The sequence below is a fragment of the Centropristis striata genome, chromosome 15, assembly GCF_030273125.1.
Source record: "Centropristis striata isolate RG_2023a ecotype Rhode Island chromosome 15, C.striata_1.0, whole genome shotgun sequence".
Lineage (NCBI taxonomy): Eukaryota > Metazoa > Chordata > Actinopteri > Perciformes > Serranidae > Centropristis > Centropristis striata.
The window spans coordinates 25458738-25519685 of NC_081531.1; the positions used below are offsets into that span (position 1 = coordinate 25458738).

General features: G+C 39.5%; 1 protein-coding gene and 1 non-coding gene across 2 annotated transcripts; one reads left to right on the forward strand and one right to left on the reverse strand.

The window, feature by feature from the left end:
* Positions 1 to 7658: 7658 nt before the first annotated feature.
* Positions 7659 to 7731, reverse strand: trnav-uac (transfer RNA valine (anticodon UAC)). Its single transcript has one exon. It is a non-coding gene; the product is annotated as a tRNA-Val (tRNA).
* Positions 7732 to 19802: 12071 nt separating this feature from the next.
* On the forward strand, positions 19803 to 60510 carry nsd1b (nuclear receptor binding SET domain protein 1b). Its single transcript, XM_059351703.1, has 24 exons — positions 19803 to 19955; positions 20876 to 21771; positions 24452 to 24593; positions 25581 to 25753; positions 25978 to 29023; positions 30862 to 30974; positions 31127 to 31382; positions 33135 to 33235; positions 34936 to 34978; positions 36099 to 36325; positions 40340 to 40477; positions 42468 to 42591; positions 44152 to 44352; positions 44444 to 44623; positions 46181 to 46337; positions 48484 to 48689; positions 49335 to 49447; positions 49541 to 49687; positions 49990 to 50112; positions 50200 to 50316; positions 51570 to 51711; positions 52172 to 52278; positions 54123 to 54324; positions 56513 to 60510. The coding sequence occupies exons 2-24, from the start codon at positions 20893 to 20895 to the stop codon at positions 57253 to 57255; spliced, it is 7680 nt and encodes a 2559-aa protein (XP_059207686.1). The 5' UTR covers positions 19803 to 19955; positions 20876 to 20892; the 3' UTR covers positions 57256 to 60510.
* Positions 60511 to 60948: the final 438 nt, after the last annotated feature.

Consider the following 60948-nt stretch of genomic DNA (forward strand, 5'->3'; position numbering starts at 1 on the left):
GTATTTGACAAATGAATTTTAATTTTAATATTGTCTACATGTCTGAATGTTCTCTGTAGCTGTGGCTGATGCTCCTGTCTGACTCTCATCAGTGTGAATGAACAGCATCTTAATTAGTGGGAGGGGACACTCCTCCCTGTTGCAGCCCCACTTTGTGCATGCAGGTGCAGCTTTAAATGACTTGACATTTTTTGCAGTGTGCGGGAGGTGGCAGGTTGTGATCCTACAACCCACATCTCATATACATAATCCAGCAAGCAGGCGGGCCCCTGCTTTGTTGAATGGGGGGACTCTCCCTTCCTCTGGGGACGTTTCAGGGCTGAAAGAGAACCCTCACCACCCGGCTACCGGGGGCCCGTGGGCGCAGTGAGAAAATGAAGACCTCTGCGCCCCTCTAAATCCCCAGGAATTTCTCATTAAGCAAGGGTCCCGGGCTGCCGAGGGCCCTCTGGGCCCTCACCCACCCCCCATGAGGGGTGTCCCTCTCTGGTGGGGAGAATGGAACTCTCCACTCCACTTTGTGCTGGCTGCCGATGACAAGGCCTGTTATTCACCTTCTCCTTTCTCAACAGCACAAGAGCTCTCTCCCAATCATGCTTTCAAAGCCCTCAGGACTTCCTCTTCCTTTCATTCACTTTTTACATAAGTGTGTGTGTGTATGTGTGTGTGTGGCATGATTGAATTTGACATTTTTTTAATGGTATCCTGAGATATTTTTGTCTGGAGGCGCCAAAGCTGGACTGAAGCAGACTCTCATTTCAAAGGGTGTTTTTTTCTTCCTTTCTTTCTTTTTTCACACGTTGTTCATAAGTACAAGGAGGATTAATGAGGATTATGTATATGAGGAGAGGTAATGAGTTTTGATGAGAGTAGAGAGGATATTTAGTGTAAGATTTCAAAACATCCCAGCGAGTTAGGATTTGGCAGCATCCAACGCTTCTGACTTTTCCTTTTGTGGAGTCACGTTATTCTCATATTTCCCCCAAGATACTAAAAGAGACAAAACATTTGACAGTGATTTAAAAATGCACAAATCAGTTGAAAATACTTGACACCTTGTTTGTGTATATGGTGGTTCTTCCTAAAGCGATGCTGTTACCTCCCCTGTGTGGAGAAGAGCTGCTGCTACAACAACACCACCAACATGATGTCACCTGCTGAACACTTGTTCTCTCACTGTTCTGAAAATAGCCTCTAACTGATGTAATATTCTAATATACAGACTTGAATGTCTGTTTTACAGTATAAATTTTACAATTAACTTACTAATCAATTTTAATTATTTGAAAACATAACGCATAAAATTCATTATGTGCCTAATGTAATCGATGTATTTCCTGGTAATAATGATCTGGTAATAATGATGGTCCCTGACAAATCCACTACATCTCAACATCTTGGACAAACTAATCAATAAAAAGTTGTCACAAAGATGAAAACGGGGCAGTTTTATACATGAGACATACGTGGTTACTATGGGGGAAATTGTGCCATCCTAAAATGGTAAAATAGTATTTTTAATGTTAACTTACATATGCAGTGCATTTTCATCCCATATCCAAATTCAGTTTTAGGCCAACTACATTTCTGTAAATTAAGCTAAAGTATTTGACACTATGTAACTCATGTTGTAGTGGAATGTGGATAATTCAGAAGTCAATGCAGTAGTAAGTGCCTTAGCTTACTAACATACAGTTAACATTACCAACTTGTCCTTTAGAGTGCTAAAAAAAAAGTGATATGATATGCTGACTATTCTTAAAGGAATAAATAAAAAATCTTTAAAAAATGTTTTAAAAGTGGATAGTTTTGCTGACCCAAAGGAGAAAAAAAAGTTGTCTGCAGTTTATGATGTAGCTTTATTTGTTTATTTATTTGTTTATTTTGCTCCGCCAACACAAACTGTTGAGCAACTACTGGAACTTAACTGTTGCCTAGCAACTCATAAAGCTAACTTTGGTGGGCGAGTACGAACGGGGTCATCCCTATGTTCCCCGTTTTTCCCAAAAAGGGTCCTATGTTCCCCTGTAGCAATACACAGCGGGGAACATAGGACCCTTTTTCTGAAAAAAATTTCCGCAATCTATCAGTCTTTACGGTCGACTCTCAGCATGGCCAACAGGCCTACCGTCTCATGGCCCACCTTAGCTCAAGCAGCCCAAAACTTACATTTGCACAGCAGCTACTTTCTGGTTACTTTGCAGTTCATTTTTTGGCTTTTTAAATAGGGTTAGAGTTGGAGTTAGGCCTATTTGCCATGGAATTTGGCAGTAATGGTGGAAAAAGTAACAGACCGGGGAACATAGGACCCTTTTTGGGAAAAGCGGGGAAAAAGTGTCCTATGTTCCCCAGTCTCATATAAAGAGGGGAACATAGGACCCGGGGAATATAGACACGCTCCCGTACGAACATACTGCCGCAAGAAGATGCTATACGGCGCTCACACATCACCACTTATCTCGCTAATTTTGGTGAAACTGGATTGTATTTTATAGGAATAACACTTTACTGTTTTCCCCTGGTGTCCTCTGTCTGCTTTGTCTCCACTCTTGGTGATGTTATGAGTTTCCTAATGGACAGAAGAGAGCTTTTTACTTATCCCTAAAGTAGCAAAGCTAACTGCTAACGGTAGCTAGCAACGCAGCCGGTATCGCCGCTACAAGGACTGCTTGGAGCACAGAGGGAGTGTTTAAATGCGAGCTGTGGACTGCTATAAGGAGGAGATTTTGAGGCCTGGGGCAGAAGGGGATGTGAGGGGAGCAGTGCAGGTGTCGTGCCTGAGCCTCTATCCTCTTAAAATTCCAATGCCTGCCAACCAAGATCTTACGACATGGGATGAACATCAAATTGAGTTACTGCATGCAGAATTCTGCAAAACCATCCTACATGTCCAACAAAAAACAGCAAACAATGCATGCAGAGCAAAAATAGGACGATACCCACTAATGATCAAAATTCAAAAGAGAGCAATTACATTTTATGATCACCTTAAAGAAAGTGATCACAATTTTCTCCATAAAAAGCCCTCACCCACAGAGAGACTGTAGAGAGATGTCCCTCTGCCAAGTGGTTCTGGGACTCCGTCCACAAACACAAGCAGACTCCCATCAGACTAAACAAAATTATTAAAAACAAAACAAAAAGAAAAATATCTGACACACTGGAAAGATTCAAAGATTAAAAAATTCAAAAATCCAGAGCAAATTGGAATGTTATTTGGCCCTCAATAGAAAATACAAGTCAGGTCAAGTCAATTTTATTTACAGTTTTTCTCGATTGCTAAGACACATTTCTTGAAAGCTGCTCTCCTTTTCTCTAAACTGTGAACACAAAACCCAATTTTCAAGCTACTTTTACAAAACCTCAGACTGTTCTTGCAAAACCAAACTTTCCCCTCAAAATAGTTCAATCTGTGCTCAAAACTGAACTATGTTGTCAAATCGTCAATCAAAATAAAAAACACTACTGAGCCGTCACTAAACACTACATAGAAAAATAGAAAAAACACAATGCTCAGGACATGAAGCTGGGGAAATAAATATTCACTGTAGGCTAAATGCATGTTGCAAAAAATTTACATGAAATACTAGGCCTACAAACAGACCAACCCTCCATTACAATACTACAGTACATTGGTACAGTGATGTACTGAAACATATATTTACTTACAGTATACGAAGACAAAGAACAGTAATATCTGATGAAATGAGAGCTTCTGTGATTGACCATGTTCTTGTCCATGGTATGAGCATGAGGGAGGCGGGACAAAGGGTACAACCAAACATCAGTAGATTCACTGTGTCCACCAGAATCCCAAGATTTAAAAAAGAGAACAGGTAATTACCTGTTTTGACATTATAGTACAGTATGTAAATGTTGACAGCAATTACTGTATGACATACTATATACTGTACCACAGTATACTGTAAGTAAATATATTCAGTACATCACTGTACCAATGTACTGTAGTATTGTAATGGAGGGTTGGTCTAACTGTTTGTAGGCCTAGTATTTCATGTATACTTTTTGCAACATGCATTTGGCCTACAGTGAACAATGAACATGTATTTCTCCAGCCTTATGTCCTGAGCATTGTGTTTTCTATTTTTCTATGTAGTGTTTAGTGACTATTCAGTAGTGTTTTTAATTTTGATTGACTCGGGCACGATTTGACAACATAGTTCAGTTTTGAGCACAGATTGAACTATTTTGAGGTGAAAGTTTGGCTTTGCAAGAAGAGTCTGAGGTTTTGTGAAAGTAGCTTGAAAATTGGGTTTTGTGTTCACAGTTTAGAGAAAAAGAGAGCAGCTTTCAAGAAATGTGTCTTAGCAATCGAGAAAAACTGTAATTGTGTTTGACTTTTGTCACCTGTGCTCACCATTATGCAGCATGGGTGCATCACAATGAAAATGTGTTGGCAAGTTGTGTCTAAACAGGTGGAAAGTGCTTATGGTTTAGCCAAAAGAGTGATTGATTCAATCAGTGGGTTCAGGCAACTGAGCATTTGGTTCAGACAATAGGGTTTAGTGTTTTAGCAATTGAGAAAAACTGCATATAGCCTAAATCACAAATCACAGATTTGCCTCATAGGGCTTCACAGACTGTACATGGTACGACACCCTCTGACCTTTGACCCTCACATCGGCCAGGGAAAAACTCCTCAAAAAAACCTTTTAACAGCGGAAAAGAAGAAGAAACCTCAGGGAGAGACAGAGGAGGGATCCATCTGCAGGACGGACAGACGTCAATAGATGTCGTTGTACAGGACAGATCAACAAACACTGTGGCAGTATACCTGTGACCTATCAGAAGCTCAGGAAATCCTTGACTATGTACAGACTCAGTGAGCAGACAGACCTGGCTCCCCAGAGAAGACAGACTGTGCACCCACTGCACACAACACCAAGTGGAGACTTTCTAACCACCTGCCAACTGTACCAAGACATCAGAGATACGTACTTCCCACAGATCATAAACACCCAGAAAGACTTTGAGACCTTAGACAAGATCCAAAAACTGCTGGGTGAAGTACAGCTATGTGTAAACATAGCAGCAAGATTTGTGAAGTGTTGTGGCCACAGAAGGCTGTCCAGCGGACAGGAAGGACAGACCTAGACCATCTCCTCCTGCTGGACGTCATTTACTTTCTATACATTTTCTTATAGTTTAATATATTAATTTTTTGTTAGTGATTCTTATATCTAACTGTTTTTGTGTTGTCCAAATATTTGGAAAAAATTGTATTGTGCTTTGGCAATATTGTTTTTTAGCCTTTGTGCCAATAAAGCCTTATTGAAATTGGAGAAAAAAATGAGAGAGAGTGAGAGGGAAGAGAGAGAGGGAGGGAGAGCGAAGGGTAGAGAGAGGAACGTAGACAGAGGGAGAAAGGGAGAGAGAGAGGGAGGTAGACAGAGAGACAGAGAGAGAGAAAAATTGCTTAAATATTGCTTTCCTTATCTTGTTATCTTTATTTCTGATGCTTGCTTTGGCAATATATACATTGTTACGTCATGCCAATAAAGCCTTTTTTGAATTTGAATTTGAGAGGGAGAGTGATAGGAAGGGAGAGAGGGAGAGAGAGAGAGAGAGAGAGAGAGAGAGAGAGAGAGAGAGAGAGTTGTCCCATGCAGGCCAGAACAGCTGACAGCTGGGTTCAGCAGAGGTCAGAGGTCGTGAATTGGCAGCAGTGGGGGAGTGAAGTGGAATCTAAAACAACAGGAAGACACACACACACACACACACACACACAAACACACACACACACACACACGCACACACAGACACACACACACACACACACACACACACATATCCGGGAGAGGAGGCAAGTGTGGGCCTCCGGATCTCTTGTGTGACAATTGACTAAAACTTCATCAGTGTGGTGTGAATGCTTCCTCCCACATATCTAATCCAGGAACTTTCACTGTGTGTGTGTGTGTGTGTGTGTGTGTGTGTGTGTGTGCGTGCGCACTCTTATGTATTACTGTTTATGAGGACCAGTTTACTGTACACTTTAGTAAAGTGTGGATATTTTGAGAACAAGAAAACTAAACCTACCTACTCTCTTCATGGCCCCAGATAAAGTTTTTTTATTTTTTTCTTCGTTTGTGTATTCTTAAATAGGAGGAAAAGTTAATTAAAGGGCGAGTCCAGTGTTATTATTTTTGTGTTTCATTCTGTAGCTTCAGCATAGTGTTCCTTTTGTATTCAAATCTATAAATTTACATTTTGGTCAAAGTATGTATGTTTTAACGTTAAATTGCGATTTCCCCAAGCCCTTCTGATATATTTTCCAACATGACCTGACCTAGATTTCTGCATGATGACGTTGCTACATATACCCTTGTCAGTGTGTCGGTACATTCCTTGTTTGGAGAAGCAGTGTTACACTACCCATAAGTAATGTACTTACTTGATGTGTTAATCTTTTTCGTGTCTTTATTAGTTATTTTGTGTCTTTTTTGGTAATTTTGTATCTTTTTAGGTCATTGTGTGTCTTTTTTTGGTCATTTTGTGTCTTTTTTAGTTATTTAGTCCAACATAAAATGTGATTTTGAATCTTTTTTTTTACTTTAAAAATGCTATCATGCTCAATAATGCATTTTAAATGTTGAAAATGTGTACAAAGGTTGCAAATACAACATATAAGAGGGTTACATAAAGTTCTATAATTTGATACAAAATATATTTGAGCTTCATCATCAAACTGAAACTGGCCTCATGGAGTTTACAGCCAGAACTTTAGAGGTAAATTTACAGTAGGGCTCCACGCTGCTTTGTTTTCTAGTCTGGGTGTCATCAAGAAGTCATGATTTGTTGCTTTTCCAGAGGGTAAAAAGGAGTCTGGAGGCCTTGGAGAGATATGTACTGCAGTGGATGGGGACCACAACAAAATGTATTTAAGCCACCTACAAAAGAAACACCCAAAAAAAGAGCAGCATCAGTTGAAACGTAAGCTATGTTGAGAATATTACCGCTCTTTACCTTGTCATCAGACAGCCCTTTACAATTGGAAATGAAAGCATTTTTCTGTGCTTTCTTCACAACTACCCAGGCGGCAACCTCCAGGGTCCAGGAGCATACTCCCTCGGTGAACATTTTTTGCCCTAAAAGTCTAAATTTGGTGCCTCTCGCCATTCTAATGCCACTATTCCATCTTAATCATTGCATATATTTTTTTATGAATTATTGTAAATGATAAAGGTTCTTATATGTTTTATTTAAGGCATCATTTTTTTGACAATCTTTTTGCAAATTCTGTGGTGGACTCTGCTAACACATCCATGTGCTCTTATTTTGAAAGCTACATATGTTTGCTTTTATTTTGAAGGTGGGTCTAACACGTTCTTACCGTAACGACTTATGGTGTGTTATATTAATACTGAAAGTCGGAACTTGGAGCTCGGAACAACGTTGAAAATTCTGACATTCGTGTAAATCTTGAACGCACCATTGCCGGACTCTCCATGTGCGCTGCAATGTAAAAACTCTAACTAACTGGCTCTGCCATGTCGCGTAAAGATGTTAGCGTGCAAGAATATATTAAGCACTGGGGGAAATCCTGAGAAAGGTTATATACAGAATTATACTGTATTCTATATCCGCACCGATCCGCACTGAATTTTTTCATGGCACTGATGTATAGTTTGATAAAGCAAAGGTTCCACTGGGGCTTGAACCCAGGACCTTCTGCGTGTAAAGCAGACGTGATAACCGCTACACTATGGAACCACACACTAAACATATGTTTGTGTTTCAAAATCCTCTTTTATATTGAATGAAGAAGCTATGAAAATAGTTCATACCTGTATGATTTTTAAAAATGTTATTTATGTATTTAATTAATACATTTCTGATTTTATTTCAACGTTTATTTTGTTGATTTATATAGGCTATTTTAAAAGATAACTAAAATATGATTAAATACAGCTGTGAGGGTGTGGTTTTATTTTAAGTGAACAGATGTGCAAAAGTAAAAACTTCTTCATACTAGTGGTGAAGCTTCAATCGATTCAGTCACTTGAACCTTCAGTCATAAAACTACATAACCTGGATAAAATGTTGTATAGTTAATCAAGCATGTAAGAATATCCAGGTCACATTGACAGTCAGACATCTGCAGACATGCCTCCGTCTCTTTTAATGTGCTTGTGCTGCTCTCTAGTGGATGTAACAAGTCCTTACAAGAAAGGCGCTTTAGTAACACCAGGGCAGTGGTGGAAGACATACTTGCATACTTTAGTTATGTAAAGATAGAAATAAATAAATAAATAAATATAGAATCTTTATCTTTTGTTTTAGCTGACTCTAACTGACTTTTTTAGTCTGTTTTTGCTGCTGAATCAGTTTACCATCCTGGATCTCTCCTCTGGAGTCTCCAAAAGCACCAAATCATGACTTCTTCATCACATCCAGACTAGAAAACAAAGCAGCGTGGAGCCCTACTGTAAATTTACCTCTAAAGTTCTGGCTGTAAACTCCATGAGGCCAGTTTCAGTTTGATGATGATATACCAAGTAAAACTGGAGACAAGCGCAAATATATTTAGTATAAAATGATAGAACTGGATGGAACCCTCTTATATGTTAGATTTGCAACCTTTGTTCACATTTGCAACATTTAAAATTCTTTATTGAGCATGATAGTGTTTCGAAAGTAAAAAAAAGATTCAAAATCACATTTTATGTTGGACTAAAGGACTAAAAAAGACACAAATTGACTTATAAAGACACAAAATGACTAAAAAAATACCCTTGTTACGCTAAACACACAAGACACAAATAAAATAGAGTCCCACTAGAATAAAAACCAGAATTGATGACAGGATCACACACAATCACAAGATCACATTTATGTTGGTTTTTCTTTGTTTTCTTTTGGTTCCAAATATTCATATAGGTGAGGTTGTGCTGAAAAAAATATATACCAACATTACATGACATTTAAACATTTTTAAGTGGTGTACACAGGGAGGATGAAAAGGATTCAAAAATGGACAAATTGCCTAAGACTCCATAGAGTTAACCACATATTAGACACTTCCAACATTTTGTCTTCCAAAATATTTCTTCAGGGAGTGCAGTTAGTGACAGTGTGGGCTCCATGCTAGCTCCTAGATAAAACTGCTTACAACGAGGCCTGGGGATTATCTTTCATAACTGGGTCATGATAAAATATATATTTTTGATTATGGGGTGACCTGTCCCCTTAATGTTCTGACTGTAGCAAACCCCAACTTAAGTACAATTTTGTTGTACTTAACTTGAGTATTTTAATGTTATGTGGTATTACTGCTTTTGCTGAAATAAAAGATCAGAGTACTTCCGGCTACTGTACATGCATAACTTACATTATGTTTCTGGCTGAAGCCATTTAATGCCCTACATATGTTTATTTACACAACACAGGTTCAAAGCAAGTTATACAAAGGTAGGCCTATAAACCCTGACCTCACATTAACAGAAAATGAACCACCACTTCCTTCTGCTGAGTCATGTGTTGAGTATGTCGTAAACTTACAAAAATCATTTGTCATTTGAATAGAATTTTGCATGTACGTCATAGTTTACAAGCTGAAACTTAAGAAAAGGAATAATCGGAGGCGGGACTTTCCCACGACTCTATAGTGAAGCTCAAAACTTTTAGCTTAAAGTAAAAGAACTCACACAGCAGGAAAATGGCCGTGTTAGTAGCAATTTATTTTTTTGTTGCTGCCAGAGGTGGAGCTACTTTAAAATAACCCTCTGGAGTCCACGAAAGCTCCGGAGCACGACTTCTTCATGACGTCACGACGTAAAAACGAAGCAGCATGGAGCCCTGCTGTCAGCTTTTCTCTAAAGTTTTGGCTTTTCCAGAAGTTTCCATGTCCAATTTAATGCATCAACCCTTTTTCAGCAAAGGCAAACAGAAAACACCTCGACCAAGTGTAGTAACATAATTTTACTTTTTTTAAAATAATAATTTCTTTGTGTTTTTATGTGTGATTTTTGTCATTTTTGTGTGTTTTTGTATTTTTATTATGTTTTTGGTGTGTTTTGAGTGTGTTTGTATGCGTTTTTTGTGTGCACTTTTGTGTGTTTTTGTTTTGTTTTTCATGTTTTATGTGTGTTTTTTGCAGTTTTTTTGTGTTTAAAATGTTGATCCAGTCAGTCAAAATGAAAAATGTACCCAGGTCATATAGGTGAGGTTGTCTTGAAAACAATGATACCAACATGGCATGGTAAAGATTTTTAAGTGGTTTATACAGGCAGAATGAAAAGGAGTCCAAAACCGACAAAATAGCCCCAAAATCCAAAGGGTTAAGTAATGTAAATGCTTAGACTTCTAAGGATTAATAAACAGTTTGGTAGTTTCGTCGAGTGATTACCAATAGGGGTAGAAATACCTTACGTGATGTCACTTAAGTCAGTTTCAAGGCTACAAGTTTGGAAATGAAAAAAAATCTGGAAGTGTGGAGTTAGAAAGAAGTGAGACCTCTCATTTGTGTTGCAGGCTTGAAGACACATTAGCGCCTATTAGTAGAACAAATCCTGGGTTTATCGCATTTTGCATCCTCATTTGCACCTCTTTCTCTTGTGTGATGGAAGGGAGAAATGCAAGAACGGAGGATTGTCATTGTGGGGGAAGCCTTTTCATACTGTGCAAAAGTGTCGTAACAAGACATTCATACTGCGTAATATTTGCATCTATTCACATTGCAATCTGGCATTGCGGAACAAAGTTAGAGGAGACTGTAGTGGCATGTAACAGAGCAGCAACAGTATGTGTATAATGAGCGACAGCAGCAGGTGCATTCAAAACAATAGTGGTGGAAGAACTGTACATCATGCTGCTTCTCACTGTAGAGATTCACCTGTTGAGAATTTAGGATGCCTCTTTTATGAATAAAGGAAATAAAAGAATTAAATATGTAAAAAGAAGGGCATTATCATAAATGATATCCCTAACATAAGGATATCAGATATGTAAGGATGAACCTGAGCAACACTTGTGCGGATCTCACGGTTCAAAAGTGTGGTTAGATGTCTATCAGACTTATTAATAATTATCATAAATAAATATTAATTATAATAAATGATATGACTTGATTTACTCTAAGTCGCCTTGAAAAGGGGCACCACTCTGTAAAATCAGTCTCATGAAGTTACTAAACTATCAATTTGAAACACTGATTAATATTATGAATATAATTTATTAAAATAATTGATTATTTTCTATATTTGTAAATGATTTTATGCTTGATTTCTGCTTCTCTGTTGTCTGACTCTGTGTCTGTCTCTGTGCATGACTATCAGGTCAGCCTTGGTAAATATCTCTATGCATTTATATTAAATCAGGCAATATGATTTTGATACAATGATTATGTTTGTGTGTTAATTTTGGTTTAGAAACTTTGACTGCATATATTTCATTGTCTGTTTCATATTTTTTAGACTTTTAGAATCCATGTTAGACAGTGAAAATCCTTTGGCTCTGTAAGACATATAATCTTTGTAAGACATAACAAGGCAGGAGGTTTTTGTTGAATGTTCTGGAGAAAAGGTCAGGTCAGGATGGCCTTGTCCGGGGCAGCAAGCAACCAGGTGGCATGACGTGCCATTGTATTAATTAAAACTGGCGAATCAGCGATCAAGAAGGCGGAACTTCCTGCAGGAAATTGACCAGCATGTTTTGTAAACAAATGTTAGTATTTTAATGGGTTCCAGGGAGAGAGACGTGGTTCAGACTTCACCAACTGAAACACGTCTGTTTGTATTCAGGGACATGAGTTTTTGAACCCGGAGAATCTCTGTAAAGTTTTTTTGACATATTGTAATAAACTTTTGTTAAACGGACGTCTCCAGCACTTCATTCCCCATCAACGATCTGCGCAGAAAAATGGTGAGGTTTTTTCTGTTGGTGACAGATTATCAATTTTCAAGGTTTCCTCATGCAATTTTTCTAACAAATTATAATCAAATTGTTTATATTTAGTAATAGTTGAAGGAATTTGGAATTCTTTCATAGAGGAGGTTGACATATCTTTCACACTGTACAACATTAAATAGACAGCGTGTGTATTCAAAAAGGTATTTATTCTAAATAAACAAGTAAAAGCAAATAAAAGCACACATCTATGGAGTATAGAGCTACAAGGTCTAATCTAAGATTATCTACAGTGTAGGCTTAGAAAAGAGAGGAAAGTGTGTGTGTGTGTGTGTGTGTGTGTGTGTGTGGTGTGTGCGAAGCTTGTCACAAGAGTCATAAAACTATAAGATAGTGAGAGAGAACTGGCCTTTTCCTGCCTTGGAGGACAATAGCCATGTGCCATCTGCTGTGCACCTTCTACAAAGTTGTGTTTTGTTCAAAGTTTGAAGTATATTATATGTTAATCAGTGTGTGAGCAAATTAAAGAAGTTGGAAAAGTTAGTTTGCATGTACGTCTAAGTAAAGCAAAATTACCATACAACTTCAAATGGTTTAGCTATACCAATATCACAACAATTATACTTCAACACATATATCATCATTGATTCCAGGTCAAATCCTTTGTAAATCTAAATCCTTGCTGATTTTCTTATCCAAGCCCAGTTACATTACTCATAGTCCAGTTGAGAAATGGGAGAGATCCTTTCAAAGAGGGCATCGAAGAAGATTTGGATTTAGTTTCAATAATTTTCTGTCTTGCAAATGAAGTTGCTGGCTCGTCCTTGTTGTTGAGAAAACCTTCTCTAGCAGTTAAAATTAACTTTTGCATTCATTAATGTAACCTTGATGTGCTTGAGGGGTCCTGGTCTCTTGAAGACCAAGAGCTTGTGTTCCTCTGGTTGGAGGTGGAGAAAGAAAAGGAAGATAAGGGGTGCTGGCTCCTTATAGTAGACCACCTATGGTGTCATAGATCTCCTGACCAATGAACTCGTCTGTAGGTGTCATAAACGCCAAGCCTCCTGGGAGAGATATTCCATATCAGAGAGCCAAAATGGAGGGGAGATCTCTGGTTGTCCTTTGCCAGAGAGCCAAGATGGAAGTGGAAAAAGCTGCTGCATTTTAGTTCACATCAGTTAAAGTCCACAAATGAACCTAAGATTTACCTGAGGTCTGATTACAACACTACAAACTCTGATGATAAGATCCACTTCCTTTCTTATTACCAGAGTGTTGGTTGCACAAATAACTTACATCACATATTTTCTGTCTTGCTAGCTCCGCAGGTTCACATTGATACCGCCTCGAATAGTATCGCCAATGTAACACCTCTGTTACTACCTCCGAAAACGGTACAGAGTAGGGATCACTTGGTCCCTCCATTAAGCCTCAGGGATGTTCAGATTGATGGCAAAACGTCACAGAGGAAACGGCAGTCTGAATGGGGATACTGCTAGCTCTGTCTCCACTGTTGGGAGCGGTCAGAGCTGTGTGCAGGCAGTCAATATGCTCTGAATTCAGTGTAAAACCACTTTAATGCAACAGAAGTATAGCAAAGACCTATAATACTGACAACTTGTTGCTGTTGTTTACATTCTCCCAGCTTTAGATCTAGGGGTGGAGCATTTATACAGTAGTGTTCAAAATAATAGCAGTCCAATGTGACTAACCAGATTAATCCAGGTTTTTAGTATATTTTTTATTGCTACATGACAAACAAGGTACCAGTAGGTGCAGTAGATTCTCAGAAAAACAAAACAAGACCCAGTGTTAATGAACTATAGGGGAAAACTCCGGTTAGGGAATAAGGACACCGTTTTGACGTTTAACTTCTTTATATTAAACTTTTTCAGCCGCTGGTCAGTATACACACACACATTGTTCAACACATGCTGATTCTAAGGACCCCCGAACGTAAACATAGCTGCCGTGTAAACTGCCCGACTCAAAAACAGAGTGAACTAAAAAGTGCCTGAAAAAAATTATTAACCTGTTTAAATCAACAATATCAATATCATCAAATTAACAGATTAATAGGGCGTATTTGCTAGTCACAAGGGGAATTTATAACACCCAGCATTCCTGATATGCAGCTCTTAAGGCTGTGCAATTGGGCAATTAGTTGAAAAGGGTGTGTTAAAAAAAATAGCAGTGTCTGCCGTTGACTTTACAAACACAAAACTATTTTGTACAAACTTTTTTGTTTCTAGGTTTTAGCAATCCTGTGAATCACTAAACTAATATTTAGTTGTATGACATTTTTTTTATAACTGCTTCACATCTGTGTGGCATGGAATCAACCAACTTGGACTTGGACTAAAAACCTGGATTAATCTGGTTAGTCACATACTGCTATTATTTTGAACACTACTGTATAGCGTGGAGCAATAACAATTCTGCATAGGCTGCCCTCATACATCCTCCCTTATTACTCCTCTGGAAGCTTCCTTTCTCCTCTATCCCCGACACCTCAGAGCAATCTTAAGGAGTTGAGATTTTCTTCAAGATGGCTGGGCTTGATTGATATCGGGGTCAAGTGATCCAGGTGATCCGGCGGTTCTCTTGGGGCATGGCGGGGCCTCGGATGGAGGCAGGTGAGAAGGACTCTTTCAAACAAAGCAAAAACAAACAAACAAAGATAAAAAACAAATTAAAAAAATAATAATAATAATAATAAAACCAAATAAACCCACTCCTCAGCGGGCAGACCTCCTCCCATGGGTCTGGAAGTTGCCCACACCAGGAAGTGCCACAGCAAGATTGGCAACGGGCCAGCAGCCGCCTCCGGGTTCGGCTGCGGCCCAAGGCATCAATCAACAAAAAACCTGCTGGGACGGCCGTTTGTACTATTTGGGGCTGGTTCGGGGATCCCCTGACCATGTCAATTATGTGTATGATCTCGCACATCTTGTTGTTGTGTAAGATGTTGTTCTGTATCACATCAAACAATATTGTGTGGTGATGTCTCCCATCCCCCTGTGTTTTTATATTATATATCATATTATATATTGTTTATTTTTATTTTGTACGTATGTATGTGTGTATATATGTTTATATATATATATATATATATAACTATTTAAAAAAATATATTATCTTTTTTTAATTTATTAAATTTGTGATTTTTTCTTGTTTATTTGTTTTCTCCCCTTTCTTTCCTCTTCCCTCTCTTCTCGCGTTAGTGCTTCTTGCTTTGTTTGCCTATTTATTTTCATTGTGTTATACATATAAGTGAGCCATGTTATATTTATATATATGTCGTAGTATCTGCCCCTCATCCACATTCACACATGCATATACACAAAATCGTTTAAAATTTATGTTTTTCTTTGTTGTTGTTTGCGCTGTATGTCTGCTGTCTCTACTTGTGGTCCACATGGTGTAGTGTATTTGTCTCTCATGTCACCTTGTTTGTTACGTCATTTCACCAATAAAATAAAAAATAAAAAACTTACCGTAACAAAGCGGCAAGTTGGGTGTCTGTCTACGGGCAGCCTCCCTCGATTGCTGTTCCCTTTCTCTGTGTTTGCTTCTGCCATCTCTGGTAATCCCAGTGTCGGTGCTTCTGTTGGAGAGAGCTTCCCGGTTGCGCGGGCTGATATCCTTTACCAGCGTATTGCTTGCGGTGCGCAAGCTAACGCGTGTGGTGGGATCAGGCGGCAATCTCCGTGTCTGAGCAGGGAGGCAAACCAGGAAGTGCCTTAAGCTGCATGCTACTGAAAATTCCAGCAGAGGGCGCTAAGTTTGGCTGCAAAAAAATTCTGTCATTCATTTCAGTGCAAAATGAGAAAACTTCTCACTTGATTACCTCATTCTTTTTTTTTACCACAATACTATGGTAAAAATGTTTTGTTCAGCATTTGGTTGGACTAACAGACACTCCAAGGAGTCGCTGGTCAGTTTTCTGAGGTAAGTAACGAACATTTTGTTTTTGTTTTTTGCTAGCCAAAACTAGCAGTTAATGCTCCAGTTAATGCTAACATGAATTAGCAGCGACTTCTCTCAGTCAGGTTGAGGTGTAGAGAGGCTGTAGTCAGTGATCAGATCCCTCTCCTCCTCCACAGTCCAGATATGGTCTGCTCCCCGTATTGGAAACAAGATGGCGACACAAGATGGCGATGAGTGTAACGCTGAACTCGATGCTTCCACAGATGAAAGTCGGCTAGCAGTGATGAAGTTACAGCCCTGTCGAGGTGTTTCTCCCTGTCCATCTCCTCCGGTCCCAGTGGTTGTGTTCTCTGCATTAGCGTATTGCTCATGGCACCCATGCTGAGTGCAGACATAAAGACGGCTAACAGCGGGCAAGAACAAAGTTCTCCAACCTGCCCGTAACAGCGGGAGAAGCAGTTACAGTGGCTGACATCCTTAGAGAGATAGTCTCTCTACTCAGAGAACCACGGTTACAATGTAACCGTCAGTTCTCGATTGATTGATTAATCATTTGATCAATAAAATGTCCGAAAATACTGAAATAATAATATATCTGGGTTAATATCTGGGTTAATATGATATAAAACAATGAAAAGTAACAAATCTTCATGTTTAATTTCTGCAATTTTTTGCATGGAAATTACTTGAATTACTGAGTAATTGATCTTGGTGGGGATTATTTATCTTTGAATTGACTAATGAATTAATTATATACAGTGGTGGAATGTAACTAAGTACTTGAGTATTTCCAATTATGTAGTTTTATACTTCTACTCTACATTTTAGAGGTAAATATTTTACTTTTTACTCCACTACATTTAGCTGACAGCTGACAACTTGTTGTTGATGTTTTACATATGTTTTTTCTATTATCACTTTATTACTTTCTTATAACTATGACATTTTAGGTGGAGGCTTTGAGTAAGCCCATCTGGGTTTTCTGTCTCTCTCTGTACTTTACACTATTTGTTGTCTTTGTCATTTTATGTAATCCTAACTGTGCAAATAAAAAAATAAACCTAAACCTAAACAGCTTCAGTGACTTTTCAGGTCGAGATTAACACAAAAAAATCCGATGCATTTTAAATGATCATGCATTTTTTTAATAAGCTTAATCACATACACATACAGTATATTACGTAGTAAAATGCTGCTTACATTAATACATCAATAATAATAATCCAATAATATAATTGAAATATTTATGACAGTCTGAGTGGGGTCATTCTACATAATGAATACTTTGTTTTGATACCTTAAGTACATTTTAATGCTGATACTTTTGTAATTTTACTTAAGTTACGGATTTGAATATTTCTTCCACCACATGCAGATTTCAACTTTAATTTTAATATAATATTAATGGTATAATGGCAATTTCCATTTTTTTCATGGCATTTGCACATTTTGCAAAACAAGAAAAACCCTGTAAAATACAGTAAATATCTTTTTTAATTTTTTTTATTTATATCTGTAAAATAACAAAAGTATTTTTTTACTTTAATATAATAATAATTAATTAATAATTTAATAATATACAGTAAGTGTTTGGCAACTTTTGCTGCCAGACCTTTTACTTTTTTATTACTATTATTAATTCTTTTTACGTTTTTTTAACATTCAATTTTAAGTTTTACTAAAAAAAAGTTGCCTTAATTTTCATCAACATGCAAGACCAATAAGCAATTAAATAATACTGTAAAAAAAAAATCTATAATATCCTATTATATTAATTTACAGATTTCAACTTTTATTTTCTGATTCATATTTGTTGTAATTATATATATATATATATATATATATATATATATATATATATATATATATATATACACATGTTGTTATGTATGTGTGTGTTAACAGTAGCCCATGTGCTCCATGCCCATAGAGGTAAATGAAAAAATTAAAAAGTTTTCCTTTCGTATTTACCTTCAACAGTTTTAAGACCAGCGGGTTGATCGATTTAGAAAATGTCTTCAGAAGTGCAGTGCAGTTGCAGAGACCTTTTGGTTCTCTGTGTATGTACAATAAGTATTACTATTAGTTTTTGAGGGTAAGACTCATAAAGATGCTTCGTCAAATCAACCCCCGGTGATGCAGCAGGGGAAAGTCCGGCTGGTGGAAACATGCTGACTAAGCGGCTGACGGTTGCTGTAAATGAGAATGAAACCACGTTAATGGTCATAATGACGGCGGATCACCGGGAGATGCGCGCTCCTGCCGGTGCGCGGCGCTGTTCTGCGCTGCGTCACAAACCCGCAGCAGCAGGCCCTGTCCCGTCTGCCTGTCTGTCTCCCTCCTGTCTGTCTCTCTTTCTCACCAAAATCCTAACTGCAAAGATCGAGGCTGAAAAGCAAAACGCATCCTAAGTCACTCAGGTGTCCTTTCTCTGTCTCGCCTCCCTTCTCTCTGGGTAAAAAAACGGGGAAAGTGGACAGCTGATATTCATCGAGAGGTTTCTGAAAACGTAAAAATAACCACATGAACAGTCCGCCAGAGACTCGTCTCTTTTGCTTTGGGCTCAACAGTGACCCAGCCGAGCTTTATTGTGCAGAAGAGGAGGAGGGTTTGCTGTTTTGCGGCCGTGTAGATCATACCCGCCGTCTCTCAGATCGCCTCCCGGTGACAGGAGTGGCGTGTGTGAGAGTGTGTGGGGTATTTTTTTTTTACACCTGAAAACCCCTCTACCCACCCTCCTTGTCCTCACTTACATATCGTCTTCAATCTCCAAATATTCACTGCAAAAATCAAACCCACCAAAGCAGAAATCTCGCAGCTCAGCTCGGTCTCACCAGCCGAGAAGCTGCTTCCAGCTTCCACTCCTTCGTTTCTGGAGGAAAAAAAGAGAGAAAGAAAGCGTTTGTTTTTTTCCCCTTCATATGCACATAACCCCAAACCAGCACTGTCGACGCTAACAGTGATATTAGATGTTTTTTAGACGTGCGTTTGGCACACACACACTCTCACACACACTCACAAACACACACACTCACACATACACTAGAGGAGCCTCAGTCCCCCCTTGTCGTGGCACAAACGCTCATAAGACAGTGACTTTGGGAGGCAACACATGTAAAGAAAATGTTCCTGTCGTGGCATGGCTGATTCAAGAAGAACAGCTCCCAGGAACACCTCCAGGGCTCAGCAGAGGTGCGCTTTGGGGCTCAGTTCCTCCGTGGCTGGGTGAACTTTTATATCGAGCATATATTAACACTTTGTGGCCTGCTTTTTTTTTCCTCCTCTAAGGCTGGAGGACTCCATTTTGAAGGGACCGGGTGTGCAGACTACACAGCAACTCGTCTCAGGAAAGGAAACCCATCTGTTTTTCCGGGTCGCCTGCTGCACCATTTCACTGCTTCTCTCAGACGTGTTAGTGGTGGACATTTTTTTTAATTACTTGTCATTTTGTCTCCAGGGCGCATGCCTAAGTGCGTGTCGATGGTGAAGAAGATGCCAATTCTTTGGCACAAGTTTGGCTTGTGACATGTCATTGGTGGAGGCAGACAGGCGCTTTTAGGTTAATAATTGATGCTTGTAATTAAGCAGAGTGGCGGGTTTTTGGAGTTGTCGTTTGGTCACCTGGTGCATTTTATTTTTTTTATTTTTTTTGGTGGCTGTCAGCTCAGATTTTTTTTTTTTTTTTTTGGAATAGAGATTTACGGCCCATTCTGTGCTCCATGCTGTGGAGCGGCTGGGGAGGGAGGCAGTGGTGACGACTGGAGGTGCGCACAGCAGAGAGAGACTGACTTTGAAGGGGGCAGGCAGAGTCTGCAGGCAGGAAATAGCCATTCAGCAGAGCAGGAATCCATAGACGGAGGTTTATGAAGTTGTAGTTATCACAAAGCAGCAGGGGGAGTGTCGCTGGAGGAGCACAACACGCCTGAATCTCTATTCCAGGGGCCGCTGGACCAGGCTTTAGCGCATGTAGAGAGGAGGAGGGAGGAGGAGGAGGAGGAGGGAGGTGGAGGGGGCAGTGAGTGAGTACGTTTCACAGGATCTAGGCCTAGTAGTATTGCCGCTGGGACTCTCCTCATCCGCTTTCAAAAAATTGGAAATTAGCACATTTAAACGCCAAAATGAGCCGATTGAGAGTCATGTTCGCGGTGGCCGACACCGGAATGGTAAGATTCTCGCGACAGATCCCGTGTCATTCGGCGTTTTCTCCGTGATTTTTATTGTTTGATGCACACATAGCCTGCATCTGTCGGGGAGGGAAGCCTGTGGAGCCGTGTGTGTGTTAGTGTGTGTCAGTGTGTGTCAGTCAACTTGTTTTGTGTCGTCTCATGTTTTATGGCGTTGCTGTCTCTCTCTTGCAAGCATGGAAGCCACGAGCGACATACACAAACACACACACATACATACACACACACGCAGTTGCACACACCTATGCACACGCGCGTTTTGCACACGCGCGCGCACGACCATTTTTATTCGTGCTTGTAGCGCCGGTGTTTTGATTTTCACAATGATGCGCTATGATCTATCGCCTTTATTGTGTGTCTGTTTATGCATGCGCGTGAGTTTACAGGATGCTGACCTTATCCTACTTGATGTCATTTTCATCATATCGCGATAATTTTCCTCCAAGGCTTTACAGCGGGGGTGGCTCGTGTTTTGCGCAGAATCTCTTCACCCAAAATGTCACATTAGGTCGATCTGCTCGTCGTCAGTGAGTCTGTTTGCGTTTCATTTTGACATGATGTGAAGGCAGATTGTGTTGTTGTTGTTAAGGGATTTGATGTCTGAGCTGTGTCACTTTTAAAATAATATCTCATCACCAGCTGCCTGGGATAACTTTGGATCAGCTGCAGCGGTCTTATGCACATTTTAGAAACATGCATTGCAAAAAACATAGATAAAACGTCATTTTTAGTATTATTACTATATAATTATAACTAAATTAAACAAAATGACAACAGAGCTCTACAGATATATATTGACGAGCATTGGTGACAGGAAATATATGCAGATTAAAGACATCCCAACATTGATGTTTATTTTTTTTCTCCACTCTAATCATTTTCTGTTGTGTATGTTTCAGGGAGGAACCATGCCAGCATGAGTGGGCCTTACCCAGGCCCTGGCAGGGAGACTCATCAGTCCAGCTGCCCTTTGACCCCCGGCCGTGACCTCTCCGCCCTCTCCTGTGCCTCCAGACACCATGACCACGGGACAGGGTTAACCATGTCGTCTGCCGCCTCCTCCCTCAAGCATGCATCCGTCTATGGGTTCACACAAAGGGACCACTCCTCCTCTTCTTCTTCCTACAGTCCTCTCAGAAGGCTCCAACATCTCACCACCATGGTGAGCCAGCCCGACCTGGTCCTGCCGGTGAGGGAGCCAGAGAGGAGCTGGGAGTGGGGGATGAATAAGAACGAGAGGAGGAAGGGGATGGAGAGGGACTCCTGGGCTGATTGCACTGGAAGTGATTATTCTGGCACCCAGAACACAAGCAGGGAGGAGAGCTTTGGGGGCTCTTCTGCTGGACAAAAACAAGCCGTGGTCCAAACTAGAAGACGAGAAGTGCCATCAGCCAATCGCAGCAACCCGATCGTCTCAGAGAAAAAGACAGAAGGTTGTTTCTCAGGCCCGCCCAGCCCAGCCTTCTCCCTCGATAGCAACAGCCCCTTCGCTAACGGCTTCCTCCACTTTGAGTCCTCTCTGTTTGAGGACGAGGACAACGATGGAGAGCGGGAGGCGGTGTCCTCTCTGGGAGGAGGCTTGCAGGACAAACATGAGAGGGCGGGAAATGTTCTACAGTCCTCTCCTGGACACTTGAACTCTGACTCCAACCCTGCAACCCTGTCATCAGCCAAGGTTGTCACCCGGTCCCAGTCCTCAGGTCAGCGCAGGAGATACTGGGACGGCTCGGATGACGAGTGGGAGAGTGACACCGAGCTGTTTCTACTTGGGGATAGTCCCTCAAGGCATTCAATGGCAAGTAAACACAAGAATGGCTTTTCAGGTTTTTCATAACAGTTTGAACACCTCTATTAGATGCATTCTTCCTTGTGTAGAGAGACACAACATACATTTTCAAAAAGGCCCTCAGTCAAATGAGATTCAATTCACTCGAAAATATTTGCTTTGGTGTTGGATTACGTAACTTTTTTCACACACAAACACTGGGCATGACCTAAGCCTCTTTCTCATATAGTTCCCAGTAAATTACTGGGATAACCTTTGATGCACCGCTCGTGATATACATTTAAATTTACATTTAGTCATTTAGCAGCTTTTATCCAAAGCAGCTTACAGGAAAAAAGGGGAACAATCAAGGTATTGTGTGATAAGAGCCATTAGTGCAGCAATAAGTGCTAGTGACAATTCTTTAAGGGGTAGAATTGTCGTGTGGTGCTAGGAGAGAAGATGCTCTACGAGGTTTTTAAAGGTAGAGAGGGACTCCACCAACGGGGAACAAGAAATGCAAAAAGTTTGGATTGCCTTGGGCGAACTTTCACTATTCACACATGCACTACAATAAGTAACAACTACATCTTGTGCGTTTTCACACATGCCATGGTGATGCCCAAATAGATGCCATAAAGCTCAAAAGAATAAAACAAGGAATCAGGCTAGGCCAAATGTACCTGTATGCACTGGAAGATGTATATATATATTTTCTGGAACATGTTGGGCAAGGAGCTGTTTTTGTTTGATGCCAGTGTTGGTTTTTGTTGTGCCTTTCCCTGCAGTGTTACTGCTTTCATTCACAGCTTTACTGTCATGGGGGTCCAGATTTCCCTGAATATCGATGCATTCCCCCATTAACACCTGCAGGAAATCCCTGAACATTTCAGGGCTAGATTGAATGTGTTAGAGGAGCTCTTCAGAACACCTGCACTGCCTTTTACCTGTTGTAACAGGTTTGGTAATTGTGATTAATGATTAGGTTTAGATAAGACACAGGTCAACACAACTTCAGCAGTCTTTGATATTGTTGAGTCCTTTTTATAAAGAATTAGGCTACGTTTACATGATGACGGTCGCTTTGCGACCACTCAAAGTGCTTTACACTCCAGACTGCTCTCATTCACCCGTTCACACACACATTCATACTGGTGGCAGAGGCTACCCTAACCGGTGCCACCTGCCACTATTGGGAATTCATTCACACACCGATGAACGCAGCATCGGGAGCAATTTGGGGTTCAGTATCTTGCTCAAGGATACTTCAACATGCAGGCTGCCATGGTCAGGGATCGAACCACCAACCTTCTGATCACTGGACGAACGCTGGGCCACAGCCGCCCCACACCATATACTGTCTGTACATATCCTGTACATGTGGTGGAAAGACTCCTGTAAGTTTATTATAGCTGCCATATCATCTTGAAGGTCTAACGCATGGAAATAATCCCACATGTTTGTTTATTTCCCTGTACTGGAGCATGTATGTGACGTAAACGCGTACGTGACGTGAGCAGATCTGAGCAGAGTTTTGTGTCTTGGCAGTGTAGACGGACACGCTACGGCGGAGCGGATTACAGTTTTACACTCTGGAGGCTGGTTTCAGATTTTTACGTTTTTAAGCCCCAAAAACGCCGTCACCATCTAAACGAAAGGCAATATTCTGTTGTTTTTACCCGCAAGCGTCCTTGTGTAAACGGGGCCTTAAACAGTAATGGTCAGCTATCATGCCCCCCTCGGTGACCCAATCACAATTTGGCTGCTCTGAGTACGTCACTTCACACATGGCATTATACACATTATACACATTATACACATTATACACATGCCTATATGTGGTTGTAGAACAGCAATGAAGTAGTTTGTCTTTGTATATTTTTTTATTTAATATATGTCACAAAGGATTAGCAAAATGATACACTCTATTTTGCTTACATTTTAAAGAAAATCCAAACTTCTTTGGGATCACAGTTCTAACATGGGATGAATAATAGGTATACAAATTGTTATTTTAAGGTTTTGAAGTATTGTCTTAACTTTCTCATCAAATTCCCAAAACATTTCCCTATTGCTTTAAAGGTCTCCAGCCAGGGTTACATCACAGCAGCAGCCAGTATCAGCCCTCGGGCCATTCCTGCTACATGGTGTTCATAACTCAGGCCTGCTCATGCACCCCTCTAGTCAGCTAAGCCTGATGCTTAGAGCAGTTATTCCTGTTTACACTAAAGAAATAATAGCCACTAGTGTTACCAGGTTGTGGTATCATTGTACAGTGGTTTGTGTTTAGGTTTGAAAGTTGTAGTGAACAAGAAAAGACTATAATTGGACCAGAGAAGGAGGAGTTCATTGTTTTTCAGGAACTGAAACCTTGGACCCATTATGCAGTGTTTTTAGAGCTTGGTCATAGTGATTTACATATTTTTTCCATACGTGTTATATTTATGTCAGTCTTGGAGGATCAGCAGGTGTTTGACACAGGCAGAAATTTATGGTCATCACCAGTGAATCATCATGCACGCTTTATATCTTTGTTGATGTTTTCGATAGAGAATTATTGCAATGAAAAGTCCCAATGAAATGAAATAAAAATAAATAACTGCCAACACACCTGTAGCTCTGATACAGAACATTTGGTGTCAACACAAAACCTGCCTTGCATTAATTTGTCTGATTGCAGCTTTCTTTCTCTACATTGTTATGTTGACAGCAGAACAGCCTCAAGAAAAAGTCTTTGCCGCTTCTGAAGTTTTTAGAGGGTGACGTTATTTGGGCAAAGTTCAACCGAAGACCATGGTGGCCCTGTGAGGTGACCGTTGACCCCGCACAGGGAATCTATCACAGAGTGAAAGGTGGGCTTCAGAATTGTGTGATGTGCCCTAAGGGTTGTTTGGGTTGCTAGTTAATTGACAGCCCCAGCTTGAATAAACAGCACTGCAAAAAAGGTGTGTCTAAAAACAAGATAAAAACACTAAATCTGAGGGAAATGATCTTGCTGCATGGACAGATAATTTCACTTGACAAGATTTCTTAAATTAAGATTTTTAAATCTAGAAATAAGCATGTTGAACTCTTAAAATAAGAAATTGACTCTTCTAAACACCTAAATCTAGAGTTTTTTTTATCTTGGTAAGAAACAAATAATTGTCAGGTCACTCTGCTCGGGCCAGTTAATCGCTGCTTGCAGCTTTAATTTATCTTGTTTTAAGAGTTAATTTCTTATTTTAAGCGTTCAACATGCTTATTTCTAGATTTAATAATCTTAATCTAAGAAATCTTGTCAAGTGAAATTATCTGTCCATGCAGCAAGATCATTTCCCTCAGATTTAGTGTTTTTATCACTTTTTTTAAGTGAGCACATGAATGGTGATTAACCGTATACCAAATAGCTAATTGAAATTTCCAATAGCTAATGTATAGAGATGTGCAGATCAAATTTTTAACCAGCAAATGGATGTTAGTAGTTAGCTGGTGGTTACTTTTGTAACAAATGAAGCTAAATCACTTTAGAACTGTAATTCCTGGCGTCAAACTGGCTTTAAACTTGAAAGCATTAACGGCGATCTCCTAACTCCATGTTTTTATTGAATATTGGCCGATGACGAATTCCGCCCCAATCTTGTGACATCCCTTATTTCATACATAAACATTTCGGCCATGTAACAATAAGTCATGTTCGAAATTCTGATACTAGTATGCCTTTTTGATTGTTGTCATGTAAAGTTTGGATTTTAAAGCTCCCTTTGCTAAGGTGATGCCCTAGTGTACCTCCTGTACAGGATAATGTAGTTATAATTTGCATCTCATGAGATTGAGGCTGATGTTTGTTGTTGTCTTAGAGCCCAGTGACCGGCCCTGTCGGCTCTACCATGTCAGGACCTTTGGGGAGCCCATGGAGCTAACCTGGGTGGAGGAAAAAGCAACTCACAGTTTCCATGGAGGCTTTCAATTTGAACAGCTCCCCCTACTGCGCCGGAGGGGGAAGCAAAGGGAGCAGAGCTACAAATACACTGTAATTACTATTTTACGAATGATGAGTTCTTACTTGCATGCCCTCATTAAAAGTTTCTCTAAATCACCATTACTGCTGGGTGATAATTAGATAATAACAGAATCTTTGCAGAGTGGTTAGGAAAACATCATCATCACAATGAAGTAAACTCTTATGTTTATAGTATATATAAACTGGTATGTTATGTGTGCAAAGATTGAGTGTTTGCCCTTATTTTTCTGCAGATTGCAAAGCGTTTTCAGGACTCTTGGAAATCCAGTGTGGCAGAAGCTGAATCAATTCTCCAAGAGAGACTCAAAATGGCTTCCTCCATTACTTCGTGCATAGATGATGCCTTCCACGTCAGTTCTACACCGGAGAGAGAGAGCAAGGCCCATCCAAACTTTCCTCCCTCTACTTCACCTACCCTTCCTGAGACGTCGCACATGATCAATGGATCCATTTCATCCCCGAGTACAACTCCGGCAAAGCCAAGCACTTTAAAGAAATCTTGTGGCAAGAAGAAACCAAGTAAATCAAAGGACGTGAGTGGTAAACACTCTAAAAAGACGTTGTGTAATAGCCCTGACCAATCAGATAGAAACAATGGAGAGTGCCCATATTCTGACCTCGACTCAGTCCCTAAGATTCTGTGTCCTAAAGCACTTGAACGTCAGTCGAAGCTAGTTCCAAGTCAGCCATCTATTACAGTTGTCAAAGAGGTGAAGAAGCAGCCAGAAGTTCAGACTGGTCTTTGGTTCAGTAAAGCAGGCAAAGACAGGCGACCAAAAACAACCAATCCAATGCCAGACCGCACTCTCTTTAGTAAGGTGCCCTGTAAGAAAAAGAACTCATCAGTTGTAAGTAAAAAGACACTAGTTCCTAGTGCCTCCTCCTCCTCCAGTGGTGGAGCCAGTGACCAATCAGGGTTGTCAGACAAGTATAAGACTCTGGTACCTGCTGAAACAAATCTTTCACCTGAACATTCAGGACATTTGAAGTCTAAAAACACCCCAGTTGCTAGTAGGCCTTTTAGTACATCTTGCAGTCCCACTGACCTGCCGGGATTATCAGAAAAGCAGAGCTGGCTGGTCTCAGTTGAGACTCCTGTGCCCTTTGACAAGTGTGGATATTCAAAGGGTAGACGGACAGTCAGTGATACAAATGACACTGTTACTGACTCCTCATCTCACCAGTTAGGTAGTTCAGATGTTAAAAAACCGTTAGATACCGTCAGTTTCAATGACAAATCAAAGTTTAGCGTAAAGAAAGACAGTCAAACTCTTTCAGACACGGTGGAAAGAAAGAAAAATGTCCATGTAACTGACAGGATTCCTGACCAAGCAGAAGTAAAAGAAGGTAAGAATCCAACATCCAGTTTAAAAGTTGACCCTACTGACCCATTAGCAAGGCTAGAAAAGCAATCAACTCTCGTCTCCAAGTGTAGGCTGCCCTTCGTCAAATTAATTCGAAAGGACATAAAAGGTAAAAGGTTCCTCAACTCCGGTGTTACAGTTGTTCCAAATGACCAAGCTGGAGGTACAAAGAATGATACTAATGTGACTAAAACGTCCTCTAAGCAATCAGATGGGCTGGACGGCAAGGCAAGTGTCTCCATAAATCGGGCAGTGAGTTCACAATCCATAAAAGTCTCAGTTAAGAAGCTAAAAGCAAGTGGTGGGGCTGGTGTTCTTCATCTCTCGTCAGAATCATCACAAGGTAAAACAAACGTTGCCTCAGACGTGGCAAGTGAGTCTGATGAGTTAGGGAAGCCAGAGACAGAAAGAGTACCAGTTTTAAATGTAAGCCCAAGCAATGTGACTCACTCTAACAAATCAAAAGAGTCAGAAGGTAAGAAGACTCCTGCATCCAATGCAACAGACACGTCCTCTGACCACTTAGGCAGCTCAGAGCAAAAAGTCACATCTGCAACTAGTAGAGCTTTAAATGAAACTCCTTTGCCTTCTCACCACCATGGGAATTTAGTATGTAGGAAAGCGCATGCGCCCAAAGGCCTGTCTGTTGCAAAATCCAAGAAAATTGTCCACAAATCAAAGCAGGTTCCAGATGAAGTCAGTGAAGTCCTACTTCATGAGCCACCTGCCCACCTCCCAGCCAGCAGCCGGCTGATGACCAGAGCCCTGAAGGCCATGCAGGAGGCCGAGCAGAAGAAGCTTGAAAAAACCCGAAAGGAGGCAGAGCAGAAAGAACTCTTAAATCCGCGTAGGAAAGCTGAGGACCTTGTGTACAACTCTGTGCGCAAGTCCAAACTGGACCTTTGTACTAAAATGAAATCTCAAAAGTCTCATTTTAATAACAATGGTGATTGTGATCAGGACACTTTTTCGAGCAGTAGCACCTCCCCTTTGACATCTTCTGATTCAGTTGACTTTGAAGTTGATGTCAAGAGCGAAGATGAAGACCTCTCCATATCCTCAACTCCGCCAATGGACTTCATCCCCCTTACTTCTAAGGTAAAGGCAAAGAATGAAGATCATTCCTCTGACTTAAATTCCTCATCCTCGCCTTCCTCGCCATTTTCTTTTATGAATGCCTTTAAAAACGTAGAGGAGATATCCTTCCAGTCCCTGACAAGTGAAGGTGGAGGTAAAGCCACCTCTTTCAAACCAGACACAAACTACAAGTTCAGCACTTTTCTTATGATGTTGAAGGACTTGCATGACACTAGAGAGCGAGAGGGCACGCCTTTAGAACTGGAAATTGGCCCACCAAGTGCACATGTTAAGGAGGAACCCTTAGTGATGCCTGGGGAGGAGACACCCACTGGCCAAGGTCAACATATTGAGCATGTTAATAACAAATCAAACTCAAGTCGAGAGAAAATTGAAATCAAAACCAACGAGGAGAGCACAAGTCAGACGTCCAAGAGGCCCTATAACAGAAGGGGTGGCTCCACTGGGGTGAAAAAGAAAGCAAACCACAGAGTGCCTTGTCGTCCTGCTAGGTCTGGACCTGGTTTCCCAGGACTGGAACCCTCGCCAGCAATGGAGTCTTCATCAGGAATGGATTGCTCATCAAGAGTCCAATCCCTGTTGGAAATACAGAGCAGCAGCTGGGGGAAGCAGGATGGAGGCGTTGAAGGAGTAGCTAGGGAGGAGGAGGACAGTTGGAGCAGGGTAAACAAGAGTCTACATAACCTGATGCCTTTGGAGCAGAAGGGCTGTGACACTACGCTGGGTCTGGATCAGCCCAATGGCCGCGTTGCAGAGCGCACTGAGACTAAACCAAGCTTGATGCACAGGGCTGGAGAAGGTGACAGGGCTCCAAAAGGTAAGGACAGCCGAGTGTCTGCCCAGGTAGTTTGGGTCTCTTTCTAAGAGGTTATGACTGTAGATTTTTTTTGTGTGTGTTTATTAGTTTTTGTTTGCAAATTACAGCAGATCAAACCGCAAGACAATTTTTACATGGATCAGAGCAAACCCCCTATTCCCCCTGTTCCCCCTCCCATCCCCCACCAAACAAGCATAAGTAAAACATGTTGAAACCACAAACACAAGATAAAAATAAAGCGAAAATAGATACCAAAAAATAAAAAAAATAAAAAAATGTATATAAAATAAACAAGTAAATAAATAAAAACAAGAAACTGAATAGGCCTTGAACATAAATACACACGCACACACACACACACACACACACATATATATATATATATATATATATATATATACATACATACACATATACAATTATACACATACATAAAAATATACAGTCACTTAAATTATATAGTCAAATACTGAAAACAGTTATACTTATAATTTTCAAGGGTGTTCCTCAGGACATTATGTCACATCACATGTACAGTCTCCTCCCCCAGAGCTTCCTCCTACTGAAGCAAGTTACCAACATTAGCATTGTGTTTTAAGAAAATTATAAAAGGTCTCCAGATGTCATCAAAAACATGTTGTTTCTGTCTAATAGTGTATGTTATCTTTTCCATTGTCATGTTTGATGCCATCTCTTTAACCCATCTTCCAATTCTTGGTCCATCAATATTTTTCCAATTAAGGGAAATGATACGTTTAGCTTGATGACTCTAGATTTAGATTTATTTTAGATTCAGTGTGCCTTATGGTTTGGCTACGAAAATCAAGAGTTGGTTAAGGTTAGCCATTTACCCTGAATAGTTAAGGTTAGGCTCTAACCTCAAATAGTTTACATAGGCATTGACCTCAAATTTGGGTTAGGTTTGCCTTTGAATTGTTACAGTTAGGAATTAACCTTAAATTGTTACGTTTCGGCTTTGACCTTGAATATTTAAGGTTAGAATTGACCTCAAATGGTAAGGTTAAACTTTGACCTCAAATATTTAAGGTAGGGCTTTGACCTGCAATGGTTAACGTTAGGATAAGTACTCAAACAGCGAGTCTCCCAGGAGTTTTTGCTAGTTTTCAAGGGTTACCTTCTAGACAAGATCATGCAACAGGACACCTCATACAATTCAGTTCAACCATCATTCTAAATCTGTGTGGGTGTAACCAAGAGGTTAAACACACAGGGTTTTTTGTCATTCATTTTGACATGTTTTTGACCTTTCCTCCTCATTTTGACTTTTTTGTCGTTATTTTGACTATTTTTTTCGTGACTTCCTCTTCTTTCTTGTTATTTTGAAAAAATTTTGTGATTTCTACTTTTTTTCTCATTTTGAATTATTTCTCGTGACCTCATTTTCACTTTTTTCTCTTGACTTCGAATTTTTTATTGTCATTGTGACTTTTTCATGATTTCAACTTTCTTTCTCCTTTTGAATTTTTTCTCGTAACTTCGACTTTTTTCTCCTCATTTTGATTTTTTTCCTTTGACTTGAACCTTTCTCTTGTTATTTTGACTTTATTTTGGTGATTTCGACTTTTTTTCACGATTTCGACTTTTTTTTTCATTTGGACTTTTTTCTTTTGACTTCAACTTTTCTCTTGTTATTTTGACTTTTTTTTTCATGATTTCCACTTTTCCTTTTAATTTTTTTTGCCTGTGATTCGTTGCCATGGTATAAGCATGAACAGACATTAAAGACTTCTAGTTCCTTCCTTCTTACACACTATAAACAACGTTTTTATTTTTATTTTTTTAAAGCTAGTGTCTTTTTTCGTATACATCTTTTTCAGCACATAAACGAATAAGAAAACCAAGCAAGAGGCTGATTGAATGGACTGAAGAGTATGATCAGATTTTCTCCACCAGGAAGAAAACAAAAAAGCCTCTCCAGTCAATTGGAAAGGTAAAACTCATACAAAGTAAGATCTGTTGTAAGTTTATAATCACACATTGACATATCTGCATAATATAATGGCATTAAGCATCCAACAACACTTTTTTCCAACTACACATGAAGCTTGATTGGCAATGAAATCACATGATGTGTTTTTTCAGGCCACTCAGCCCGTTACCTCCATGTCCGAAGCCCCGGGATTGGACGACAGTGAACACGACCAGCCATCCTTGGACTTGCTTCCTGAAATACAGACACCACCTCCTGAGGATATTGCTGCAACAACACCCCCTGAACTACAGATTCCCAGTGCTGAAAACACATCCCCCCAAGATGCACCGGTGCTCTCCATTGACACACTAACCCCTCCTCCTGAAGCTGACCCCTCGCTGTCAGAAGGCCTCGTCAAAGACAACAGTAAGGAAGTCTTTGTGTTTGTGTGTTCAAAGTTACAAAGACTGTCCGGCAAAATAGTTTTCTGTCTGTAGGCCGAAGTAAAGAATTTTGTACCTTTCAAACTTCTGATTTGCAAATCAGTCCTATTCAGTTGCTTCACAATTTTTTATTAAACTTCACTTAAATATCCCTCCAAATCATAGGTATTATACTTTTTCCTTTCTCAGCTCAAATATTTTACCTGGATTTTGCATTGTTGAAATTGGTCTGAAATAGAGCTGGGTGTCAGTGGAAAACAATCATGTTTAAACTTTTCTTTTAGTGAAACAAAAAGTCAGCAAAAAAGTACTACTACACAGTCAATGTAGGGGTCGGGTCAAAAAGCTAGGCCAGTACAAGTTCTGATACAAGAATCTGTATGAATTAAAACATTTTTTTACTTTTCTCTAATCTTTCCTGTTTGTGTAAAACAGCGGATCACTTTGTGGGTCTTACACAGTTTGACCATCAGAGAAGTTTAGAGGGCAAACCGGTTACAACTCACAGACTGGCGTTTTATAAGGGGTGCATCAAGGTTATTATAGTTAACGAAAACTAACGAAATAACGAAAACTAGAATTCCAAAAACATTTTCTTTAACTGAAATAAAAATAAAAACGAGAGTTTTTTAAAACACGATAACTAACTGAAACTGTATTTTGTGGTTACAAAACTAGCTAAAATTATAGTCAAAATGTCCTTAGTTTTCGTCTTTGTCAACTTTTTTCATACGTAAACCTTTTTGGTTGATATGAAATCTATTTCATCTATCTGGTTTTATGACTTAATAACCTTATTGGGGCTGAGATGGATCAGACAAAGGAGATAAAGGAAACATTTATTGTGACCTTATTGAATCTGGCACCCAACAAATACCCCATTACAAAACAACTAAAACTAACACTAAAACTAATAAAAAACTAAACTAAATCTAAGCATTTTCCAAAAAATAAAAACAAAATAAAACTAGCAAACTCACATTAACCCTTTGATGCACAACATATTGACACCCCTTCTAACCCACAACATGGGTCAAAATGACCCACATTCATTTCCCATGATATTTAATTAATATTTAATGCTTGCTGTGTGCTTTTGTGCTCTCTTTTGATATCAACTTATTTTATGATTGAATATTCCAAGTATTCTTTAAATATCTTGTTTTTGATAACAACAGATCATTATTTACATTTTGCCTCTCATACTTTATGAAGAAAAAACTTTTTGTATTATTACATACCTAACAACTTGGCTAAGTGGCTTGCTAAGCTAACTACTTAGCGAAGAAGTTAGTTAAGTATTTAGCTTAGCAAGCTACTTAGCTAAAAAATGGATATGGGTCACTTTTGACCCATGTTGTACATTAGAAGGGTAGTGACACAAAAGGGGATTTTATTCAAAAAATAATAAAGGAAAACATAAAATTAGGATGAATGATGATCAAAAACAAACAAATTGAGGAAAACCTGGAATACTGAATGATGTAAATAATTTATTGCAAAGATATAGCACATAAAAACTCTGTCGGGTCACTTTAGACCCATGTTGTGCATCAAAGGGTTAAAAACAAATTAAAACTAACTGAATTTGAAAAGGAAAAATCACAACAAAATTAAAACTAAAACTTGTGAAAAATCCAAAACCATTATAACCTTGGTGTGCATAAGCCCAAAACACTGGGAACCACTGGTTAAATATACAAACACGTCTTTTCATGTGACATTTTATTGACAGGAATCGTTCCTGTGCTGGAGAAGAAGCGGAAGAGGAAACCCACTCAGAAGATCCTGGAGTACTGTCTGGAGGCAGAGGCCTCAACAGGTCCCAAGAAGAAGGTAAATATTGTCTGTACATTCATTCATCATCCATACCAAAACAAATGTATGCCTGTCTACATGTAAGATTCCAGTTTCCCGGACAAAGGGAACAATTTAAAATAAATTATTTCCACATGGAAAGCAAGTAAACTAGATGGGGTCAGTTTATCAAGATGGGCCCGTTGCAGACATGATAGTTTTGTTCTAAATGTGTTTTTGGAAAATTAGGTTTTAGGGCTGCACATTTAATCGAATTTTAATCGTGGTCACGATTTTGGCCGCCACGATTAAATTAACCTGTCGTTGCCGATTTTTCCATTTTAAAATGGGGCTCTCCAGCACTTTCCACTAGCCTGGCTAACACCAGACAAGTCTCAAATGAGATTTGCTCTGGAAACCAACCATTCATTTCTCCGTAGAGGAGGTGTGGTATACGATCCTCCGGAGCCGTTTATTGGGCGCTTAGAATGTCTATCAAAAGCGTCTGTTGGTAGCTCTTAGCCAATCGTATCAGTTATACCAGATGACGTAGTAGAGCAACAGAAATGGATGTTTGTTGTGTGTGTGTCTGTGAGAGAGTGTTGCTTGCTGCTTTGCTTCTCCAGTTCTCGCTTCCAAGTGCCGAGTAGTACGCGTCATCGTCTTGCCGTCCCTCCCCGCTCTGTGATTGGATCCCTAAAACAGGGCTAAGTAACTGCCTTGGTTTCCAGACCGCCTGGAGGTTCGAAATTAAATTCAAGCTTGCAAGGCAGTATGGGTATACCCAGGCTAACTTTCCACACCAGTAGTCCACCAACCATCAGGGGGCGGAGCCAATTTTCTCCTCTAAAAAAAGCCTGGTTGCTGGTTGGATAGAACGCTGAGCAGGATGTGACGTACTTGACGCCACAACAACATGCGCCATTTGTAAAAGCTGGCGAAGCAGTGTTGCCAACTTAGCGACTTTTCAGGCCACCTTAGCGACTATTATTTTTTTTAAAACGACTGGCGATAAATCAAGCGACTTTTTCTGGTGTTATTGGAGACTCCTTACTCAGCAGGGGGCGGCAACTCGTTAAGAACTGGGAATTTCCACCATTTGCTCCGTCCTCTGCCCGAGGTCAATTCCCACCGGGCGCGTAACGAGTCAGCCGTATACAGCCATTTCGCTGCCGGTGGAAATCCCCAGTAAGAACGAGCCGAATCGGCACAGTCCTCCTGCAGCAGTCTCTCCCAGCTGCAGAGCCGGAGGGGATGTTAACCCCTTAGCGTCCAGTCTGCAAATTGCTAACAGGCTAACAGTTAGCTCTGTAGCAGTACAGTGTGTATGTGCTGCTGCTGCAGGAGGTGTTCACTTAGCAATCTCTGTTTGTTTACAACAAGCACCAGACACTCTGTACACACTAAAAACTGTTCCTATAGTTTAAAAATAGTGCAATAAAAATACAGATGTTTTCCCTAACATGATGAATAATCGTGATTAATGATAATGATAATCGTGATTATCATTTTGGTCACAATCGTGCAGCCCTATTAGCTTTCAGGTCTGCCTGATTGACTATGGACCACTAAACAAAATCATGCAGTTTAGTCTGCAGAAACTCGCAAGCAGCATGGAAACAGAGAAGAGCATTTTGGACGGACATAGTAATCGGGATCAGTGAAGATGAAAATGAAAGAAAATTATCAGAACAACGTTTTTTTGTCATTCTGACATGATAATGTTTCTATCGTCACAGGTCAAAACACTGAAGAATAATTCAAATCCTGCTCCTCAATCAGGTCAGTGAATCTTACGTCTTACAACAGTGTGTGTTGATGCTACAGTACACTTTTTTTGTGAAAAGTACTGTAAAAGTAAAATATTTTGAAATGTGGCAAAGTGGAGTCATGTGCCCGTCTTTATGAAAATTCAACATTTAAGAAAAAGTTACCTCATGAGAAAAAATAAAAAAATTCTTTAAAAAAAAAAATATTTTTTTGGCATTATAACTGTTTTATTCTGCACAACAGAGATTTTTGACCTACTTCTAGCCATGATTTTGCTCTTTCCATAGAGGTGTAGGTCTTACACACAGTCGCCCATGAAGTTGGAATCATTCTGTTTTCAGACACAATCCTGTGTTAATTGTGGTTTTATTTTCATTGTGATATGTTTGGAAGAGATTGATTAATAAAGTTTTGAGAGGATATACACTTAATCTGTCAAATAAAAACACATTGTCACAGTAATTTCATGGAAAGAGGTTAAAATATTTTATTCCAACTTCATGGGAGACCGTGTATATTGCAGTAAAAAAACGAGGCCACGGTAAGTAAAGTAATCTAAAAACATCCTGAAACATCTTGGGGTTCAGCGGGTTAAAATAAATAATTGTGATAAACCAGCTTTAGTTGTGGTAACTCGTTCTAACCAAGGTTATAATAGTTAACCAAAACTAACGAAATAACAAACACTAGAATTGAAAAAACATTTTCGTTAACTGAACTAAAAATAAAAAATTATAGTTAAAATGTCCTTTGTTTTCGTGTTTGTCAACTTTTTCCATACGTAAACCTTTTTGGTTGATATGAAATCTCTTTCATCTATATTTATTTAGTTTTATGACTTAATAAACTTATTGGGACTGAGGTGTATCAGACAAAGGAAATAAAGGCAACATTTATTGTGACCTTTTTGAATCTGGCACCTAACAAATACCCCATTACAAAAAAAAACTAAAACTAACACTTAAACTAATAAAAACTGAACTAAAACTAAGCATTTTCAAAAAATAAGAACTAAACTAAAACTAGCAAACTCACTCTAAAAACTAATTAAAGCTAACTGAATTTGAATAAAACTAATGAAAAATCCCAAACTATTATAAGCTTGGTTCTAACACATCTTTCTTACACCCAGATTCTGGACCGCCATCTTTAAAATCAAAGAGTAAGCAGTTGACAGCCTCCAGCTCCACGCCGACACCCACAGAAGCTCCCGCCTGTTCGCCCACAGACCCCCCTCCCAGCTCCCCCGCTCCGTCCACACCGGGGCCGGCCCCGCCCGAGCCCGCCCAGGTGGAGATGCCGTCAGCAGATGTTGATGCGCCTCAAACAGAAGAGCTAAAGGACACAGTAGAGCCAGAGGTCAGCCATCTTTCTTTTTTCTTTTTTTTTAATAAATCTGTTTATTGAAACACATCACATCATGTTACATGACCTTTACAAATAAATGCAGGATTTTTTTCCCCTCAAATAAACAAACTAACAAACAAGTAGAAATCATAGGAAACATTATCCCACCCCCCACCCCAGTTGGTCTTCCCTTTTCAAACAGAACATCTTATCAACCACTTTACATTCGTACATTCATACTGATGTAAGAGAATAAGAGAAGAAGTGTTGTTAACTCCAACACCGTAGGAGTTGTAGCTACATTATCAAATATGAGATAAGAGGCTGCTATGCAGTATAGAATTTCTCAGTTGACCCTCAGAGGGAAAATTAGATTTTTTCTCTTTTTTTTTTTTTAAACTTAATTTTTTATTGACATTTTTCCACTCCACATGTAAACATCAAAGTATACATATAGATCCATGTATTACATCTTATGGGTGAAGCGGTTGAAAAAACCCAGATACAACTGAAAAGAGAACAACAAAAAGAAAGAAAGTACAGTCATGGCTACATGCGTCCATTATTAAATTTCACAGATATAAGAGGAAAGAATATGAATAAGATACATTTCAAGTATTCCCAACTGTGTCCCATCGCGTCCACTACTCCCATTTAGTCAAATTGACATTTTCCTTCATTCTAAGTCTATATGTCATTCTCTCCATGTTATGGATTTCTCTAGATTTTTTCTAATTTAAGGAATGACATTAGGTCAGTCTGACAAGATTGTTCTGCTGGGGTTTAGGCAACTTCCAGTGTAGAAGGATACGCCTGCAGACAATCAGAGAGGAAAAAGCTAAAACCTTTAATGTCTTCTTACTGAGTTCTGAATAATTTGAGGGAACTCCAAAAATAGCAATGAGCAGACAGGGAGTCATAGCTCCACCTAGAACAGGGGTCGGCAACCTGAGGCTCTGGAGCCACATGTGGCTCTTCAGGCCGTCTGCAGTGGCGCCCTGTGACTGTAACAAAAGAATTATACAGACTGAAATGGTTATTTCTTAACATTTTCATCGGTGTAGGCCCAAGGCAATTTGTATTCTTCAATTATAAAAATGTGTAGCTTATATAAGGCATTTGTAATCAACTAAAAAGTGTTGTTGCTTGCAAAAGCTCACAATCCGGTGTCTTAAACTCTAAATTCTGCAAACTTCAAGTAAAGTTTTGAGTTTTTCCTAGCCAGGTTCGCTTTCAATTAAGAATTTGCATTTGGGTCCTCATTGCATTTCTACACAATCATATAAATAAATGCTCATTATGACCTATTAGTAATGTTGGTAGGATAATTTAAACTTAGTAAATGGGGTGCACTTATATAGCGCTTTTATCCAAAGGGCTTTACACTACACACTACGCTCATTCACCCATTCACACACACATTCATACTGGTGGCTGAGGCTACCATGGTCGGGGATCACCACCAACCCTCCGATCACTGGATGAATGCTCTACCAACTGAGCCATAGCTGCCCCTAATATGCTGTTTTATCTTCATTGTAAGACTTGAAATAAGGTTTGTGGCTCCATTCCAATATTTTTACTCTTTTTTTTTGGCCAACAATGGCTCTTTTGCTCTTAAAGGTTGCAGACCCCTGACCTAGAACCTCATGATCTTGAAAAAGCTCTTCCAGAGCCCTGTTAGCCTCGAGCATGACCACAAAGTATGGGCTAAGTCAGCTGGGACAAAGCCACTATTACTGTACTCTATGGCAGTAGTTCTCAACCTTTTTGAGTCGCGGGCCCCAATTTAACATGCATGTTGTCCGTGACCCCCGCTCACTGAACACAGTCTCACATGCACAGTTCAGATCATACAAACTCAGTTGAAACGACAAATTTTGGACAAATAATGAAGCAGACAACAACTAAAACATCTCTCTGTCTGTGCATTTATAAAAAAATATATATTTTATTGTTACTTTTAATCTAAGTCCTTTGCTATAAGTCTAAAGGTCCATTGTGACCTCCTGAGTGTGTAACAGTCAGCTTCAAGCCAGAGACTCCTTGGAAAGTAAAACTTGATACTTTGGGATTTGTCAGAAAAGACACAAAATGACCAAAAAATTACATAAAATTAAGCAAAAAAATTACCACAAAAAGACACAAACTGACAGAAAAAGACATAAAATGACCAAAAAAGACACAAAATGACTAAAAGAAGACACACAATTACCAAAAAAGACACAAAATGACCAGAAAAGACACAAAATGACCCAAAAAAGACACAAAATTACCAAAAAATGGCATTTAATGACCAAAAAGACTAAAACACTTTAACACATGAACATTTTAACACAGTGGAGACAGAGCTGACTTCCAAAATGATTTGGCGACCCCCAGAAATCATCTCGCGACCCCAATTGAGGTCGGGACCCCAAGGTTGAGAATAGCTGCTCTATACTATACTTACACTATACTGTCTATTGCAAGCTTCACTCCTGCCTGGAAAAATCTTTGCTAGTTTTGCTTTGCTGAAATGCATTCTATACAGTACTTTGAATTGTATGAAGTTAAGACGGGCACAGGATGAGGAGCTACTCACTTGTAGTTTGGCTCTCTCCCACCAAGGATCCTGGAGTTAAATTCCTAGCTCTTTTTTCAGCCATCTTTTTTCTCCCGGTTCACACTGTATGTAGGAAGTATTTAGAGAATGATTTACTGTAATTATGCTATACTTCACTTAGGGCTGCACGATTATGGCTAAAATGATAATCACGATTATTTTGATCAATATTGAGATCCTGATTAATAATCACAATTATTTGTTGATTTAATATAATGTGTTTGTTTAACTAATGGGTTCTCAACACTGTAGTAGAGATAGCAGTTGTTATTTTAGGCTACTTTTGTTATTAACCCATTTAGGCCTAAAACGTCTGGAAAAATGCCTGTAAAACCTCTGGGCGATTTTAAAATAAGCCCCTAAAACCTGAAGTTTTTCTTGAAATTCAACAGAAGTGTCAACGCTTCCTACTCCATAATTGATTTTTCAGCCTCTGTAGCAGATAGAAATGAAATTCAAAAAGTATTTGAGAGCTTATAGCTGTTATATCTGAGCTCCCTCCGCTATAGTCGTCTTCCAACATGATTTCAAAGTTCTGGAAAAGTCCCATGATGCATTGCGACACTCCCACATGTATGCATTTCATTGGCCAAGAGACCGAAAATAGGTGGAAAAAACTACAAATACTACAAAACGACGTATCTGATTTAGAAAAACGCAACAGCGCTCACGGTTTTAATGGTAAGAATGCGGTAATGCTTACCTGGCTTAGATGGGTTAACAATAACATATTCACACACATTTCCCTTTCCATTTCATTTGGGTCCCTTAAATGTCAAGTTAATTATGTTAAATTTTATTTTCTATACAGCACCAGATCACAACAGAAGTCATTTAAGGTTACCTTTCCTATAGAACAGATCTATACCTTGTCATTTTATTAAACAAACTAAACAGCCTCATGTTATGATCGTGCGTGATCAGACGGTCAGCTTTACCTTTGCAAAAAAAAAAAAAAAACATTTAATACAGATTGTTCTATGAAGGGAATGATACATTTTAAATATCGCTCTATCACGGGAATTTGATCATGGGAAGCCGAAATGGTGATCGTGATTAAAATTTGATTTATTTTGCAGCCCTGATTTAACTAGGACCCATATTTATCAGCCTTTTCAGAGAAGGAAATCAGTCATTACCTGACTCCTATTCAGTCCCACCTTTAGGTCTAGAAGGAAATTATAAACTTTCTTAATTTATTACATTAATTTTATCTCAATAGCCAATATTTAGGAGAAGTCCACTGCTGTTCTAAGCTCTTAGGAGTCACCAGGAGCTGACAAACCAACTCTACAGCTCTTCAGGTCTTTTCCCCACCACTCAGCACATGCACCCCTCTTCAGATGCTGTGACCTCCTGTGATTAAAGCTAGATATAAGCCCTGATATATTCCTGTCTCAGTGTGTCCTTTGTCTCTTTAGGAGGACCCATCCACCTTGGATCACAGCTTCTCCTCCATGAAGGAGGACATTTTGCTGTGTGACGACGCACTTTTACCCTCGAGGAAGATCATAGGGGACCGAGGAGGTCCTGCCTCCATGAAGGAGAACATATGTCAAGTGAGTCCCAATTTACTGATGGAAACAGGTCTTCGGGTTCAGGGTCAATCAGGTTTGTAAATGTGTAAACGAACCTTTAAATGCACACACGGATTTGTGAATGTATACAGAAATCTGCAAATTTGTAATCAGGAGCCATCTGTATGTAATCAAAAAAAACTCCAAATCTGTATTCACACCAAGGTTATAATAGTTTGGGATTTTTCATTAGTTTTAGTTTTAATTTCGTGGTGAATTTTTGTTTTCAAATTCAGTTTTAATTCGTTTTTAGAGTGTGTGAGTGAGTTTGCTAGTTTTACTTTAGTTTTTATTAGTTTTAGTGTTAGTTTTAGTTTTTTGTAATGGGCTATGTGTTGGGTGCCAGATTCAAAGAGGTCATAATAAATTTTGCCTTTATTTCCTTTGGTTTATCCATCTCAGCCCCAATAAGGTTATTAACTCTTACAGTTCCAAGTGTTTTGAAGGTTGGTTGGAGTGTAGACATCCCAGTCTCACTAAACATATTTACCATGTGTTCCTGCATGTTCACTAACCAGCAGCTATTTAGTTGGAGCTAAATAAATACATTTCATATCAATTAGAAAGGATTATGCAGTGTTTCTCAACATGTATTCTGCTGCAGCTGCTGGAATTTCAGCGTCGCCGCAAAAAAACGTGATTCGTAATATGATGGTTGAATTGAAGACTTTCACTTGCACACAGTGAAAGAACAACATCCAAAGTTTACAGAGTTTTGCGCCCGCGACACTTTTACCTTAATAACTGAACGGTTTGAGGTAATCCGGAAAATTCCAATGTTTTCTGAAAAATGAGAAGTTGCTCTTTACAGCCAACATGGTGTCATTACGGTAATTTCACTCACACTTCTCCTGGAAGCCCACAAAGCAGGAATACACACACTCAGTGGTGGAGAAATAGAAACACTGGATTATGTATGAAAAAAGTTGACAAAGACGAAAACGAAGGACATTTTCACTATAATTTTAGTTAGTTTTAGTTAGTTTTGTAACCACACAATACAGTTTCAGTTAGTTACCGTTTTTTTTCTTAAACTCTCTTTTTTTATTTTTATTTCTGTTGACGAAAATGTTTTTTCAATTCAAATTTTCGTTATTTCGTTAGTTTTCGTTAACTACGATAACCTTGATTCACACTTGGTGTATTGAGATTTGTAAATGCGGTAAGAAATCTGTAAATGTATACATAGATTTAAAAAAACCTGCAAAAGAAATCCAGCACAGTAAAGTTCAAATATATGCTCCCTTTCTCTTTATAAACATAAATCAATAAGTCAGACTGGGCTCCAGCATGGATATAATACCACACTTTACCTGTCAGACTACACAGGAAATAGAAACGCAACACTGCTACTATTTATTAGTCTATCTCTATATGTATTTTTTATCATGCTCTAGTTGTCTTAATTGTTTATTTATTGTTTTATCTTTTTTATCTAGCTTTTTATTTTATTATTTTTATTTTATTTTTATTTTTTATTTTATTTTATTATATATATATATGTATATATATATATATATATACTTTCCATTTTCATTATTGACTTTTACATTTTTATTTATTTTATTTATTATTATTATATATATCATTTTATCTTATTTTATTTTATCTTACTTTATCCTTTATCTAATTAATTTATAACCTGCCTCCAGTGTTTCCTCACTGCTCCATGTTGAGATGGCGCCTCCTCAGTTCCTCAGTTTGTGCTTTGTTTTTAATAGGATGGGTGGGATGAACCTGGGTGGGCTGGAGGGTGTTTGTTTCTATGTTTTGTTATCTTTTTATTATCATTATTTTCTCCTTTCTTTTTTATGTAAAGCGCTTTGTGTTGCATCTCGCTTGTATGAAAAGTGCTATACAAATAAAGTCTGATTGATTGGTTGAACACACTTGACTTACCTTAACAGCCACTTTGAATCCCTCTTATTATACATTGTCAGGTGTTTTAAAGCTGGCTGTTGTCCTGTTTCAGGTGTGTGAGAAGACGGGGGAGCTGCTGCTGTGTGAGGGTCAGTGCTGTGGAGCCTTCCACCTAGCTTGCATCTCTCTGGCCGAGGCCCCGAGGGGGAAATTTGTGTGTCCGGAGTGCAAATCAGGTATGTCTGTGTTTAAAAACCTTCTTTGTAAATAGAGATAGAGATACTAACCCTCTGAACTACAACCCACCAGTGGGTTTCAAAAACATGTTTTCTTACATCTGGAAAAATAAACTAATCTAAGCTTAAAATAGGGATATTTAATCAAAATAACTATATTCTACAGATCCCATTTACATTTTTTTTACATACAGGAACACTCAGAACAGAATCCCCACCCCAAAAAGTAAAAATATATAGATAGAAAAATAATAATAATGATGGTCAATAGATGAGTAAATCTAAGACAATTATAGTTAGTTAATTATAATTAGTTAAGTATGTTGTAAAAGAGGACATATATAAACATAAAAAGGACAGAATTTTACAGAAAACAAAGCAAAAAACATTAGAGAAGTACAGTACATACTGAATAGTATTTAAGCGGGTTGTCATCTAAGCACAATGAAATCTGTGGTTGTCCTAATTAACTTGAGTCATGCAGCTCTGATTTCTCTTCTCCCATTTACATTTTTGCCAAAAATAAACTCTTTACACCATTAGTGCATGCACGTTGGCATTAGGCGGCCTGGGGGCCACATCCAGCCCACGTGAGGTCACCCAGAATTTAGAAATCAATACAACCACAGTGCTTTTATTTTGAAGGCGATTTACGTACATGCGTGCGTGCATAGACACCTTCACAGAAATGCATTCCACAAAAAACACTGACTTACCTTGTAACCTTGTCAATACAATGTCATAGAATTAATAAATTGTTGGTTTACTGCATAACATACATGCTCTATATTGTTTTTGTGGCTTGAATATATGTTGTGTTGAAAATAAATGGAAAAGTAAGATAATGTTTGGAGTTTTTACTATTTTTTACTGCTTTATTTGACTTAGTCCACATTAACATAGTCTAATCATAACATGTTTTCTTACCACTAACAGCTCTAAAACCAGATAATTTACTGCATTTTATAAAGCGATGAAATCAATTTTGAGCAGAATTTAATTCAGAGTTTTGGTCCGGCCCTCCGCAAAACTTCACAGTATCTCATGTGGTACACTAACCAGATCCTTTAAAAAACGATTTAACTTGGATGCCGATCAGAGTGGAGCAAGATAGTGTTGTAAAAATATTAATAGTTCAATATGTACAGCTTCCAGAGCCACCATTTTTTTACTAATATTAGTTGTTTTTTTTTTACTTTTTTTGTGATATAAAGTATAAAAGAAACGTGACTTGTGTCATTTTGTTAATTTTTGGCAATATAACTGTGTTTTACTACACAAAAGACATTTTTGAGTTCTGATTGTGCTGATTCCATAGAGGTGTATATTACTATTATTATTGCATCGTGAAAAACCAGGAACAACAGAGCACAAAAAAAAGACCTTTGATTGTTGTATCGACAAACAAAAAAACCCCAAAAAATTAATTTCATTTCTTTTCATGCCATTGGGTTGATAATTGTAAAAAAAAAAAGAAAAAGGTAATAAATAGAAGAAAAAAAGGGTAAAAATTAAATTGAATTGAAATTGAATAGTGACTGTGAACTTGTCTTGTGTCAGGTATCCACACCTGCTTTGTATGTAAAAAGCGCAGCGAGGATGTGCGTCGCTGCATGATTCCCGTGTGTGGGAAGTTCTACCACGGCGAGTGTATCGCCAGCTTCGCCCCGACTGCTCCTGTGAACCGAGGCTTCCGCTGCTCCATCCACGTCTGTCTCACCTGCTTCATCACCAACCCCAACAGCTCGTCCATCTCTAAAGGTAACCGGAGGACACTCGGACACTTTTCTGTGATAACCTGAGATGTTTGGTGCAGCTTCCGTGCTCTGACTGTCTGTTTGTTCCCCTGTAGGTCGTCTGGTGAGGTGTGTGCGCTGTCCTGTAGCCTACCATGCTACAGACCTCTGCATGGCAGCAGGCAGCGTCGTGCTCTCCAACAATAGCATCATCTGTCCCAACCACTTCACCCCCCGCCGCGGCGTGAAGAACCACGAACATGTCAACGTCAGCTGGTGCTTCGTCTGCACTGAAGGTACACATTCAGGATTACTGATTACTTGAAGCCTCAGCCTGGGTGGAACTGAACAGCTAATAAACTTGTAACATAAATCTGACATCTCACATTTTTGCTTTAAGCTGGCTAACTAGCAGTAGCAGGAACCAGTTGCCTGAAACCAGTGGAGACTCCAGGTCTCCATCAACACTTTTTTACAGTTTAATTGAGCTATGCTAAAAATCGATTTTGGCGTCTAATCAGACTTCTGTCCTTGTTCCAGTTTACATGCAACTGAGAAAATCGAATAACTGACATGAGCGGTTTTATATGACCCCCTTTCCAGTTGACCTCAGTTTGACACTTTGTGCCGTCACTACTGACCGGCTACTGTGGCAGGCTAATATGACCGGCAAATGCGACCGGCAAATGCGACCGGCTACCAGCTAATGTGACTGGCTAATGTGACTAGCTAATGTGACCGTCTAATGCGACCCGCTAGCGGCTAATGTGACCAACTAATGCGACCGGCTAATGCAACCGGCTACTGGCTAATGCGACCGGCTAGTACAACCGGCTAATGCGACCGGCTACTGGCTAATTTGACCGGCTACCGGCTAATGTGACCGGCTAACGCGACTGGCTAATGTGACCGGCTTTCTTAAATGTTTTTGTTCCGGGTCAAAGCACGAGGGGTGGGGGGGTGGAGCGAGTGGAGCATGCGTTGTCTTGTCATGCATGCCGCCGAAAATCCTATTCCAATCGCACTGGATGTCTTACTCAGAGTTGGAGAACTCCGACATTAACATGGACTAACACGTTTACATGCAAGACAACTGAATGTCCAGTTATAGTCAGATTAAGGCAAAATTTTGTTTTTTTCAAGTGTCATGTAAACGCACTGACTGTGTCTCAATTTGGATACTTCTTAATACATTTCCATGTAATACACTGTGTACATTATGTACTTACTCGACTAGTGTACAATATCTTATAAAGTTGTTACAGCAAATGTGTTAGTTGCTTAAACATGTCCAGCAGTTCTGTGGCAGTAGCAATCATTTGGAGTAGTTTCTCTTCACTGGATGAATTTAAGTCCAATATTCACCTTAAACTTATCTCTGCTTTTGGTCACTCTCTTTAGTCAAGTCAAGTCAATTTTATTTTATATAGCCCAGAATCACATATCAGATTTGCCTCAAAGGGCTTCACAGACTGTACATGGTACGACACCCTCTGTCCTTAGACCCTCACAGCAGCCATGGAAAAACTCCTCAAAAAACCTTTTAGCAGGGGAAAAAGAAGAAGAAACCTCAGGGAGAGACAGAGGAGGGATCCATCTCCAGGACGGACAGACGTCAATAGATGTTGCTCTTTAACTGCTCCACTATGTTCACCAGAAAGTTGCAAATAAAACACTCAATGTGCCATAAACCAAAGCAAGAATCTAAAGGAAGCTAAACTGCTTTGTACAGATTATTACAGAAAACACCAGTAACCATAATGGAGCTCTCACCAAATAGTAGCTAGCCAACCTTCACATGCTACCCTAAAACAACAGTTAAAAAGTTGTGTTGTCTTCCTCCTGGCCACCAGGGGGCAGTCTGCTGTGCTGTGAGTCCTGCCCTGCTGCGTTCCACCGCGAATGTCTTAACATGGAGATGCCTAAAGGCAGCTGGTACTGCAACGACTGCAAGGCTGGAAAGAAACCTCGCTACAAGGACATCCTCTGGGTGAAGGTTGGCCGCTACAGGTCAGTTTTTCTCTCAAGTTAAGTTATAAAAAGCTATAAAAATATTTTCAAGGTCAAGATGCAATGAAAAAGCATTTTTTAACCCCTTTATATTACATCGCTGTTCATATTGTGCACTTATTTGACAATAAATGCCCAAAATTGCATATTAAAAAAAAAGAAGAAAAAAAACTTTTTTTTTTGTATTTTAATATTACAATACAATAATGTTTTTCTTTAAAATTAAAACATAACGTGTATAGATAAGTTGGCATTACCAATTGCTACCAATAATATCATAACATTCACATTTAAAATTAGGGCTGAACGACTTGGTAAATGGACTGCACTTATATAGCGATTTTATCCAAAGGCTTCCAGTCGACTGATGGCCGCTCTACCATCTGAGCCACAGCCATGGGAAAATAATCTAATTGCATTGCCAATTCTTTCACTAATGTTGTGATTGTGATTTAATCTGTAGTTATTTTCTTAAATTACTCATCTTCTGTGCTGTTCACAAGCAATAAATCCTTCTATAGTCTTAACCCAGTGGTTCTCAAATGGGGGTACGTGTACCCCTGGGGGTACATGAAGGCACTCCAGGGGGTACGTGAGATTTTAAAATATACATTTAAAAAGTAGCATCCATGCAAAAATTCTATAAAAATAATTATTTAATAAATATTTTAGGAAAATATAAGTATAAGTTCATAAAATGAATTTTATATTCAGTAGGCTATTCAGTTTCATGATCCTAAAAACCCAGAGTGTCCCCCATACCAGGATGGTTGGACCCAACCTGTCATATGCCACCTGGCATCACCTGTCAATCACTAGAAAACTCAAAGATGGAGTCGTGGTTGAAGCGTAGCAGTTATATTTTTAAATGGTTGTATGCTCACTGTTTTTACTACATTAGTTTGAATCACTACATTTTAGTGATGAGAAATATTTGCAATACATTTAGTCATGGATTATTAACATTTAAAATGTTTGAAATAGTTTTTTTCAAAAGTTTCAATTTTGTATGTGTTTATCAGTTCCAAAGTTTAATAAATCAGACACTGATGGCAAAGCGCTCTGTTTTTAAGTCTTTTTTTTTTGTCAACCAAAAATGCTTTGCCCTGGTTAGGGGGTACTTGGCTAAAAAAATATTTCACAGGGGGAACATCACTGAAAAAAGCTTGAGAACCACTGGTCTAACCAACACAATGCTATAGAATCAGTATATAAATTGTTATTTCCTGTTGGCAACATCTATAGGTTATAATTAGATGAGATAAACATGCATGAATGTATACGACAGCTTTATATAACTACTTTACAGTACTTTCTGATTTGACTTCCAGTCTTGTAAGCATGTAATAATTACATGACAAAAGCTCCAGAATAGGCCTTTTCAGTGTAAACAATGTGGAAATCTTACTGATCTTTTTTGTAAAAAAAAATATGAAAATAACAAATCTGTGACTCAACCTCTAAAAAATATTTAGAAAACTTACAAGTTCTTGTAATAAACATGGGGATTGCACCTTAACACTGTATATGTTACTCTCCAGTCAGTTACAAATCGCACAAGTGCAGAAATAAATAAAAAGAATTGTGATTTGTTATGTGGTGGCCCAATTTAACTCCTGATTTTATTTTATTATATTATATTGTGTACACTCAACAGATAATAACAAGACAGTCTGGCTGCAGACCTGCACTGTGAGGTCTGGAAGTTGATTTGAAGCCTTTCAAAATAAAAGCGAGTCTATTGGAAGCACATATTTTTCGTTCCCTATGTTTATTTCTTGGGTCTTTATTTGATGTATACGTAGAATAAAACCAACAAAATATTTTGTTTGTTTTTTATCTTGATATTTTCTTGTGTTTTTTCACCTTATCCAGTTGAACTGGAAAGATATACATTTGTTTAATCTTTTTAATTGAACACATCAATACACATTGATTTTCACAATGTATTCATAAAATAAAGAACCAAGAAATAAACTCGGGGAACGAAAAATATGTGCTTCCAGTGTGCTCGCTTTTATTTTGAAAGGCAACTTCCGGTCCTGATACTGCAGGTCTGCAGCCAGACTCCCCTCGATAATAAAGTCTCTGAAGCTGTTCTGTCACTTTCAAAAAGTCAAAACTTTTCCTCTCCTGACTCATTAAGGTGGTGGCCTGCAGAGGTCAGCCATCCCAAAACCATCCCAGAGAACATCCAGCGAATGAGACACGATGTCGGGGAGTTTCCCGTCCACTTCTTCGGCTCCAATGACTACCTGTGGACTTACCAGGCCAGGGTCTTCCCTTATATGGACGTGGACGCTAACAGCAAAGAGAAGATGGGGAAAGGTGTTGATGCCACCTACAAGAAAGGTATTGAGTGTGGCTTCTTATGTTGTTGGTTGTGCCTTCGGGTTGTGTGATGACTTAGGCCTGGGTGATATATCAATATGAAAAATATATCGATATATTTTTAAATGTGATATGGAATTCAAATTTCAAAAATCTAATTTGCGCAAATTGACATAAAAATCACTTACAGGATTCAGAAAATAAATGAATATAATATTTGATATTCATCATTTGGACCGGTGTTGATTTAAAAAAAAAAAACGAGAAAACGAGAAAATAATATTAATGTCGAACATTTCTAAAGCTTGATTTTTGGAATAAATACATACTTGGTTGTATGAGTGTGTTTAAGTGAAAACTGAGTCAAATTTCTTTGTGTTTTAAGATTTTTTTTTATTTAAATGTGCACTTTTTGGAGCTTTGATTTAAAAAAAAAAAAGGTTTTCCTGTTGTTATACAGTATTTATGTTCACTTAAATAAACGGTTTCAATAAAACTACTTGTGACATGTTATATTTGACTTTTACTGAACATTTGCTCTCACTTTTTGATAAAAATATCAGGATATATATCGTATATTGATATTCAGCCTAAATATATTGGGATATGACTTTTGGTCCATATCGCCCAGCCCTACGATGACTGACTGTTCATCTCTGTCCTCAGCTCTGGAGGAGGCGGCTGTGCGGTTTCGTGAGCTGCAGGCGGAGAAGGAGCTTCGGCAGCTGCAGGAGGACAGGAAGAACGACAGGAAGCCTCCTCCATACAAACATATCAAGGTCAGGGTTAGACTTGTGCTCTTACTTCAAAGTCCTGTCTCTCATGTCAGCCTATTACACATTTTGTCTGTCCTTCATTTTTGACTCGTTCAGGTGAATCGACCAATAGGAAAGGTTCAGATCTTCACAGCCGACCTGTCAGAGATTCCACGCTGTAACTGTAAGGCGACAGATGAGAGTCCGTGTGGGATGGACTCAGAGTGCATCAATCGCATGCTGCTGTATGAATGTCACCCGCAGGTACAGAAACCCCTCCGTCACACTCACTGAATGTATATTATAGATGGAAGAATAATTTCCACAGATATTAACGTTGCAGTCAGTAATTTGCACTGCATCAAATCATTAACTTCCCTTACAAATCTTTTATTTTTCTTCAAAAGATTAAACATGAAAAGTCACAAAAAGCACAGTTATACATTATCTGCACTCTAAAAAATGTCCTCTTTAACAAACTCACGTCTCCACCCAGCTGACCAAACACATAAATTACACAAAACAAAAACAAAATGAGGAGCTTAAAGAAGTGTAAATGTTTGCAGGTTTGCCCGGCAGGTGATCGATGTCTCAACCAGGCGTTCACCAAGCGTCAGTACAGCCAGGTGGAGATCTTCAGGACGCTGTCTCGAGGCTGGGGGCTCCGCTGTGTCCACGACATCAAGAAGGTAACTACACTAGTGTCAATAACAGCAGAGATGCCATCAGACCATGTTCAGAGGCTGGAATAAATAATGAATGTTTTTTTCTCTCAGGGGCAGTTTGTGAGTGAGTATGTCGGGGAGGTGATCGACGAGGAGGAGTGCAGGTCCAGGATCAGACACGCCCAGGAGAACGACATCTGTAACTTCTACATGCTGACTTTGGACAAGGTACAGCTGCAGAGACCTCATAACAGTATATTAACCCTCTGGGACCACTCGGGACATTTTCTGGCACATTTTTCACTTTTGTTTTGGCAATAATTTTGCCTGTGATACTGTAAATGACATGATTTTTGGAAGACATTTTTTTTCCTTGATATATTTTGAAATTCAAATTTCAATTTTTCTGTGTCTATAATACACTGTGTACAATTTACTATCCTTTCAGACCCATCGGGCTGTAAATGTCCACCTCCAAAAAAATGCTATAAAAACTTTACAGATTAATATTTTTTTCTATTTCTTTTCTGCATAAACCACTTAAACAACTTCCGCCCGGGTCAAAACTACCAAATATTCAAAGATTTTGAGGATTATAACCATTTAAATGCTGGTTTGACTCGATGATGTCACTGTTTTTCAATGACAAAAACACAAAAATGTAGTTATTTTCAATAAAAAAAAATTTTTGGCTGGGGCATTTTTTTTTATCACAGCCTTGGATATGTCAAAGATTAGCAACAAAATACATTTTGATGCATTTTTAGTTTTTGTGTAGTGTCAGATTTAAGATGTAAAAACCCTGTTATGGCAACTTGATGGCAGACATGTCCACATGTAAAAATATTACTGTCATTAATTTTCAATTTTTTGGGTTACATTTTTCAATCCACTTCACTCCTGATCAAAACTATCAGCCAAAAATGATTTATTATGTGGAAACAACTACATTTTTGTGAAGTGACACTTTGCATCAAACTGGCATTTAAAGGGTTAAAATTATAAAAATGTTTAAACATTAAACATTTGGTAGTTTGGAGCAAGGCGGAAATTGTTTAAGACGTTTATGCAGAAAAATGTAGAAAGAAATATCAATCTGTAAAGTTTTTATCGTGTTTTTTTTTAAAGTGGACTTTTTTAGCCCGAGGGACTGGAAGGGTCCTAAATTAGAGTGGGCCCAGAGGATTAAGTAGTTAAAAAGCCCTATCTTAACTAAATAAATTGTGCCTACATAAATGCAATACATATACATACAAATAATATCATAACATATTTAGAGTATATAGAACAATCTGAGTGGGGTATTCTGCATAATGATTGATCACCTTTATTTTTCATACTCTAAGTACATTTTCTGACACTTTTGTACTTTTACTTCAGTACGTTTTGAATGCAGGACTTTTACTTGTTGTGGAGTCATTTCATAATGTGGTAGTAGTACTTTTACTGAAGTAAGGGATCTAAATACTTCTGTGTGTTAGGATCGAATTATCGACGCCGGGCCAAAGGGGAACGAGGCCCGCTTTATGAACCACTGCTGCCAACCCAACTGTGAGACTCAGAAGTGGACAGTCAGCGGAGACACCCGGGTGGGACTGTTCGCTCTCGTTGACGTCGCTGCAGGTAAATAAAACATATCCACAGATCTTTTGGCGGTTGTGGCTCAGTTGGTAGAGCGAGTTGCCCCCCCAACTGAAGGGTTGGTGGTTCGATCCCTGACCGTCGCAGCCTACATGTCGAAGTATCCTTGAGCAAGATACTAAATACTAAACCCCAAATTGCTCCCGATGCTGCGTTCATCGGTGTGTGAATGAATTCCCAATGGTGGCAGGTGGCACCGTTTAGAGTAGCCTCTGCCACCAGTATGAATGTGTGTGTGAAAGGGTGAATGAGCGCAGTCTGTAGTGTAACTCGCTTTGAGTGGTCGCCAAGCGAGTAGAAAATCGCTATATAAGTGCAGGTCCATTTACCATTTACCATTTATCTTTTCACTGACGTAACAATTAAATCTGATATTTGGACAGAGAAAAAATGTAAATGGAGGAATCTTATGCAGTGATATTGTGTGTGTGTGTCTGTTCAGGCACAGAGCTCACCTTCAACTACAACCTGGAGTGTTTGGGGAACGGGAAGACGGTCTGTAAATGTGGAGCACCAAACTGCAGCGGCTTCCTCGGCGTCAGGCCAAAGGTGAGGGCAGCCGGTGTTGCCACATTGGTCTGATGTTTTCCAGCCCAATAGGTGCTCAAAATCTGCCCAAACTGATAAAGAAACGCTCAAAGATAAGAAACAATACAAACCGTTTTTTCAGCTAATCACAATAATAAAGCAACAATTTAAGTCTTCACAAGTGTACTAGAACCATGCAAGACAATATAGCTCCCTGTAATGTAATGTGAATGTGTTGGTCATGAGTTTCCTTAAAACCAGTCTAATGTCATGGGGTCCTTCTTGACCCCTGAGGAGGATGGGTGTGATTCTTTTTTTAAAATTTTTGCTGACATCCAAAAATGAACAATGCTTTCAAAACATGAGTTTCACTAAAATTGGACATAACCTACTCTGTACATTCCCATCAACACATTATCATTTCACTGTAACTATTGAAAAAAATTATCAGGTTTTCTAACTTTTTTTGTCTATCAATTTTTATTCCGCTCGGGGAACAAAGGACCTTTTTTAGAAAAAACCCTTTTTGAGAAAAGCGGGGAAAAAGGGTCCTATGTTCCCCAGTCTCATACAAAGAGTGGAACATAGACACGCTCCCACCTCTAACATTTGAACATCTCTAGCAGAGTGGCAATATGTTGCCTCAAATACGTTGTTGACTTCCCTTAGAACAGATGTAGACATACTTGGTAATTTTATCCATGTTTAGTTGGTGTTGTGGTCTACTGCATAACTTTATCCAGAGCAGACACTTATCTGGGTTGAGATGTGGCTTATGAAAGGGTAGAAAATCAGCCCCGTGGCCCAGCCTGTTGGGATACCTATGTACCTCATGCACACCGATTGACCATTTTAAACTGAAAATGTAAAGAAAAAACATATAAAAACAAATGAAAACTGAGTAAATCCAATGCATTTCAATGGAAGGGAAGCAGACAATGTCCTGATCGTATTGGCTTAGCTATGCTCACTATGATGGCTCATCGACTTTGGGGGCGTGGCTTCGCCATAGGTTAATTGTGCAGGAAACCGAAGATTACTTTTGTAATACATAACATATGTATTCTCATCATAACATAACATATTATCATCTTGCTAATCTCTTTTGTAGGAATGTGTTTGTGACACATTCCTACAAAAGAGATCAGCAAGATGATTATGAAGCATTACAAAGGTTATCCAAAGTATTTAGAATATGTTATGTATTCCAAAAGTAATCTTCCAACATTCCTACATCCTACATACAGAGTGCTGGCTGTGCATTTTCTCTGGCATTGTTGTATTGCATGTGCACATTTATTTTAAAGTCTGTTCGTGGGATATGTGTGCTTCCATAAACATTTTAGAGCAAATGAAACAAAGACAAACTAGAAGGCACTCTAGAGCACAGACCTCTGCCAAGGCAATGCCAAATCTTGCAACATTAACAAAAGTGAAAAGTAATGAGTGTATCCGCCCGTGTGATTTGGGTCCGCTCCAAAATTAAATGTTGTTTTCTTGGCCCGTGCTGATCCAAGAGGGTTTTTAAGTCGTTTATTTAGTTAAGAAGTAGGATAATTTTCTCAACACATAAAGGAACACTACAGCCTTCAGTTTATTACAAACACTCAGAGACAACACAACAACACAAAGACATAGTTTTTCACAGGAAAGGGATGATAAACTCATCTTAAAAATGTCAATAAAACTTTCAGACAAATGCAGTGCAGTGAAACGTTCAGTATTTACCGCTGAGATGTAGTGGAGTAAATGTATAAAGTTAGATAAATATTCGAATGAAGTACAAGCACCCTGAAACTGTACTTGAGAAAATGCAGTCAGGTACAAGTTATGTTAAAGTGCTGAATTCTCTCCCTCCAAACCAGAACAACCCTCCATCTGAAGACAAAGGCCGTAAAATGAAGAGGAGGGGTCACGGCAGGAGGAAGAAGAAGGTGGTGGTGACCAAAGAACGAGAGGACGAGTGTTTCAGCTGCGGAGACGGAGGACAGATGGTTTCCTGCAAGAGACCCGGCTGCCCCAAAGTTTACCACGCCGACTGCCTCAACCTCACCAAGAGGCCTGCAGGTCAGTCTGATGAGCTGAAATCTGGGCTGTTGGACACATGTGCTGTGTTCCAATACCCATACTTCCTGTACTTACTATACTTAGTTTGAGTACGCAGGGTGTTCCGATTCTGATCGTGGCGAAAAGAAGTGTACCTAAAGGACCCGGATGTTGCCCTCATAACAGTCAAAACGCTGAGTGTGCAACGATGTACACTATACGCCAGACCTGGGCATTGGGCGGCCCGCGGGCCACATCCAGCCCGTTGGCTGTCCTTGTCCGGCCCGCGTGAGGTTACTCAGAAATTAGAAATCAATACAACCGCAGTGCTTTTATTTTGAAGGCGATTTACGTATAAGTTACCCAAGTTACCTCGCTACCTTGTCAAAAACACCTATTGCTTTTTGCATAAAGTTAATAAATTAACAATTAACAAGTAAATAAATTCCTTGGTCACCTTGTGAATCCACCATAAGAGCTACGAGGTGGGAAAACAATAACAAACATTAGCATTAGCACTGGAGCTAACAAGCACTTTTACTATAGTTAAGACAACAAATATAGCCACTAATATATATGACAGAATAAATAAACTTTAACAAACCTTGTGTCCTGTCAGCCAGCCACTATAGAAGCCTTTTGATACTTTATATCAACTTTATATGAATTACTACGCACTCGTTATTATTTACCGTTCGTTTTTTCATTTAACCGTTCTACCGGTTATTTCCTGTCACTACCTTTCAAAATGAAAGCACTCGTTTCACACTGGACGGCACCTTTTCAAAATAAAAGCATCACAACATTGTCAAACACCTAGAAAATGTACAAACATGAAAAACAAGCTATATAATACAAAAACATAAATAGGAACCTTGCTAAAGGTCATTTACAGTTGTGTTTAAAATAAATGGAAAAGTGATATACTGATTGGAGTATTTACTACTTTTTACTGCTATATTTGATTTACTCCACATTAACAGTCTTATCATAACATGTATTCTTATCAGTAGCAGCTCAAAACCAGATAATTTACTGTGTTTTATAAAGCGATTACATTAATATTGAGCAGAATTTAGTTCAGAGTTATGGTCCTGCCCCTGCAACCTTCGTGGTATTAGTCATGAGGCCCCTTGGGAAAATCAATTGCCCACCCCTGCTATACGCACTCAACGGCCGCCATCTTGTCTACGTAGCAGAAGAGGCGGAGCCAGGCAGAGCCGCTCAGCTCGAAAAAATTTGGTTTTAGGACATGTAGAAAAAAAATATTACCATTTTTTTTTATTCACCTTTTAAGGCAACTCATGACCAAAACATTGAAATATAATTTTCATATTTTTTCATCATTATTATTGACATTAATATATTTTTTAATGGTTATAGTGAAATAATAATTTCTTGATGTGAATGTACAGAGTAGGTTATGTCAACTTCTAGTGAAACTTCTGTTTTCAAAGCATTGTTTATTTTTGGATGTCAGCAAAAATAAAAAAAGTATAACACCCATTCTCCTCAGGGGTCAAAAAGGACCCCATGACATACATGTCCTAAAATCAGTCTAATGTCATGGGGTCCTTTTTGACCCCTGAGGACCACAGGTGCTATAAAAATGTATAAAACACGTAAAAAAAAGAAGAAGTCCCTTTATTGTCATTGATCAAGTAACAAGTACCATTACAACGAAATTAGCCATCATCCTATCCAAACGTATACAACACACACAAACAATCAACATGACAGAGGTAAACAGGACAGGATGAGCACACGTGAGGAAAGGAAAGGAGGAAAAAAAGCATGAAAAAAACCTCAGCAACATGAGCATAATACATTTTCACAACATGAACAGACTTATGACATGCCACAGGGCAAGGGGGAGCCAGCATAGCTCCATAAATTAAATTTATATTATCTATAAAGGATGCAGAGGGGCACATATGCTTAAAAATTTCAAGCAATTCTATTAAAGTTAACCTTTATTAATCGTATGTTGAAAATTATTTGGGGTCAAAAAGGAACCCAAGAGGACAGGAGGGTTAAGTAACTTTCACAGACTCATATCCTAAACATAAAAAACAAAACCATAGGGTTTTTTTTAAGTGAGTAGTCTTTAATGCACCATTTCAGACTGACACGTGTACATTTTGTTTTGCTTGTATAATAACTATGAAGTTTGAACCGTTGGGTGACACTCATTCTTTACTGATTGCAGGTCGCTGGGAGTGTCCGTGGCACCAGTGTGACATCTGTAATAAGGACGCGGCGTCTTTCTGTGAGATGTGTCCCAGCTCCTACTGCAACCAGCACCGCGACGGCCTGCTCTTCATCTCTAAACTCGATGGCAAACTGTGCTGCAGCGAACATGACCCCTGTGGGCCCGACCCGCTGGAGCCCGGGGAGATCCGCGAGTACGCGCCCGACCCCAGGTCCCTGACCTCGGGGCTGGGCATGGCCGTCATCCCCTCTGCTGCTTCTAACACCGCCACCGGTCAGAAACCCTCCTCCAGGAAGGTCCAGGAGGTCCGCACCAGCACCGGCACCAGTGCCGGCACAGGTGCTTCCTCCTCGCCTCCTCCTTTTTCCATCCCGGTACCCATCACTATTCCCGTGGCGGCGCCCTCCTCGTCGCCTCCCTGCAGCTCCGACCCTCCCAGCAGCCCTCCCGTGTACGACGTCCCGCACTACTCACCCATCTCGTCATATGAGGAGGAGAGGGATGTTGAGGAGGAAGAGGAGGACCTTCTGGAGGAAGTGGAGGAGGAGTCAGAGGAAGAAGGTGAGGTGGGGAGGCAGAAATCAGATGTTCATGAAGAGGAGGGAGAGGAGATGCAATACCTGGAGATCAAGGAGGACGAGGAGGAGGAGGAAGAGGAGGAGCAGGAAGAGGACGAGGAGGATGACGAGGAGGAGGAGGAGGAGGAGGAAGAAGAAGAGGAGGAGGAGGAGGAGGAGTGATGCACAGTGAATTATTATCACATCTTCACTAAAGTGGGGAGGCTAATGAGGATTAGCCAATCACAAGTAGCCCAGTCTGTCGCTGTTTGTATCCAACGAGCAGGTGGATGTACTGAAGAACTTTTAGGACAAAACTAAATCAAAACCAAAATAAATTGTCCATAAATCAAATCAATAAACATCATAAATACTGTATAGAACCACATATATATATATATAAATATATATAAACACACACAAATATTATTTATTTCGTATTTGTTTAGTTTTGTCCTGATAATGGCTTCTTGACACAGTGACTTTGCACACACTGGCGCTGACTGCACCTTCACATGGGAGATCTGACAAAGACAATTATCTGGAACTTCTACATACAGTGGAACTTTGTGAACATATTTCACTCCGATATACTTGTTTTCTCACTGATTTTCACCTGCTGGTTTGTTTTGGTATTTGTTCTCAGTAGTATTGCAGCAAGTTGTCCTTCAAACAGTTTGTATGTAGTTGGAGACATGGTGTCTGCAGAGCTGGTGTGTACTTGCTGTAGGTGTTTCGCGCTAGAAAAAACTGCACTGTAACTTTGTGTCGACACAGGGTGACCTGCACAAGTTAACTCAACTTGGTTGCATTTGAATCAATTGGTGGCCACCAAACAGAATGTATCTGTAAACTAGAAGAGCGCTTAGTGAACACCAACACCAGGCCCAGTCTACCAAAGTTCATAGAAGTGAAAAATGATTTCTGCCCCCCCATGAATTGGATCTGCCTTTGCTACATGATGATGTCATTATCAAGGGAAGGTTGGGGGGTTGTCTTATTGCCTACTGCTATAAAGGTCCTATGATTTCTACCTGATCCAATTGTGACGATGTGTTCAAAATCAAAATTAGTGGAGGTAATGTACCGGACCGTCGTGGTGAAGAAGGAGCTGAGCCTGAAGGCAAAGCTCTCGATTTACCGATCCATCCATGTTCCAGCCCTCACCTATGGTCTTGAGCTTTGGGTAGTGACCGAAAGAACAAGATCGCGGATACAAGCGGCTGAAATGAGTTTCCTCTGTAGGGTGTCTGGGCTCAGCCTTAGGCCACGTTTATACATAGCAGAGTATTTAGAGAAACTAATATCCCCCCCCCCCGTTTTCAAAAAAAACATTGTGCACACAACCTCTTTTTCTCATGCCATTCCTCCGGGAGGACAACTTCTTTCTCGAAGTTTGTCCACCAGACCGCAGTTCGCCCAGGTCGGATCCAAAATCGGCGGCGGCGACTTTGGCAGGCAATGTACATACGTGTTGTATGGGAAAGCTGCAGTAAAAATGCTGACCTACGTGCACTCCTTCGCCTCTGCTCCTCAATATAGTATAGCAGTTGTATTTTCAATTTCAAACAGACCAAAAGCGTTTGCACAAACATAAAAATGAGTAGCACCTTAACAGCATCCATGGTAGCCAAACAACCTGTAAACATAGGGCGCTCACATGACGTGAAGCATTTTCTGCCGCGTAGAATGAGCGTGACGACCTAAAACCCCGTTTGTTTCTCCCAGTTGACACGACATCACATAACCACAGTTTTCCAAATTCTCCACTTTGCCCGGAGTTTGTAAAAATAATTGTTTTCTGTGATAAAAACAGGGTTTTTGTGTAAATAAGGGGCCAAACCGCATGGACATATCTGCGTTTTCCCTTTGTGGTAACGGGGCCTTAGAGATAGGGTGAGGAGCTCAGACATCCGGAGGGAGCTCGGAGTAGAGCCGCTGCTCCTTCTCCTCTAAAGGAGCCAGTTGAGGTGGTTTGGGTATCTGGTAAGGATCCTCCCGGGCGCCTCCCGTTAGGTGTTCCGGGCACGTCCAACTGGTAGGAGGTCCCGGGGAAGACCCAGAACACGGTGGAGGGATTACATCTCTCTCCTGGCCTGGGAACGCCTCGGGATCCCCCAGGAGGAGCTGGATGTTGTGGCTGGGGAGAGGGGCGCTTGGAATGCCCTGCTTAGCCTGCTGCCCACACGACCCGGCCCCGGATAAGCGGAGGAAAATGGATGGATGGATGAATGGGTAATAAACCAGTAAACTGTTCAAATGAAACGCAACCAGCTCCAACAGTACTAAATTTTTCTCTTACTAGACACAGGAGTTTTTGCTTTCTTTTTCCAGTTCTTCTTAACATCTCTGATCATCTGATGGTGCTTCTAGATCAGACTATCTACGATAAAATGTGAAAGTGCCATATGACCGGCAGTGTAGCCTCAACATGAGCTCACATGACAACAAGATGCAGCTTATTTTGGAGCAAGTATTGGGGGATTTTTTTCTCTAAGTTTCGACCATTTCATGCGGAAAAAAAAACAGATCTGTACGAGACTAAAGTGGCGAGGGATTCAGTGTTGGACTGAGAAATTGTTTATACCTTCACATGTCTTGCTGTCTTATTGGACAACTCCTGAAGCTCATATCCTCCACTGAAGAAGAGACAGTACAAAGTTTGCTCTGGTGTGTATGCTGTGCTCTGTAGTCATTATATTAATACTTCTCTGTGACGCACAAATGATGATGAGGAGGAGAGTTGGAGGGTGTTTTTTCTCCGTTCGCTCCTCACATTTGACTCTCCGCCAAGGAAAAAACAAAAAGTCTTCGATTGGACGCTTGAAACGATAGACTCCTGCCATGACGCTTGCACTTCAGTATGTGTTTTTGCCACATGTGTTTTCGCTCTGTCTTCAAGCTTAATATTGTCCGTGTGTTATCTGCCAATGCCTTAGAGTGTATTTCTTTGGAGATATTTTTAAGGAATGGTTTGGCGCCTGTGAGAGCCAAGTGTCCCTACTAATGCCTTTTTACAGTTGCCCAACAAGCAGTGTTTCATTCCAGTGTAATTATGACCTGTTAGATCTCAACCATTGACCTGTTAAAACAACTGCTATATATAAATATATAAGAAAAAAGTTATGAAATAAGCTTTGTACCGGCCTCATTCTTTGTTCATCTATTGGTCCAACTTAAAGCTAAAAAGAAAATGAAGATCTGTGAGAATCTTTTAAATTAAAAGTCAGACGAGGACAACATGAAGAATATTGTATATTTTTTTTGTATTGTTTCTACTGTGATGTCAAAAAGCCAAAGACTGTATAAAAGAAGTGGACATGGCCACCGTTACATCACCCGTTGGTTTGTGGACTACGGTTTTTAAACCTCAAGTTTGTCATTTTGGCCAGCACCTTCTTGGTTAATAATTAAATTCCATCTGTACTTCAAAATGAACGGCCTGGCTCATCAGAGTGTCTTCTAGTTCAACTGAACACTGAACAAAACCAAAATGTTAAATAAAACACTGTAAAAGGATCAACATTTCAAGATAAAAACACAGTGCACTGTGGTAGTAACCAGGGGCCGGATTTCCTAAGAATGTTCTGAAATGCTATTCACCATTTTTTTCTTCAGAATTGTCGTATATCTTTAGCCTGAGTATACCTATACTGTGTACGCTCGAATTTCAAATCTCATTTGTGATATAGTCTGGTGTTATCCAGGCTAGTATATCTAGTAAATCTTCTTAGTTTTCTCACTGGAAGTTCTTAGATTATTAACTTAAGATCACTCGTGTGACGTTTATATCCGTGAAAAAAATGGAGGATATCGCCAGTAAGCGTAGCAGGAACTTTTCCAAACAGGAGTTGGAGGTGTTGGTAGAAGAAGTCA

Coding starts and splice junctions, on each gene's coding strand:
- nsd1b (XM_059351703.1), top strand. CDS start 20,893: ATGAGTGGGCCTTACCCAGGCCCTGGCAGGGAGACTCATCAGTCCAGC. Junction 25,754..25,977: donor AGCAGAGCTACAAATACACT/GTAATTACTATT, acceptor ATTTTTCTGCAG/ATTGCAAAGCGTTTTCAGGA. Junction 49,688..49,989: donor TGTATGAATGTCACCCGCAG/GTACAGAAACCC, acceptor AAATGTTTGCAG/GTTTGCCCGGCAGGTGATCG.